Source organism: Mustela nigripes, chromosome 8 (assembly GCF_022355385.1).
Source record: "Mustela nigripes isolate SB6536 chromosome 8, MUSNIG.SB6536, whole genome shotgun sequence".
NCBI lineage: Eukaryota > Metazoa > Chordata > Mammalia > Carnivora > Mustelidae > Mustela > Mustela nigripes.
Window position 1 is genome coordinate 14,868,612 of NC_081564.1, and position 54,454 is coordinate 14,923,065.

At 48.0% G+C, this 54,454-nt stretch overlaps 1 protein-coding gene across 1 annotated transcript; it reads left to right on the forward strand.

Moving 5' to 3' along the window:
• Positions 1-4,161: 4,161 nt before the first annotated feature.
• Positions 4,162-17,213, forward strand: HSPB8 (heat shock protein family B (small) member 8). The gene is made up of 3 exons (XM_059408547.1): positions 4,162-5,072; positions 10,998-11,061; positions 16,187-17,213. The coding sequence occupies exons 1-3, from the start codon at positions 4,709-4,711 to the stop codon at positions 16,344-16,346; spliced, it is 588 nt and encodes a 195-aa protein (XP_059264530.1). The 5' UTR covers positions 4,162-4,708; the 3' UTR covers positions 16,347-17,213.
• Positions 17,214-54,454: the final 37,241 nt, after the last annotated feature.

Sequence of the window (54,454 nt, forward strand, 5' to 3'; positions counted from 1 at the left end):
CTTGCTGCTGTGGAAGGAAGGAAAGGACACGAAAGTGGTTAGTGAAACAACGATGTCTTTGTCGCCACCGGGGTGACCTCAGGTTGCTGCTGCTCCCTCCTGGGTCCCCGTTTCCCGGCTGCAGGGTGAGGTCACCCTCCCCATGGGCTGCCTGTTCCAGGATGACCTCTGGTCCTTCCCAGGTGAAAGCTCTAGGGGCACCTGGGTAGCTCAGTGGTGTCAGCCTCTGCCTTTGGCTCGGGTCATGATCTCAGGGTCCTGGGATCGAGCCCCGCATCGCATCGGGCTCTCTGCTCGGCAGGGAGCCTGCTTCCTCCTCTCTCTCTGCTTGCCTCTCTGCCTACTTATGATCTCTGTCTGTTAAATAAATAAATAAAATCTTTAAAAAAAAAAAAAAAGCTCTAAGAAGAAAGCAGCTAAGTGAACATCTGTTGTTCTGGAACCTGGGGTCTACTATTGCCCCCCACCCCTGCCCCAACACACACACGTATCCCACAGGATCTTTCCTTCCCAGAGAGAGCCAGCCTGGAGGCCCCATTCCCTCCCTGGCTCCTCCTGGGCCTGTCCCCATGTTTTCATCTGGCTAATGACAGCCAGATGCAGGGTTTACTGACTCCTCTCCAGGTGGCTGTGCCAGCAGGATGAGTAGCTGCCCAAAATGGAAGGTTGGCCTGACCCAGATACGTGATGAGAACGTGGGGGCGGAGGGGATGGGTACCGCATACAGCAGGCATGTGGGAGGATCACTAGATGAGACCGGGGCCCCGAGTTCCCCCAAGTGTGGCCCTTGGCAGGTGGCTTCACCTCTCCGAACCATAAGGGTCCAGTGAGGTCAAGAATAAAGTGCTGGGCTCATGGCCAGGTACACAGTCAGTGCTCAATAGATGTGAGCCATGACTGTGATGGTAAGAGGTAGTGCAGCAGAAGGGTCAAGAGCCAGACTGCCTAAGTTCGAATCGCAGCTCTGCCACTTAACCGGGTGTGTAGACACCGGTGAGTCCTATAATCTCACTGAGCCTCGGTTTTCTCAGCAGTAAAACGGGGATAATAAAGCCTCCTCCGGGCACGTGCACCCGAATGTTTATAGCAGCAATGTCCACAATAGCCAAACTATGGAAAGAATCTAGGTGTCCATCAACAGATGAATGGATAAAGAAGATGTGAGAGATATACACAATGGAATACTATGCAGCTCTCAAACGAAATCTTGCCATTTACAATGACGTGGATGGAACTAGAAGGTATTATGCTGAGCGAAATAAGTCAATTAGAGAAAGACAATTATCATATGATCTCTCTGATATGAGGAATTTGATAGGCGGGGGGGGTTTGGGGGGTAGGGAGGGAAAAAATGAAACAAGGTAGGATCGGGAGGGAGACAAACCATAAGAAACTCTTTTTTTTTTTTTTTTAAAGATTTTATTTATTTATTTGACAGAGAGAGATCACAAGTAGATGGAGAGGCAGGCAGAGAGAGAGAGAGAGAGAGAGAGAGAGAGGGAAGCAGGCTCCCTACTGAGTAAAGAGCCTGATGCAGGACTAGATCCCAGGACCCTGAGATCATGACCTGAGCTGAAGGCAGTGGCTTAACCCACTGAGCTACCCAGGCGCCCCATAAGAAACTCTTAATCTCAGGAAATAAACTGAGGGCTGCTGGGGGGGGAAGGGGGGGGGAACGGGGGGGCTAGGTGATGGACATTGGGGAGGGTACGTGCTATGCTGAGGGCTGTGAAGTGTGTAAGCCTGACGATTCACAGACCTGTACCCCAGGGGCAAATAATACATTGTTTGTTAATTTTTTTTAAAGCCCCTTCTATGTAGGGTTGTAGGAGGGATTCCATGAGTTAATATCCATAAATTCAAAGGCTTAGAACAAAAGCCAGCACATGGAAAGTGCTGGGAAAATGCTAATGATGGCTATTTCTGCTTTCTAGCTGTACACCCTCCCTCCTCTCCTGCTGGCTTCGGGGCTGCAGGCATCCTTGAAATGAGAAGGTGGATGCAGGCTCTGTGGGGTTGTGGCAAAGAGGCCTAGCGAGGAAGGAGCAGCACACACCCGTCAGCGGACTCGCCCATAAATAAACACAGCCCCATCCGTGCATAAACACACTCGCCCGCTCCACCCACTCAAATCCACACACAAACGCACTGGGGACAGAGCCACCCACTGAGAGACCTCACCCCGGCCCCAGCCCAGGTCCCAGGCGGGACTTTCTTCTCCAGGTCACACAATGAATCTCCCCATTCTGGCTCCAAACCTGCCCGCCCCGCCCCAGCTGTAATGACAGGGAGAGCCGAGGCTTCTGTGCCCAGCCATGACGTCAGCCTGAAGCTTCGAGAGCCACATGATCTCACCAGAGTCAAACGGGGACCCAGTCACTTCCTCGGGATGGGGGAGTGGGGGGCACCTCGGTCTCCCACTCTCGGCCAGCTGGGCAGGGAGAGTGGGGGTCTCCACCTGTCTTGTCTGCTCCGCACGGACCCAGGTGCCCCCCACCCCGGCCCTGCCACCCAGAGCCACGCCCCACGCCTCTGCTTTCTCACCTGCAAAATGGGGGTGGTGAGAACACCCCCGTTGTTGTTGTGGGGGTTTAACATGAGGAGGGCAGCCCTGGGCTTCCCAGGAAGACAGGTACACAGGAGTGAGCTCTACATGGTGACGGCTGTTGTTCCCCATACTATTATTTTTAGCAAAGGGCCTCACGCAGGCACTGCTTAACCTCAAACGGATTTCTCAACCAGTGACTCACTGAATTCCTGAACACCCCCACCCCACCCCACCCCACCCTGCGAGGAAGGCAGGGCTGAGACCCTGCAGCCCAGAGAGAGAGAACAGTGTGCCCACAGCGCCCACCTCTTGTTGGGGCCAGATCAGAGATGGGAACCCAAGCTCAGGGGGCCCAAGCTTATTGTCGAAGGACAATGTGTAAGTTCATTCTCCAAGCTGCGGGGGAGGAACAGAGAAATCCAGCAAGCAGGTCCTCTCTGGGCTTCTGGTTCAGACCAGACCCGGGCACCTTCCGATAATTAGCATTATTAACAGTCATAATAGGACTACCACTGGTTATCCCTTCCAAGGGCAGGTTCCTCACAGGACTGTTGTTGTGGCTGAAGCCAGGTTAATAACTGGAAAGCGCTTCAAACAGGGCCTCGCACACAGCAAGCCTTATGTAATTGAGAACTCAAAATCGAATATATCAAAGAAAGAGTCAGTCTGCTGAATGTTTAGCAGTCCTCAGGGACACACCCACGAGGTGACTACTATTAAGTCCATTTTTTTTCATTTATGTACAATTTTTGTGTGTGTGTTCTAATAAAACTTAATTTTTTGGTATTGGGATTATATGGGTTTTTTATGTTCCGTTAGCCACTGTAGAGTATATAATCAGTCCTTGATGCAGTGCTCAGTGATTCATTAGCTAAGTATAACACCCAGTGCTCATCACAGCAGGTGCCCTCAATGCCCATCACCCTGTCACTCCCTCCCCCACCTCCTCCCCTCTGGTCCCCCCAGATTATTTCCCAGGGTCCACAGTTTCTCATGGTTCATCTCTCTCTCTGATTCCTTCCTCTTCAGATTTCATCTTCTGGGCTATTGCCTATGTTCCCCCAATGAGTGAAACCATCTGATAATTGTCTTTCTGGGCTTGACTTACTTTGCTTAACATAATCCCCCCCAGGTCCATCCGTGTCAATGCAAATGATGCACATTCCGAGTTTCTGATGGCTGAGTAACACTCCTTTGGGTATATGTACCAACCTGCGGAAGGAGCCAAGATGCCCTTCAATAGATGGATGGCTATTATGTCCATTTTACAGGTGGGAAAACTGACGGGCTCACAGATGCCCAGGGCACACTGCTCTCATAGGATGCTGAAGGCAAGCTCCCCGGTCAGGCTGTAAGTAGGAATTGCAGCCCAAGGCCACCTGCCTTCAAATCCACGGGCTCCCATCTCTCTCCTCTCCTTCTGCAGGACCCCAAGGTGGGGCGAAACGCAGCAGGCTCTGGAGAAGGTATTCCTGGGGTGGCCTGAGCCCTGGCAGGCAGAGGGTTATTAATAGCCTAGCCAGCCTTTGCAAGGAGCGTGGGGAGGCAGCTTGGGGGAGGGAGCAGGGAAGAGGGGGGCGGAGCAGAGCCCAGCGGGGGAGGAGAGTGTCCAGACCGGCTGGCTGGACTAGGACGACAAGGCCACTCCCCGCCCCCCTGGGAGCACAGCTGTTCCCTCAGCGGATTCTCAGGGACTGGTTCATCACCTCCGAATACTCCTGTGACAGGAGGCACTGGCAAAACCCGCCCCCAGCCCCAAGCGGCAATAAATAGAAGGCTCTGAGCCCAGGAGAAGCAAGGAGAAGTTTCTAGGCCTGCGTCCCTGGGTTTATTAAGCTCCTGACGCTCCTCCAGGCGTCTCAGCGGCTCTGGCTGAGAGCCTGGTCAGCCTGGGCGGACAGGGACTGGCTGATCTCCGGTGAGGCAGTGCGGAGAACGCGGCCCTCTGGAATTCTGCTGGGCCGGCTGGAGGTCGCCTCTGAAGTGCCTTTGGGGGCTGGGACCCCAGCCGGGTCTGTCCTTGGCAGTGGATGGTTCAGCATTTTCTGAAGCTGAAGAATAAGCTCGGAGGGCCAGCCGACCCCACATCACCTTGCTGTGTGACCTTGGGCAGGTGGCTCCCTCTCTCTGAGCCTCTGTTTCCCCTCCAGCTCAGCAGTCATGGCTGATGGTCAGATGCCCTTCTGCCACTACCCAAGCCGCCTGCGCCGGGACCCCTTCCGGGACTCGTCCCTCTCCTCCCGCCTGCTGGATGATGACTTTGGCATGGACCCCTTCCCCGACGACCTGACGGCCTCATGGCGCAACTGGGCCCTGCCTCGATTCTCCCCTGGGTGGCCTGGGACCCTGAGGTCAGGCATGGTGCCTCGGGGGCCGACGGCTGCAGCCAGGTTTGGGGTACCTGCGGAGGGCAGGAGTCCCCCTCCCTTCCCGGGGGAGCCCTGGAAAGTGTGCGTCAACGTGCACAGCTTTAAGCCAGAGGAACTGATGGTGAAGACCAAGGACGGCTACGTGGAGGTGTCTGGTAAGTGAGGGGCACAAGTGAGAGAGAACCCAGGAGAGGGGTGTAGGCCTCAGGCCCGGGAACAGCCAAGAGAACGTCTGTTCCCTTAGAGGGTGAGCTGTGACAGCAGCGTGTGACACAGGTGACTTCAGGGCTCAGGAATGCAGCCCAGTGAGCCCACAGAAGTTATCTTTATGGAAAAGCACTCCTGTCCAGGCTTCCAGGAGACACCTCAACCCAACACAGCTGTTGGGGGTGGGGGGGCTTTGGGGGCTGTACCAGTCAGAGTAGAGGCAGGGAAACGGAAACCACAGCACGTGTTTTGACAGAAAAAAAAAAAATTCATATAAAGAATAAGTTAAACAGAGAAGAAATATAAAGACAAGAGCTAGGACTCCCGACACCCCAGGGGCACAGCACAGTGTAGAAGGGTAGGCCATGACTGAGCTAATACTCAGCACAGGTTTCAAGAGGAATACCTTCCCTTGTCCCAGAACAGGAAACTGAGGCATGGTAGTCACAGTAACGATACTAACTGGCAACCCTGGTTAGCACTTACTGTCTACCTGGCACCATACTACACACTTTACCTGTAGCAGCTCAGTTAAAACAACAGGGCGGAGTGGGGGGGTTGTTTGTGTCCTCTTTTTAACAGATGAGGAAACTGAGGCACAGAAAGCTTAAAGTAACTTGCCCATGGCCACATGGATTTAAACCAGGCTGTCTTGGGAACTAGGAGGCCAAAAATGATTTGATGGTTTATTGTGCACCTACTGGCTACCAAGAACTGGGCTAAGACTCTTACATTCCTTCTACCAGATAACCCCTCACTCACTCCAGCCCTGAGAAGCCGGGCCTGTCTACTCCCATTTTGCAGCTGAGAAGGTTGAGGCCCAAGCAAGACTTGTCCAAGGTCACGCCATGAGTCAGCAGCCAGGAGGAAGAGTCTGGGCCTGCCTAGGACTCCAGGCCTAGGGCTTGAGCCACCTCCCAGCCTGGGAGACAGGAAGAGGAGACAGGAGGCTCAGTCCCCATTAAGCCTGGCAGCGGAGGAACGGCTTCCTCTCTCTTCCCTCGCAATTAACGCTCCATTAAAAAGAGTGTGTTCCTGGCAGGCTCCCAGCCAGAAAATCAATAAAAGCCATTGCAAAGCCAGGCTGGGCAGAGACAAGCCCGGCAGGGCAGGGCCGTGCGTGGGGGTAGTTTCAAAGCCTCGCAGGGTGGAATTATAAACATCAGAGGCCAGGGCCGGGTATGATGGGCCACGAGACACGCTGGGGCCACGTGTGGATGGAGGGGTTCGGCTGGGCCTTTCCAAGTTGGCTGCAGTTCTGAACCGGGCTCTGCCATGGCCCAGCAGGATGGGCAAACTGTTTATCTTCTCTGGGCTTTGTTTCCTTATCTGGAAATGGGGGTTCCAGTGGCTACACGGCAGGAAGATGGCTGTATTATATGAGCTGATGTGTGTCCAGTGTAGACCTGCTGCCTGGGACACGAGGGATCAGTATTCTCATGGCTGTGACACGGCTGTTATTAAAATGCTGGGCACAGCGCAAGGCCCTGGGAGACCATAAGTGGTAGGTGCTCCCTGAGACCTGGGTTCAAATCCCGACCTGGCCAGATGGATAAGGACAAGAAACGTCTTCCCACTAAGCTTCCTTATCTGAAGAATGGGGAGCGTAGTATCAGCCCTGCAAGTCCGTAGGGAACATAAAAGATACACACAGTGTATGATGATAAATGCAGAAAGTCTGTGAGATGGGGCGAGTAAGTGTTTTTCCATCTGGCACTCTGTGAATAAGGGGATTACCACCACCACCTCCCCCATCTTTGCTTTAATTAGGATTCCAGAATCTTCCACCCCAGGTTAGAGGGTTTCCCATGCCCTGTGGCCCCTGGGAGGTATTTCCTTCATACTCCTTTCTAGGTGCTTCTTTTTGAATGGGCTGTGGCAGCTCCAGGCTGAGATCCTGGCTAAGCACTTTACTAATCCAGCTCTGCATGAGGCTTTGAGCGAGTCATGGAGCCTCAGTTTCCATATTTGTGAAATAGGGTTGTTGGGTGCTTCCATAAGGCAGACAAAGCCTTTTAACTTTATAAAAATGCCTCCCAGGTGTGCACTTAGCAACCTCAGCTTGAGGGAATCCAAATCCCTTGAGGACACGTACAGAGACTCTCAGAAAATGGATTTAAGAAATCAGATTGATATCGGGGCTCCATTTAAAATCAGATCCAGTCTTTAATCCTACATCACATAACGGCAGACCTATTCTTCCTCAAGCACCTGGCTCTCAATACCTACGTATGTTGGCTCCCTGGTTCCTCACATGGACTCCCAAGGCAACATGGGTAGGTAGGTTTGTGGTACCCACTTGGTAAGTGAGGAAGTTGAGACTCAGGGATAGTAACTCACCTGAGATCTACACACCCCCTGCCATCCTCTATGGCAATTCAAAGAGCCAAGCCTGCTTAGACAGTTCTGAGTCAGGATGGCCAGATTTTCTTCTGATTATATGACCTTGGGCAAACCCCACCATATCTTGGATCTCCGTTTTACTTAGGAGGAGTTGATCTAAATCAGTATTTGTCAAAGGGTACATTTTAAGATATCAGTAGGTATCTAAGAATGCAGGATAGGAGGTCCAGAATTTTAGAAACGAGCCAGAGGAAACAAAATTATAAACAGGTCATTGCAGGACTTATCAGAGCTTTGAATTTGCTAGGGTAGTTTGTGGATCTCTGGAGGCAGCCCAGTCTTATCTGACCACATCTGAGTGTCTAGTTCCAGGGAAGTATTTGGAAAATGCTAGACTAGATGCTTTCCATGATGCCTTATCCACCCCTACTACCCTGCAGCCTCCAGCCAAGAAGTGTTCTCTTCATGGGCCACTGGGCCAGGTCCTGGCCAAGGAGGAACTGGAAAACCCAGAGGCCTTATGCCCACCCCCCTTCTCCTTAATCCCAGGGCCTCTGAATCCCCTGGAAACAGCACCTTCTTTCCAATGGCTAAGCCAATGGCTTTCCCCAGAGTGCTGATGCCTGCTTCTTGGCACCTACATTTCTCTGAGGCATGCTGGAAAAATAGTAGCTGTGAGGGGCCTCTGGCTTGCGATGGCCTCTGGATGAGTTCTTTTTTTAAAAAAAGAATCATAATTACCTTTTTTCTGTTTACAAAAATAAAATATTTCCATGGTAGAAAATGGAGATAGGAAAGCAAAAGAAGAAATTAAAAATCACTCATAATCCTTAAACTGCCCCAATAAATAGATATTCAAATTATATGCAAATTAAGCTTCAAGATGAGCCTCGGGTAGACAACATCCATTTTCAACCAGGCTCCTCTTTATGGAAATCTTGGAGCTGCGCCTGCTCAGAGATCCTCCCCTCCCTAACCCCAGTACCCTATTTTCAGGGCATGGACAGGCAAGCTTAGCCTTTCAGGAGCAGTCCTTTTTCCAGACATCAAAATAAGCCACAAACCTTCGCCTTCACACATTTTTACAATTTACAAAGCAGTTCTGTGACTCATTCTCATTCGCTCAGCAACCCAATAATTAGGAAGGTGTTGTCACCCCCATTTTAGAGAAGAATAAACTGAGGCTCAGAGAGGAATAGGGATGTGCTAGGTCCAAAACCTATATCACTTTGCTCCAACACTTCCAAGCTGTGTGGCCCTAGGCATATCACTTAACCTCTCTGAACTTCCATCCCCCGCCTACACCCCAGTTTTCTAAGGTTATCATGAAAATGAAAGAAGTAGCTATAGCCAGGGGCTGGGGGGTGGCGGGTAGCTGACATCATAGAAGCACTATATAGGAGTCTGCTACTGCTATTCTTTTGATCTTCATTATTGTTTCTTATTCTCAGGACACCAAGTGTGCAAAAGGGCTGAGTCAGAAGCACTGGCCGGTCCCCAGGGGAAGCAGGCCTCTGGAGGACCAGGCTCTGGGGAGGGTGTCAGGGAGCAGGCAGTGCTCCCCTGGCGACAGGCCTGGGTTAGGGCTGGACAGTTGGTACTCATGGACTTGGCAGGTCCAAATCGACTCTCCCAGCAACAGCACCTTCAGAACAAAGCGAGCTCTGGGTAGCCAGACACTCGGGTTTAAAAACAAATTCCTCTCCGTGTACCCCTTTCTGCCCAGCCCGTGAGTGAACAAACGGAAGCAGCCTTTCCTAAGAGCCGTTTAGCTATACACATGGAGCCTCAGAAATTCCAGAACTTAGACTTTATCCTAAAGAAGTCATCAGGCTGGATGCGAAGATCCAGCTGTAAGGAAGTTCGGTGCAGTGAGGTTCTCTCCAAGGTCAGAGACCCGTCTCGGTGCCCAAAAGTCAGGAAGTGGCTAAATGAACTTAAATTTCCCTACAGTGGAACACTGTGCAACAATTAAAAAGTCATGTTGTGGGAGGGTATTTGGAACAGCATGGAAAAATCATTATCACGTGTTAGCAAGAGATAGCAGTTTTGAGCGTAACATAAAATATGATCCCATTTGTGAAAATATGTGATATACATCTCTGCTATATAATATTTATGCATGCCTAAGTAACACAGAAAGATAAGTCTGGAACTTATGCCAAAAAATGTGGTTTCCTGCAGGGAGGGGCCATCATGTACTTCTTTATTTTCTACATTTTTCTAGGGTATGTTTGTATTGCTTTACAATCAGAACAAAGTCATTAATAAAGAAATTGTGAATAATAAAACGTGCAATTAATAAGGTAATCACCTATAAATTGTCAGTTTTTTAAAAACCTGGGCTGGAAAAAAAAAAATTCCTACAAGGTTATTTACATTCTGGATTCCAAAGCTTCTCAGAAGGGTGTCCCTGTGTGCATGAGGGTTCTTGGCTGGGGAAAGTGGCCTCACAGATGAGGAACAAATAAAGATAGGAACTGGAAAGCTCCACTGGGCACTGATCTGGTTTGTTTAAAGAGAAATTAGAGAGGCGCCTGGTTGGCCCAGTTGGTTAAGCATCTGCCTTGGGCTCAGGTCATGATCTTGGGGTCCAAGGTTTGAGCTGAACATTGGGTTCCCTGCTCAACGGGGAGTCTGCTTCTCCCTCTGCCCATGACCTCAGCTTGTGCTTACTCTGTCTCAAATAAATAAACAAAATCTTAAAAGAGAGAGAGAGAGGAATTAGAGGTTCTCCCCATTTAATAAAGGAAAAAGAGTGAGAAGCCCCCAAGAGGCTCAGAAGTTGCTATATAAATTGCAAGGCGATAGCCAGTTTGGGCTCACACCTTCCTGTAATCTTATCTTTTTTCTTCCTGAGGAAAGAAGGGTTGCCCTCCCCTGCTACCCTGTAGAAGGCCGGGCTGGGAGAATTTCATATCTGTGGTGTCTAGTGTTCTATTTTTTAAGGAGACCCCCCCCCCACTTTGGAGACTCAGGGTGTTTTTGTTTTGTTTGTTTGTTTTAGCAGATTGAAGCATTATTTCCAGGCAATTCATCTGTTCTAGGTACAGGTGATGTGGCTCAGCTAATCACAAGCTGGGCCAGGAAGAGGGCTGTGAGACCCCAGCATTAAGCGCAGAGTCAGTGAGAGCTGATTCAGAGCCCAGGCGAGCCATGCACCTGCTAGGTGACCGTGGACCCATCACTGGGCTTCATCACTTACGCCCCCATAACCAAAGGGGAAGGAAACCTACCTTCAAAGCTAGGAAAGGCTCTGAGCTTTGTAAAGCCCACTGGGCAGCAAGCCAGCCATCAACACATGTCCCCTGCTTCTTTTCTACCAGCCTTCCTGGAAGGCTAGCCTTCTGGTTAGACTGGCTGGCCATCTAGGGGGAAGGGATGAGATTGCTCAGACAACTGGTGTCTCCAGACTGAGCCCTGAGCCAAAGGGTGGAGCAGGGGCTGGGGCAGGACTCGAACCCAAGCCCGAGACCTGACCGAGTCCCGGGGACATAGATGCTTACCCGCGGCATTCCTCTCTATTCTAGGCAAACATGAAGAGAAGCAGCAAGAAGGTGGCATCGTTTCCAAGAACTTCACAAAGAAAATCCAGTAAGTTCCCTGGTGGTGTGGGTTCTGGGGTAGGGGTAGAGGAGCGGGTCATGTCCGGGACCCAAGATCTGGAGCGACTCCCTCTTAGGCATCTCTCTTTCAAGACAAGCCCCAGATCAGGGAATTCAAGGCTCACCCCTAAAGTGGAGAAGGTGTCACAGCAAACCTGCCATGGGGTCCCAGAAAGGGGGGTGCGTAAACGCGGTCGTCACACCTGCTCAATGCCCTGCGAGGCGGTCATCAACGAGGCCACTTTGCAGATGGAGAGTCTGAGAGGCCAAATGACACATCTGTGATGCCATGCAAACTGGGGCACTCGCTGAGCCACGTGGCAGGCCTGGGAAGGATCTCCACCAACGTCAAGAGAGACCCTCCCCTGGTGCCCAGTACCCAGCAGAATCTTGCGAAGGTTGATTGCTCTAAGTGTCCCACCACGGGAGAGCAGGCTGCCCTCCCTAGAGCACCTGAGGGAATGAAGCTGGAAGGTGTCCCGACACTGCGGTCTCCTCCCGGGAGGGCTTTGGAGGCTGAGGACGCATGAAGGGCACGTTTTGCGGAGGGGTGTGGGGAGAGCTGAGCCTGGGGAATCAGGCCAGCAGCAGGAAGGCCAGCAGGCTGGCCCAGTGAATCAAGGCCAGCCAGCTGGAGGGAGGGAGCCTAGGGCAAGGGGCTGACGGGGGACTCCTCTTCCCAGACACACCCCTCCCCAGCAGCTCTCTACTACGTGCGTATCCACTTCTGGCCCCAGAGTCTTGTCCCAGTCAATGCATTTAATCTTTGCAGCGGGCAGAAGGGACATGACCCTCCTTGTATGACGGGGAAACTAAGTTCCCAGAGAGGAAATGACCTGCCCAGAGTCCTTACAGTTCGAATGTAGAACAGCCCCAAACAGATCCCTGAACCCTGGGCACAGGGCTCATGCCTAGAACACGGGATGCCGTTCAGCACCTGTAAAAGGGACCGGGTGGCTGTTGATTCCGGAGTCACCAACAGAAACGGAAATGAAATCATGGCAGGGCCACTGGTGCACAGTAGGTTCCCATAAGTAGTGTTTGTTTTTACTACTATGCGTGGCGGTGTTGAGTTTTTACTCCATGCCTATCCCTGGTGGAAATGTCCCGGGTCTGGAAGAGATTCTGCAGTCCTGTCTCTCCCTCCATGTGCCCAGTCCTGACCCGCCCAGCGCCTCTGGAGTTCTTAGAAGCCCATGGACGCTTCCTGATAAGGCGAATGGGCTGCTTTCCTTCCCACTCGCTGGCTCGCCTGCCATCCCCAAGACCCACTCCGCTCCCTGGACGCTGCTGGGCGGGAGAGAGAGAGGAGGAAAGAAAGGGTCGGGGAGTGCAGGGGAAGCTGCTGTTTCTCGGAAGAGACTCAGATAAGGCGTCAGGATGGAGTCCCAGGCGGGACAACGCTGTGGAAGGGACTGAATTGGAAAGAAGTCAGGGGGTTAATCGTCTTTATAAAATGTGGATTTCTCCATCTCCGAGGGCTCCGGGAAAGCAGCTTGTGGGGGTGACTTGACCAGACAGAATTGCCTAAAGCGGCTCAAGGCACAGCTGGGGTCCAGCTGCTTAGCAGAGCTACTTGTTAAAATATTAAACTAGCCATTGTCCTGAGCCCCCTAAGTGCCCTCCCTAACCACCCTGCCCAGCCTGACTCTGCCCCCAGGGAGGCCCTCCACACCTTCCCCACGTTCCAGCAACAAGGAGTCCCCAACACCCCCCTCCATCACTATGACACATATCCATCCATTCTGGTGGGTCATTGTCCCACTGGGCCAGCTGCTAAGTCTTTTGAAACTCCTCTGGATGTAGGGAGGCCTGGTTCCATGATAAAGAAAGTGGGTAACTTGGAACAGATCCGTGAACTGCCCTGAGCTTCTGTCCCCACATGCCCTCATGGACAGAGCTGTGTTGGGGAATGAGAGGAGTCGTGTGAAGCACTTCGCATGGGATTCACACTCAGTGTTCAGTCCGTGGGGGCTAATATTACTTAAAAAACTCGGCCAAGCTGGAGTCACATGAGAGCAGCCGGGACATCCTGGGACCCCCCTGGCTCTGCCCAGACTCTAGACACCAAGGATGGCCCAGGCCCACTCTTAGGAGGCTCCATTACCTCTCCTAGGAAAAGCTCCGGTCATCAGAGGACAGGGAGGCTCCTTCAGCCACACTGAGCCCCTTGGAGATTTCCTCCCAGGCAGGATGCTACAGCTGTTTGCCTTTGCCAAGGCTAGAAAGTTCTTCCCAACACATCCATCCCCATGTGAAAGGCGCCATGTTGACTGATGAGGCAGAGCAGGAGTGGTCTTGGAATTTGCCAATCAGGTTAGGGGCAGGACAAGACTATAACTTGGGTGGGAGGACAGGAAGCAGGGGACTCAGAAAATCATCCCTGGAAGATGCTCAGAGTCAAAGCAAACTTTAGGTCCTCGCTCCACACCTTCCCAGATATCCGTTCTGCCATTTACTGACATCTGCAGGGTGTCAAGACCCATGTGAAGAGGGGATTAGTTTTAGTATTATTTCAGCCCTAAAAGAATCCTATGAAGTAGTATTATTAAGACCATCTTCTGCATGAGAAAACTGAAGCTCAGAGGGATTCTGAAATCCCACAAAGGTCACACAGCTAGGAACGAGCCAGATCTGGGATTTGAACACTGGTCTCCCCGCCTTCAAAGCCCATGGCCTTCCTACCTGATTAGGAGAGACCAGACTGCAGTCATTCACGGACCATTTTCAACTACTTTTTGCCTTATGTGCTTAGGTTCCCATATTATTATTTGCTTAAGATTTCTTTTCTTTTGGATCAGGTCACTTTTGCAAAAGTTAAATTCCTACTAAAATCTTCATTGAAGAGGGCAATCAAAATAACTGCAATGAAAGAAAAATGCGGTTGAATAGGTAGCACTGCCTGCTTAACGGTCCAAGCCTTAAATCCGCGCTCTCTCTCTCTCCGTTAAAAACAGAAAACAGCAAGGGATAGAGGCTAAGGATGTTAACACTTAGCTGAGACCTTCCTGTGGATGAAATGGAAGGTCAGAAAGAGAATGAAAGAGGAATAATTTTCCCACCATGGGGAAAATGTCATGGTCACCAGGTGACCAAGGTCACCTGGCAAGAGACCTTGAAAGAGTCTGTTCCTGCCTCCGGGCCTCAGTTTCCCCAGGTATAACATGAGAGCATTGCCCTGAACAAAAGAGGAGGTTCTTTTGGGTTCTGACCTTTTTGGCTTGGTGATACCACAGCTTGGGCTAAAATATACACAGCCATCAAGGTGCCCACTTAAACAGTCGGTGACTGTAGTAATGACGCAGAGGCTAACACTTATTGAGCACTTACTGTATGCCAGGCACTGATAATTACATCATTATTCCATGTAATTCTTGCACTACCTTAAGAGGTAGAAACCGTTAACCCACTTTTCCTATAAGGAGGTAGGTTCAGAGAGGCCAGCTCACTAGCCTGAGGTCAGACAGTCAGGAAGAAGCAGAATTCGAACTCAGGTCTGCCTGCCTGCAAAGGCCGTGCTCTGCATCACAGCGGCCCTGCCCCATTGTACCAGGTGCGCTATGGGTTAGCAGGCAAATAGTTAAACAGAGTTGGCCGATCCCCAGCAGTAGGAGGGAGGTCCAGACTTTTGGCCTCCTCTGTGCTTCAGAAGTTTGACTTGGCCTCTGCCCAAGTTCCCTTTTTCTCTTCGCTCCTTCCCAGAGGGCCCCTTGTTAATCTCTGTGGCTCTGATTTAGCAGGAGTCTCCTGGGTCCGATGCCGTTCATGTGGCTACATGTTGCTACTCACAGCAGAGACTCCCCACCCCCTCCAGGAAGGATCCTGCCCTGGCCAGCAGTGGGTCCGCCTGCTGGCCTGGTTCTTTCATCAAAATCTCTGTGCTTCTAAAGGCAGGACCATCCTGGACCCGTGGAAAGGTCTACACTGATCAACCCTCCCGGTTTCCCTTTTGGCTCAAAAGTCTGGTGCATTGTGGTCATCTGCTCTGAGTTTGGAGGCTAAGATTCCAATTCCATTCCCATCTGCTGCTTTCCTGCAGTGTGACCTTGGGCAAGTCACTTCACCTCTCTGGCCTCAGTTTTCTTGTCTGGATGTGGGGACAGTAACAGAACTTGCCTGGTGGGATTATTGTTAACAACTAAAGCAGATGATAACTAGGTGAACGATCTGGCATGTAGAAAGTGCTCAGAGGTCATAGTTTTCATAGTCTTTATAAGTAATGGCATCCCAGTGAGACCACGAACATGTTCTCACCATTCCGGTAATTAGTTGAAGACACCATGTCCCAGATTGTCTCTTTCACCCAAAACCATCAAAAAATCATTAAAAAAAAACACAAATAAAAACAAAACAACAACAAACCCTTCAAAACTGGAACCAGAGTTGGATTCAGAAATCCCTTTGAGGCTGACTGAGCCTGTCACTTGATGTCCCCAAGTCTCTGCTAAGTGTTCTGTGTAATGGACATATTAATTCCTACCTATGACCCTCTCTGGGCTCTTTATAAAGTTCTAGCCAGGTCATTTCCTATAAATGTGTTTTGGGAACCAAGCAGTTAGGACCTATTAAGAGAGATACTTCAGCTGTGGCCCAAAACAAGGTTCATTCTAACCATGGGAAAGAATGTTGCCATGTGGCCAGCCTGTTCCGGCAGTAATTCACCAGTAAGGCATTCTGCAGTAAAGCACTTTCAGCGGGCACAGGGTAAATGGAAACTTGTTCCCTGCTGTGAGTTCACACCTTCTGCATTCTATAAGGGATCGTGGGGGTCCAATGTGGGTGGAGACCTCAACCAATGACCAAAGGTCTGGGCCACAGAGATCTTGTAAGTTACTGTTGGAACAACATGTTACCATTTGCAAAGCCTGTTCAGACTCTCACCTTTTCAAATACTACACCCCCTTCAAATACTACACACCTTTTATATTGCTATCTCCATTTGCAGATGAGGGCCTTGCTAAGACTGCACAGCCAGAGAGGGGCAGGGCCGGGATTCAAACCCAGCATTGTATGCCCTCAGAGCCTAAATTCGTATAAAAGCTGCTTTCTTCCAAATGCACGAAAGTTTGCTACGTGAAACACGATACATGAATGATATCTTGTGCTTCTCCTAGGCTTCCCGCAGAGGTGGACCCTGTGACAGTCTTTGCCTCGCTTTCCCCAGAGGGCCTGCTGATCATCGAAGCTCCCCAGGTCCCCCCTTACTCACCATTTGGAGAGAGCAGTTTCAACAACGAGCTTCCCCAAGACAGCCGGGAAGTTACCTGTTCCTGAGACCCTAGTCCTGGCCCATCTTTTTTCCCCTTGCCATCCCCAGGGCTTCTCTGATTCCAGAGTACATGACTTTAGCTGAATTCATAGATTTAGTGTAACTAAAATGTTGGGGGTGGGGGTGGCCTGACCACGGACTCCCTGGCTAGGGTAATAGTAGGCGTTTCCACAGGAGGGAGCATTTGGCACGTCATGCTCAGTTGCCTGAGGCCAAAATGCTGGAAGATTCTCTTTCTTTACCTTTTTTCTCATGATGAAAATGTTGCACATTCTGTAGTTGCAAAACAGGTAGTAGGGGACATGACATTTCACAGTGTATTTTCCCTTGCAGCGAATGCAAAGGTTGCTTCCCTCTGGGGACCTCCCTGTCACCCAGATTCCTGTTCTGGGTTCTGACTTTCATGCCTGCTTTATGTTTTGGTGGATGGAGCCCATTAGCTCACTCTACTGTTTTTCTGTAGCGCTGGCCTACAAAGGGGGGGAGCTAGGTCTTACCTCCCCGTATGGGATTTATCGAACAGCCACCTGAAAACAGTGCCTTCTCCTCCTCAGCCAAGCATTTATATAGCATGTTCCCAAACCGGCACTCCCCAGGAACTCTGGAAGCCCATTTATTCTCTGGCTAAATCCACCCCTCCACATGTCCTTTCTTGTGCCTCCTATGTCCAATTTGGGATTTTTACAGAGGGGGCTGTCTCCAAACAGCTCCACCAGGAACCAAGCAAAGGCCAGACAGACTGGCAGACAGGCTAGTGGTGTTATGTATATGAGTGGGACTTGTGTGTCATTGTTATTTGAATTGTGCTGTTGTTTAGGGGCAAATAACAGTAAATAATAATAATAATAATAATAAAAGAGCTGATGTTCCTAGCCTTGTGTGCTTCTTTTGATGGGGAATGCTAAACTCTATACCATTTAGAGATATGAAATGAATTAGGAATGCTTGTAGCTACAAATAATGATATACAACAAATCGCGGTTTAAATGACATTAACAGGACACCTGGGTGGCTCAGTGGATTAAAGCCTCTGCCTTCTGCTCAGGTCATGATCCCAGGGTCCTGGGATCAAGCCCTGAGTTGGACTCTCTGCTCTGCAGGGAGCCTGCTTCCTCCTCTCTCTCTGCCTGCCTCTCCGCCTACTTGTGATCTGTCTGTCAAATAGATAAATAAAATCTTTTTTAAAAATGACATAAACATCTATTGTCTAACTTTTCAAGAAATTTAGAGATGAGTGATTTCAGAGTAATTTTTTTTTCAGTTCATATGCCACTTAGGAGCCCAGAGATCTTTTTCCTCTGCCATCTCTGACAAAGTCTACAAGATTTGTCCTCATGTTTGCGAAATGGCTGCAGCAGCTCCAGTCACCTCATCTTCATATGACAATGTACCCAAAGAGAAGGCAGGGATAAAAAAAAGTCTTCTCATCTGGCTTTCCTTTTTATCAGTGGGCAAGATCTTTTCCAGAAGCTCTCAGAAGAGTTTCCCTTTTATCTCATTGAGCAAAATGGGGCCAGCCAATCTCAGTTAATTCCCGTGACACCCTAAGCAGACATTCGTTTTACAATGAAGAAGCTGATTCTAACTGGCGAGTCACAGCATAACGGCAGAACTTGAATCTGGACATTTGCTTTTGTAAGAGTTCGTGAGGGGCTTATGGGCTGCAAAGCCATCTTCAAGGGCATCTCTAAATCCCCAAATGGCCACAGAAGTCAGTGACTATTTCCTAAACACCCACTTGCTGGGTCCTGTACTAGAAGCCAAGGATACAGTGAACAACGAGCCACAATTCCTGCCCATATGAGCTCCCAGACCCTTAACAGGAAAAGTCAGATAAAAGCAGGCCTGTCCCTCACTGGGGGGCTTCCATGTACCAGACACCACGCTAGGGTGTCACGTGTCGGCTCAGTTCCATTGCTCGGCAATTCTCTGCGGTATGTTCAACTCTCATCTCCACCTGAGCGATAAGGAAACTGAGGCTCAGAAGGGTTAAGGGCACTGGCCCAAATCCCACACCTGGTAAGCAAGGGGCCCGGGCAATCTGACTCCAGACTAACTGCGAAATAAGACCTGGCTCGTCCTTCCTCTCCACAAAGAAAACATGGGCGTGGCTTCAGTAGTCCATTCACCTTGTGGGAAGAAAAGAGATGGAATTTCAAGCTGGGGCTTTACAGGGGGGTGGGGGGTTGGGATGATGGCTTATCAGAAAGAAGGGTAGTGCTCTGGTCAGATTTGAAGGCGGACAAGTCTGACCAGACAAGTCTGACGAGCACTTACTCAAGTGTTACAACAAGGGTTGTAGCACTTGAGTAAGTAGCGGGACAGGTGGGGTAGGGGCCTCACCTGAAGAAGAAAACACAGGAGCCCAGGTGAAAGGTGGGTCCCTTTTAAAATCCTTTTATGGCTCCCCATTGTCCACTGTCAGAAGGATTGAGTACAAGCTTCTTTGCCGTGCTTGAAAGGCATTATGGGATCTGCCCCCGGGCGTCTCTCCACCATACTTTAACCCCCACGGTCACCCTCCGGCCTCACCTAACTTCCCTCTGTTCCTCCAACCAGACAAGTCCTCTCTTGCTACCAGCACTTTGGATACGCTGTTCTCTCTCTTCACGATTACTCTCTGACCCTCCTCACTGGCTCTTTGTATAGGGTCTCAGCTCAGACTGCCACAAGGGTAGCCAGAGTCCCCTCTCACTTACCCTTGTCCCCACACAGCATACCATGCAACAACTTGGGTCTCTGTGTGGCAGCAGAAATCATAACATAAAATCATAAAAACCCAAACTGACCTTGACTGCTCTGCTTTCCAGGGTGGGAGGAGGAATCATTCGAGTCAAGGGGGAACATCCCTGCTCATTTGATGTTTGTCCAACAAAGTATTTACGGGGCCCCCACCAGGTGTGACTATTGGAACCCGTGTCTTTACACTGGGAGGGTCAGCTGAGAGAGAGAGAGAGAGAGGGAAACAAAGCTATGATCTCCGTGTTTGCTACTTCTGGTCTTATGAATGGTGAGTCCCCGAGTAGGGAGTGGGGAAAACCTATGGTCTGCGCCTTCTGTGCTAAGAGCCACGTTTGGTACATCAAGTAATAAATATGCATTGAGCGAAAGAATGTTAAGTGTGGGTCACCCTGGAAAATTAAGCCAAAGGCACCATCTCAAACTCCGGAAACCTGGCTCCTTAATGTCCTAAGCACTTCCAGCTTAAACACACAAGCCTTGCCATCAAAATAGATGACTTGGCCCTTCGTGGGAGATCTCCAACCAAATGAAAGAGAATTGTTCCCGAGCCCTCAATTCCATGATACTGCTGGGACATGGGGTGCGGGGAACCTGCTTCCCTACCCCATTCCCTTGTCCCAGCTCCCCAGAAAGTCTTATTTGCAGCCCACCTGTACCCCCTCCCAATTGCCTGCCAGCCAGCGGCTGCCAGCGGTGATGTATAGAGATGCCTTGATTTGACCTTGAAGGGAGGAAACAAATTAATGTGTCTCGAAATAAATTCCAGGAATCAGCGGCTGGCTTCTCCCTCTTCCCACCCCCTACCCGGTGCCTCATGAGTTGTGCATCATAATGTGAAAATCAATACTGTCTCCTAAATGAGCCAGCACCTGGACCAGGCAGGGTGTGGGGCTGCTGGGAGGTCCCTTCCCGCCTAGGGTCCTGAGCCTGGGGTTTGTCAGAAGGGGTGTGGGGCTCCAGGAGGGCTGTGGGAGCTGCTGTCTGGTTGCTGAGGGCCGGCTGAGTCACCTTGTCCCACAGCCAGGTCAATCCACCAGACCCCCAGCTCCAGGATTTCCGAGCGCAAGCAGATGTGAGCTACCTGGGAAGCTCCTGCGGGAAAGGGAAGGGTAGCCAAGTGCAACAGAATCGCCCTGGCCATTCTCCAGGGATAACTGAGAAATGGGGAAGAGGGAGACTGAAGGCCCAACCGCCCAACTGAGCAATTTAAGGTTTATTTACTGAGTGCCTTTCTTTAGGCTCGGCCCCAATTCAACTGTATGCCCAGGTACGCTGGTGCCAGGTGTCCAAATATTGAAATACTTCAGTATTCATCGCTTGATAAATAACACCTCCTGAGCCTCCAAGGTGACCCCATTGTCCTCGCCTGTAGTAAGCATTTCTTTTTGTTCTGCTGCTTTGATCACCTGGGGGCTTGCTGACCCTGGAGGGAGCACCCCTTCAAAGCTTGGCTAATTCCTAGAGATATTAAAGGGCTCACCTGCAGGCACACTTTTAATAGGAAAAGCAATCAACCCAGAGCCCACGCTTCAACCACATTCTCATCACATACTTAACTCTCTAAACCACTATCCACCTGCCCTGATCATCCAAAGGTCAGGTGCCAGACGCCAGGAGTCAGCCCCAGTGCCCCAAAGCCGGCCGAAATTATTCCAACTAGCCAATCCTAAGCCTGCCTCATGGGTTCCTTCCTGAAGAAACCACAGTCAAAGCTCCTGCTCCCACTTCTGCCTGTTCACTCTGCCTCGTAACTGCCTCTCATGCTTCTCCATGGGGCCCCCTGCAAAGTGGCAAGCCCTCTCCTCTTGGGATCTGTGAGTGTAACAGGGTCGATTTTTCAATGGCAGCCATCTCTCCTGATCTTTCGGCCTGGCCATAACTGAGTAATAATAAAAACCTCCACCCCCAAACACAGATCCCTCCCCTGCCCTTGCCAGTCCCTCTGGGAATAAGTGGGTGCCTTTGGACCCATGGCCATTCTGAGCAGTCAGTGTCCTGGCCCTACCATTTGTTAAAGATTTGGAATATCACCCCACCCTGCCCAGCCTACTCTGTATCAGGTAGCACAAGAGCCCCTGGAGAACAAGAGAGTTGTGGGAATCTGCCCTCATGGGTGTAGTGGGGTCTCTGGCAGGAAGAAAATAGCAGGTCCCAGGGCAGGACTGAGCACGGGGCTCTCAGATCAGGAAGCAGTGGGGCCGGCAGTCATCTGAGTGCTGACCCCAGTTCTGCTGCGCACCACTGCCTGTGACCTATGTGACCTTGTCCCTTGACCTCTGCAAGTGTTCATTTCTTTATCCACAAATTGGGTGATGGTGATGCAGGGCTAAGAGGAGGGGCGGGATGTGAGTGTGTGTGTATTTGTGTGTGTGTGCGCACTCAGCCTATTGGTGGTAAGACAGGGGAAGTTCACAATTGGTAAGGAGTGGAGGGTCCTTCCTGAAAATCCAGCCCCTCCTGAAAAACTGAACCCAGGGTCTTCCAGGGACCCACAGTGGGTTACTGAACTGCAGGACAGTCTGGGGTCTGTACGTGCAGTGGACAATTTCTCAGCACCTGCCTCCCAATCCCCATCATCTCCGTCTGGGAGAAGAAAAGCAGAAATTAGGAACATTGAAGGGATTTTGCTTTCCATTGACAGAGGTCTAGAGGGAAGGAGACACCACATCTCCATAGTTTCAGTGGCCAAGCCCACTCCCTGCCCAAGGAGGAACCTGTTATTGTACCTCAGGAGAAACCTGCCCATGCAACTTCACCATCAGAATTATGTCATTTTTAATGAACTAGAAGGCTGGTTGTAGCCCCTGAGTGGTCCACACAGTCCCTGGGCCATAGCAAGTGCTCAGAATATCAGCTACAGTCATCATCTGCAAAACCATGCAGAAGGTTCTCTCTCTCTTTTTTTAAAGACAACAGTAAGGAAGGGAATAAAGAGGAGGCCGAGAACACGCTGACCCCGTGTACTATAGCATTTCCCTCCTCGGAAGACTTAGAAACTGGGTAAGACACAGGTGGGCAAGGCTGCTCGGCTGGGTTCATGCTCTTCCCCGTCTAGGCACCAAATGGAGGTGTGGGGGTTCTCTCCTAGGCTGGAGCCCAGACACCCAGCCTCCAGCACAACCTCAGTGGCCCGAGGGAAGGGTAAAGGTAAGCTCATGCTCTAGAAATACTTCAAGACAGAATGCCTGAGTGGCTTGGTTGGTTAAGCACCTGCCTTCAGTTCAGGTCATGATCCCACGGTCCTGGAACCAAGCCCTACATCAGGCTCCCTGCTCAGTGGGGAGCCTGCTTCTCCCTCTCCCTTCGAAACTCCCCCTGCTTGTGCCCTCTTACTCTCTCTCACTCTCTGATGAATAAATAAAATAAAATTTTAAAAGATTATAGAAATACTTAAAGAAATTCTGAAATTATTGGTCTGGGGTGGAACCTGGGCAGGGGTATTTTTTAAAAGCTCCCCAGGGGATTCTCATTTGCAGGCAAAATTAGGGACCACCAGCAGACAGGGCCCTGGGACAGGGGCTGCCCTGGAGCAGCCCAGAGGAGGCCTGGACTCTGGCCAGATAGGCTGGGAGTGGCGACTGGAAGCTTCCAGGAAGAAATGATGTCCAAGTTGAAACCCAAAGGATTAGTATTAATACTGATAGCACTATCCAGTGTTTATTGTCTCTGCTCCTCACAGCCATTGTTCCATTTAACCTGTAGCCAAACTGCAGTGACCCAGAAATGGGCCCAAGGTCCCACAACCGGGAAGTGGCTGAGTCACTAGGACAGTTTTAAAGTCAGGCAGACTAGTGCCAGACCACTGTGTTTCTAAGCCAGGGAGCCGGTGGGATGGGCAGGATTGTTTCTGGGAAAGGGAATAATTTTCTTCATCTCTAAAGGGGGACCTATTCATTGTCACCCTGAATGCCCCCCACGCCCGGAGGGGTGGCTGGGAAGGGGAGCAGAAAGTTTGGAAACTACAGAAGACCCCACCTCAGCAGCTCAGGAGAGCAGAGGAGAGGCGAAGGCCGGCTGTCTTGGAAACGATGCCTCGTGACCCACTACCACGGGACGATTTCATTTTTCCTATGCCTGTTTGTGCTCTGTCAGAGCTGCGTGACAGACTGGCTTGTTCTGGTTCTAACAGTGACAGCTTATAAAACCCACGGCGGACAGGATGACAAAGCTCACCGCCAAGAGCCGTGCAGGCTTGTGCACACACACACACACCCCCACAAGACCCTGAGCTCTGAGCTGGCACGGACACAGTCGTTGGAGGACAGATCGTGTCTTTGTGGAAGTGACAGAAATGGAGAATCTCTGGGGATTTCCACGATGTCACAGCAGACCGGCAGCTCCCAAAGGAGCTCCGTAAGAAGAAAAAGGAGCAGGGTGGGTGTGGGTGCTACAGTCTAGTAATTTTGCAAAGTGCCAGGGCCGGCCAATGTAAACACCCTTCTTTAGTCTGCCACTGTGCATCGTGAACCCACAAAAGGAAGGGGCCACCGGCAGCTCTTATTGCATAACAAATAAGCCCCAACACGCATGGATCTAAAACCAGACCTATTACAGCACAGTTTGGAAGTTTCAGGAATTCTGCTGAGTTCAGCTGAGTGGTGCTGCTCTGGGTGTCTCTTTACACGGCGTCAAGCTGTCCGCCAGGGGGATGGTCATCTGGAGGTCTAACCGGGCTGGAGGGGCTGCCTCCGAGCTCACTCTCATGGCTGTGGGATGGAGAACCCCTGTCCCTCATCTTGTGGGCCTTTCCAGGGGGACGGTTCAATGTCCTCATGACATGGCAGCCAGCTTCCCTTGGAGCAAGGCACCCCAGAGATGGCACAGGACAGGGCGTGTCTGTCATGTCTTTTGTGATCTAGCCTTGACAATGGCACGACATCACTTCTGCTACAGGCTGTGGGTCAGCCGCACCGTACAGGAATGGGGAGCGGATCAGAATGTGCTCCAACCTGGGCGCCTGGGTGGCTCAGTGGGTTAAAGCCTCTGCCTTTGGCTCAGGTCATGATCCCAGGGTCTTGGGATCGAGCCCCACATCGGGCTCTCTGCTCAGCAGGGAGCCTGCTTCCTCCTCTCTCTCTGCTTGCCTCTCTGCCTACTTGTGATCTCTGTCTGTGAAATAAATAAATAAAATCTTTAAAAAAAAAAAAAAAAAAAAGAATGTGTCCCATCCTAGTCAAGGGATCTTCCACACCAGCACTCATTGGCTACGGTCTGTCCTAGGGATGGAGGGCGTGGGGGGATGCAGACATCAGCCTCTTTGACCCTGCAAGCAAAGTGGTTCTAAGTGGGTCAGGACCACCAGGGTGGTTCTGCAGAGAGTCACAGACACAAAACCACCCAGAAGCCAGTGGAGGTGTGCACAGATGGTTGAAGGTGTGGAAAAAGTCTGAGCAGACAGACGCAGTGTCTGCTGCCTTTACACTCACAGAGAACTGGAAATGACAAAATGACTCAGCTACGTGGGGTTAGCAGGACGAGGGATGGTTCTTCCATGCAATGGGAAAAAGTACACAGTCATTAACCATCATGCTCCCGAAGATGATTTAGTGTCACAGAAACAGTACAAGGGAGAAGCTGGCCTCACATAATCTGAATGTATGATCTCCCATTTAAGAATATAAAATGGGGCGCCTGGGTGGCTCAGTGGGTTAAGCCGCTGCCTTCGGCTCAGGTCATGATCTCAGGGTCCTGGGATCGAGTCCCGCATCGGGCTCCCTGCTCAGCAGGGAGCCTGCTTCCTTCTCTCTCTCTCTGCCTGCCTCTCAGTGTACTTGTGGTTTCTCTCTGTCAGATAAATAAATAAAATCTTAAAAAAAAAAAAAGAATATAAAATCGTTGCTATAAAATTGCATAAAAGTTGTCATTTTTCTAAAGAAGGTGTGTGTTCAATTTTTTTTTTTTTTTTTTGGCTTGGTGCATTTCTGGGTTTTCCAAATATTCTGCATCGAGAATGTATTGCCTAGCTATCCTGTCCCACCTTCTGTCGCATCCCTCTGGGATCCTGCCAGGAGTAAGTGGGTAGTGATGAATGAATCAGGTCGCCCAATCACATTCATCTGTGCTCAAGTCTCACGTCCTCCGGGAATGCCCTTTGAGCCCCATCTCGAAAGCTCAGGAGTGCTGTGTACCTATGGGTTCCGCCTGACAGCATCCGGGTCCTTTTCCTCTCATCTCAGCCCCTGCATATGTCTTTGCGGTCTCCTTCCCCATTACTTGCAGCTTCACGGGGCTTTTCCATCAAAGAGTCCTGCCCCAAGCTATAGGCATCAGGGCCTCCCTCGTGGGAATTTGAAACTTCTGCAGGGACTCAGGGATGGAAAATAGCTGAATTGACTCATCCCAGTGACAGTACCCTGAAGAGATGTTCTTTTTTCTAACTTTCTAGATCCCTGGAGTGGCCCCATTCCTGTTCTTCTTGGGGTCCAGTGCTTAGCTTCCCTTTCAATTATATGAGCTAGACCACATCCTTTTCCCCTAAATTAGGTAAAGTCTATTTCTTTCTCTTGAAAATGACAAACGCCTGCTGCTATTATAGTGAGAGACGGACAGGGACAGAGAGAAGGTGGTGGACAGATGGGGGGGGTGCACACGGCGTCTCCCCTGACACCTGCAAGGTGACTCCTGGACATCCAGTCCTTCTGGGACCCTGGGCAAGTCCTTCCACCTCTTCCTTTGCTCCTCTGTCCCCTGGAACCATCCCATGGATGCAGTGGTACTGAGAAGCCTGTCCTAAGCTCCCCGTGCATCTCCCTGGGATCAGAACGCACATCCCATAACTTCACTAGCCATCTTGCCTAAGCTAGCATCCCCAATCCCTCTCTCTGGCCCAGATCAGCTCTCCCACGCTCCAAATACCCCCCCGGCATTTCCATGCAGGGGCTTCTCAAGTTCCACATGTGCAAAAAAGAATTCAGTATCTCCCCTTGCAAACTGCCCCCTCCTTTTCTCTGCCTCTTTATTCTTTTTTTTTAAAGATTTTATTTATTTATTTGACAGACAGAGATCACAAGTAGGCAGAGAGGCAGGCAGAGAGAGGAGGAAACAGGCTCCTCACTGAGCAGAGAGCCCGATGTGAGGCTCCATCCCAGGACCCTGGGATCATGACCTGAGCTAAGGGCAGAGGCTTTAACCCACTGAGCCACACAGGCGCCCCTCTCTGCCTCTTTAGAACACGACATCAGCATACACCCTTCCTTGTCAGCCAGTCACCAGACACTGTCCATACTCTGACGTCCTCTGTCATGTGAGTCCTATTTGTCTAGCTGTGGTCACTTTCCAACACTCCCTCATTGGCTTATCGTGTAACCCTTAGAAGTCCAGGAGGTGGGTAGTATCATCCCAGCGGCAGGAAATGCGGAATCAGAGAAGGGAAGCAATCTGCCCAAAGTGACACAGGAAGCAGGAAGCAGAGCTGGAATTCAAACCCAGCAAGTCTGAGCCCATAACCCACGTTCAGTACCCCAGGATCCCCTGTCCATGGTGCCTGAATTCGGGAGGTGCTTGCCAACCTCTGTCTGGCCGGTTACTAAGGTCCCTCGTGCAAACAGCAACAGTATTGCTCTGAGCTCATCTGCTCCACCTTGCCCCACCCCGTTCCTAATCTGGGCTCATCTCCTAGACAACCAAAGTGATGCAATAAACAGAGGGGACCTGCCAACTCAGAGCTGAGCCTCCAGCCCAGGATGCAGTGGTGGTTGGGGGGTGCGAACATCCACAACAGCTCCCGCCCAGAACCTCCACTCTACACAGTCACCACCATGTGCCCCGAAGGACCAGAGGAATCCAACGCCCGGTCCTGGCAGGGTGACCAGGAACAAGAAGCCTTGGGGGCTGGAAGGGCTCTGTGTGATCCTGGGGTCCCTGGGAAGGTTCCAGAGACCCAGGTTCCTACATGATGCTGGGAACCACTGGCTCTACCTGCAGCCTGTCAGGAAATTCACTTGTCCAGTGTAGCCGGCATCTGAGCACCTCACCTCTTCTACCTCCCACTTTGATCTGAGCCCACAGAGATTACAGCAGAGACCACTTCTGCCATTGTCCCCACAGTTAATTTTTTAAAAATATTTTCATGGTGGTAAATAACATATATGATAAAATTTGCCATTTAACACCCCCCCCCTTTTTTTGCAAGTGCATGATTCGCTGGCATTGATGACATTCACGATTTGTGCGACCATCACTGCTATCTATTTCCAAAACCTTTCCATGACTGCAAATGGAACTCTATAGGCATTAAGCACAAAACTCCCCGTTCCTCCCTTCCCCAGTCCCTGGGACTATCTAACCTACACTCCATCTGCATGAATGTGCTTACTCTAGACAGCTCATAAAAGTGGAATCATACAGTATTTGTCCTTTTGTGTCTGCCTTCTCTCACTAAGCATCATGTCCTCAAGGTTCATCCATGGCTTAGCAGGTGTCAGAACATCATTCCTTTCTATGGGTGGATAATATCTCCCTATATGGATAGACCACATTTTGTTCATACATCCACCTGCTGATGGATACCCCACAGTCAATTCACCCACAACAGCCTCAGTTATGCTGGGAAAATATTACTCAGACCATGACTCAACTTTACTCAGACCCTCCTAGAACTCCTTTATTCATTCAGAGTAAAAGCTGTTGTCCTTACTATGGCTACAAAACACTAAAGGAGTCTCTGCACACACCGCATTCCCTCTGTGGCCCTCCAACCTTACCCTTCCCCACTCCACCCCTCTCTGTTCCGTGAACACCTCAGGTACACTGCCTGCCACCTCAGGGCCTTTGCACATGCTATTCTTTCTGCCTGGGACACTTTTCCTCCATCCGCGTGGCTGACACTCTCCTCTCCTTCAAGCGTTCACTCAGTTGTCACCTTCTCAATGAGGTTCATCTCAAAAACCATCTTTAAAACTGCAGGCTGCCCCCTTCATCCATCATTCCTGAGCCCCCTTGTCATGACCTATTTTCTCCATAAAACTTGTCACTTTCTTTTTTTTTTTTTTAAGATTTTATTTATTTATTCAACAGACGGAGATCACAAACAGGCAGAGAAACAGGCAGAGAGAGAGAGGAGGAAGCAGGCTCCCTGCTGAGCAGAGAGCCCGATGTGGGACTTGATCCCAGAACCCTGGGACCATGACCCGAGCCGAAGGCAGAAACTTTAACCCATTGAGCCACCCAGGCGCCCCAGACTTGTCATTTTCTAACATGCTATATAATTTCTATATTTACTTATTTATCTCCACTGTTTATTATCTGTGTTCTACCCCTAGAATGTAATCTCTATGAGGACAGGGATATGTTTTGCCTGTCTTATTCATCAATCTATCTGAAGCACTTAAAACAGTAGCCGGTATGCAGTAGGCACTCCATTAATATTTGTTAAATGAATGAATATGAGTTGGGACAAGTTGCCGCACTTCCTCAGCCCATTACCCTATTCGTGAACCAGAGACTGGAGTGTCCCTGATGAGAATCTGTGTCACATAATGACGATCACGACCCTTCATATATCGTAAAGCGTTCTGCAAGTCAGGAGGGGAGAAGAAAATCGATCTTCTGAGAATGCCCTTGAAACCAGATACTTTCCATTTGACAGATGGGGACACAGAGGCTCTGAATACTTGGCCTCAAGAGCTCACACAGAGAACGTGTAGGGAGTCAGAGCTTCAGCTCAGCTCTCTGGCTTGTCGTCTTAAGTTGCTTCCAGCTCTGATACCTCAAAAGCCTAAAGGGAACACTCCCTCTTCTCCAGGGAGCAGCCCTGAGCCCAGGGGAATAATAATGAGGATAAAGATAGGAAAAATTGCTGCCTTTTATTAAGAACTTCCTACATATGTCGAGCTCACTTTACTACGTGTCAGGTGCTGTAATTATTCTATCCTCACTGGAGAGCGGGGAAATGGGTGTTATTATTCCCTCATAACAGATGAGGAATTCAAGGATCAGAGAGGCCACACAACTAATAAACAGCAGAGACAGCATTTGAGCCCGAAGCAATCTGATTCCTGTGGCATCTTAAAAAGGTCCATGATTGTAAGAGGTGGTTTCTCTGAGGTCACATATGCCCTCCCTCCACCTCCAGCATCATCTCCCGGGAACACCCCACCCAAAGCAGACCCAAGAAGGTGCTCCTGCAGGGGAGAAGACAAGCACACCGTGAGCCCCTCGCGCCTACCCCCCTCAGCACGAGCAGCAAGATACAGAAGGAAAGAGGCACTGGTGGGAGCCGAGATGGGGATCCCACGGGCCCGCGCTGCCAACAAAGACAAATGAATGAACCACTCAGCAAACCAGGGCACTTCCACCCCAGAGCAGAACTGTCACTGGTAAATAAATCATCGACACTCCACGCCGGACGTGCCAATTTCAGCGGGAGAGGATGAGCCCATTTATCTGCTGGTGACACCCTGGCTGTCTTCCGGCAGCAAGGGGCTACGAAAATACTCCCCAGCATGCTCCCTGCCAGGGGCTGGTTCCAGGCGGGGGCAGGGGAAGTGGGGAGAGAGTCTCTTTGCAGGAATGGTGTTTGTCTCAGACTCCCCACCAGGACCCAGATGCAGGATCCTCATGCTTTTCTATACCTTTCCAACGAATCATATGTATCCTAATGGCACATATGGAGTGCTTCCTCTGGACCCTGGGGGGAGTTTTTTAGGTATATGTTATCTCACTAACTGGCTAGAAAGAAGTTGTTGTTGTCGACTCTCTTTTGCATAGGAAGAGGATTACTTGGAGGATGTCTATTCTCTGCAATTATTCTCAACTTTTCAGTGACATCTAGGAAAACGTGGTCCAACCCCAGGTCACCACCCAAGGGCTTCACCAACTTCCCATCAGCAACAGTGGCAGCATCCCCTGCCTCAAGCTTGTCCTCTCGGGGGTGGGTCTTTGCAAAAAGACACAGCTGCGAACTGCAAAGGGACACCAGGCAAGAAGCAGAAGAGGAGGACCCGCGGATGGGGAAGCCAGCCCGTGGGGAGAGAAAGGATGCTGGGACCTGGGGCACAGGGGCCTCAGAGCCAATTCCACCAGTCAGAGGCACCCAGTCACCCTGTTCTGCCAATTTCTGCTGTGCCCTGCCAAACGTTATTGTCTTGTAATAACTGCTACTAAATTCCATTGTCCTTGGGAGGGGCTTGCAGACCCTCCAGTGTCAATGGAAGTGTCTTGTGTCAGATCCACGGAGCTCAGAGGGAGAAGGATCAGGCGTTGTGTGGGCACCCAACAGGCTTATTACATACATTACTTTCTCAAAAAAGCCCCATTGACAGAGGAGCCTACGAAGGAGAGGGCACCTGCTCCCAGCTTCCTGACGCTGGCGTAATATTATTCTTAGGGCTCCCCAGATTTTTCCCAGCAGAAGTCTCCTGAGCCCTGACTAGCCAGGGAGAGACTGCAGGTGGCCCCTCCTTAAAGACCCGCCCACTAAAGCCCTCTTATATTCACTCTGAGGGTCCCTGACCAAGTCAACACCTGGGCAGACCCAAAGTGTTTCTCCATTTCTACCTCTCTGGGGACAGGGACTAGATCATCAGCAAGCAGAAATCTGCAATTAATAAAAATGATGTGAGGTTGCCTCTTTGAATACGATAATATATTAAGGGAATCGGGTTATCAAATAGCACGCAGTATGATCCCATTTGAAAATTGCATAAAAACAACAGCCCCGGGGGAAAAAGTATACCCATTATTAATGATTTTTTTTGGAGTAGGGGCGGGAAGATTTACTGGTGATTTTTATTTTGTTATTTTAGCTCCTATGTATCTTGTTTGTTTGTTTATCAGCAGTATACATGCACTGTGTGTCTTACTTGGGTAATAAAGAACAAAAATAAAAGGGCTTTTTCTCCCCTGGAAAGAATGAAGTGAGTATTTGGGAAAACTTCTATGAAGTTGCTGCTGGAAGCCGTGCAAGCTTCCTGCCAGTGGCTAACATTGCTCTAACCACAGCTCTTCGTGCTTAGCTTGTTTTATGTTTCAGGAATGTAACAGAGCTACATCTGAGTTCTAAGTGTCTGTGGGACACATGCCTACGGGACAAATACATAGACAAATAGATCATCAGATTTCTATCATTTTCCTTTCTACATGGCAAAGAGAAAGGAAAGGGGGCCTGCCCATGTGACTCATAATTCCTTCTCTTGCTTCCTCTCTTGCTTCCTCTAAATTCCAAATGGACATGCCAACAAATCCCCTTACGGCTCCCAGATTCCTTCACTGCACAGCCCTGTGCCTGCAGATATTTGTTTTTCTGTTCACAGGTTTCCTTTTATCATGGGAGAATGTACAGTCCAATGGCCCAGACCTCGGGTTCTGAAATCTCACTGCCTGAGTTCACATTCCCACCCCACCTCAGTTCACATCCGCACTCGGCCCTTGAGTAACTAAATGATATTGGGCAAGTCACTTCACAGGTCTGAAGCTCAACATCCTCATTAGTAAAAGCAACGATTTTCATAAACTTGGGTTGAATAAGAGAAATAATGCCCACAGAGTTCTTGGCACTATGTTGCAGCCAACATGAGCCCCCTCTCTTTCTCTTCTATGGTTTCCCCTCTTACAGAGGTGCCCGAAGGGTCAAGGTGGTATTTGGAGACACAATTTTTTCTTAACCTCTGAGGGTCCACATACAACTCAGTCTTGCAACAGAACTTGTCCCTCCCTCATCTCCCATGGAATTGAGAGGTGCATGGCCCCAGATGGCCACAGGAGATTTGGGGCCAGCACATGCTAACTCCTGACCCCCAACTCACCAGTTTGCTAGTTTGCTGTATTTGCCAAACATGCCTTGACTATCTTTCTTGATATTTTCAATGACTATGAATATGGTCTTCTTAATAAATTGGTCTTGAATATATTCTCAGCAGCAGCTTTTCCAGCTCGATTTGTCTAAAACTAAATATCATGGGAGCTGTTTAGCTTTCTTATGACTATCTTCTAAAGAGAATATATTCTTGAATATCTTAGAGTCTTGAATATAATTAAAATATCTTAAATAAATCTGGGGGTAAGAATATTCAAGAAGTATAAATTCATTGAGTATTACCAGTGAGCCTATTAAAATACCATACATAGAAGAATGTAGTCATTCAGGAGTATATTGATATTCATTAACTATATTAGATGAGAAATTTCCCTAATTGAGGTTTGGAAAATTTGACTAATTTAAGCAATTGGTCATTAGCAACTTGATTTTTTAGAGAACTACATATCATGGATTTGATTTTTGGTGGATTGGCCTCAGAGCATCTCTTATGAGGTCTGAGGGAAGTTCACCAAGATTCACCTCCAACTTTGGCCAGTCCTGACCCTCCAGCTCTGTCCTTGAACCTCTGGGGGTACTCCCACCTTCTCTGGACTCCAGGGAAAGCCCTTATTTTGAGAGAAGCCTATCCTCTTCATTTTTTTTTTTTTTTTCCAACTTGCAAGCATTTAGTTATGTTCCTAGGCATTTAGTTTAGTTTAGAATGTGGATAATGGACTAAGCCAAACTCAAACACCTAAGTGTGGGTTTGAATCCAGGTGTCTGCTAGTGGCCCGTTGTGTGATACTGGGCAACTGATGGAACCGCTCTGAGCATTTCATGGGCCTGTTATTGTTTTTCAATGGATTTCTAGATAAATATTTTAAAAATGTGTTAGCTTTCATTTCTAACATGGTAACTAATGATAGATCTAATCACAAACACACTCTTGGGGGTCCTCCGTAATTTTTAAGAGTGTCAAGGGATCCAGAAACCAGAGTTTTGGGAACTGCTGAATTAGACTATTTTGAAAGGTCCAAGAATCTGGGGTTGTTATGGGCCAGGCACTCCTATGTTTCTCTTTCGTCTTCATTCATTTATTCTACAACAGATATTTACTGAGTGCTTCCTATCTGCCAGGATTTTCTAGGTGCTGGGGTTACAATGAGGAAAAAGACACACTTCCTGGTAGGGAACAGACTAACTCAAGGGCCCACTGAATGACACAGGCATACACACCTTATGATGGTCATGAGACAAGAGCAGGAAGAGACTTCTGCAGGCTGGGGGAGGGGGACAGGATGGGGTTACACCGTGGGTGGAGAGACCAGTGTTAGCAAAACAGGGCAGCAGCCAGAATGCTCAGTTTGGTTTGCCACAAAGTTCTTGGCATGAAGAGGGAGACTCAAGTAAGGAATCAATGTGCGGGGTACCTGGGGGACGCAGTCCGTTAAGAGTCTGACACTTGGTCAACAGGAGCTCAGAGTCCTGAGATCAAGCCCCACATGGGGTTCCCTGTTCAGCCGGGAATCTACTTCCTCTCCCTCTGTCCCTCCTGCCCACCCCCCACCGCCCCAACCTGCTCATGCTTACTTATGCTCTCTATCTCCTGCTCTCTCTCAAATAAATAAATCTTAAAAAAAAAAAAAAAATCAAGGTGAAGAGGGGGATGAGGGTCCAAACATCTTGGGTATTGATCAGGAATGATGGTCTCTGCCTTCAACCTGCAGAGATCTCAGTGTTTCTGGGAAAGGCAGCCAGAACTGATGCAGGGTTACCTAGGCTACCACAGGCTAGGAGGTGTAAACCGTGGAAATGCGGTGCTCACAGTTTTAGAGACCAGGAAGTCCAAGATCAAGGTGCTGCTGATCTGGTATCTGGTGAGACCTGTCTTCTGGGCTTGCAGAAGTCTTTATTCTCACTGTGCCCTCACGGGGCCCTTCCTCAGTGCAGGTACATGCACGCACGCATGCATACACACACACACACACACACACACACACACACACACACACACACACGGTGAGCTTATAAGGACATCAATCCTATATATCAGGGCCCCACCCTTATGACCTCATTTAAGTATTTTTACTTCCTTAGAAGCCCCATCTGCTAACAAAGCCATTGGAGAGGAAAGTGAGCGCTCCAACACATGAATGCTTGGGGGTGGGGAGCCGAGGTTGGGGGGAGGTGGGGGGGCGGTTGTTTGCAGGACACAAACCTTCACTCCCTATCAGAGCCAATTCCAGCTAATTCCAGTAATCACCACCTCCCCGCTGCATGCCTCTATACACACCCACGGAGAAGGAAATTGCTGGTGGCCAAAACAAAAGCTTCCTCCCTCCTACAGGGTATGGAGAGGAAAGACAAAAGAAAGAAATATTCGTCCAAGCAGCGAGTATTTACAAACTTGGCAGAGCCCTCCCTGACTTCCCACCCAAACGCAAACACACGCTGGAGGCTTCCACCACGGCGGTCTTGAGTTTATGAAACTAAACATATTTGCCACTGAAATGCTTTTATTAGTGGTATAATTAGGAGTTTGTTTTTCGTTGTTTTTTTTTTAAAAGCAGACAAAGTCATTATTGGAAGAGAAGCCTATGGACATCTAAAGAGACATCACGGAGGAAACCTACGCTGGTGGCTTGTCTTCCTTCCTCTCCCAGGATCTACATCAATTCCTCCCCCCCCCCCTTATTATTTTTAACTATCTGAAAATATTTTTTTTGAAAGAGAATCAGAAACATTCCAAAATAAAAATCACTCACATTCCCCCTTTGACAGAAGGAGGCAACTACATTATTTTTATGATTTTATTTATTTATCTGAGAAAGAAAAAGCAAGAGAGAGAGAGAGAGCACCCAAGGTGGGGGGCGGGGTAGAGGGGGAGAGAGAAGCAGGCTCCCCACTGAGCAGGGAGCCCCACGTGGGGCTCAGTCCCAGTGATGAGGGAGCAGGAGGCTGGCTGAGGACAGAGCAAAAGCTGGTGCCTTGCACCCCCTCTTCACCTGCTCCCCTCCGTAATATATGTAGCATTTTTCAGGCACCCCTGTCTGCCATAAAACGATAAATAGTTAACTTGCAGAGATCACAATCGTGCAGAACAGGAATCTCCCTTGCTCTACAGATGTCCTAGAGATCTACAAACAGGGAGGCTACCTTATCAATAGCACAGATTTCCAGAGGCAAATAACTCTCAGTTCCTGAAGCCCTAATGTCTCCCTCCCCGTCATAAACGAAACTGGAGGAGACTGAGGTAGAAGGGAATGTGAATGATAGCAGGATCATAATACCCCACCAAGAATCTCCCAACTATCTTGATGTTAATGGCAGACCTAAAGAAGACATTGATCAAGCCACAAGGGCAAGGCCTTCTCCTGGCACCTTGTAGGCCCTCTTTAACATATGAAAACTCCGTGGAAACCTCCCTTCCCCTCCCCTTCTCAAGGTACATAACCTGCCATCCCTAACAACCCGGGGGGCAGCAGCTCTTCCTGCCCAGGGGTCCTGTCCCCCTGCTTTAATAAACCACCATTTTGCACCACAGATGTCTCAAGAATTCTTTCTCGGTCATCGGCTCTGGACCTCAGCCCACCAAACCTCACCTAGGTTCTAGAACTTCATCACCAGGACCCCAGAGAGATCATGACCAGAGCCCAGACAGATGTTTAACCAAGTGAGCCACCCAGGCACTCCGGGAGGTAACTCTTACAATTCATTTGTTTCTTTCTCTTAACATTCACATATTGAATACAGAGACCTTATCACTACTACCATGATGATGATTATTTTACAAAAATGGTATCAAGCTTGGCTTGTATCCTCTTTTTTATTTTTATAGATGAGTACCTTTTCGTGCCAATAAACATTGACTTCGCTTTTCATGTCTGCCTACCCTACGATTCCATTATATGGATGTCTTTTAATTTAAGTTCCCTCCCATTCACGCACGCCTAAGTTATTTTTAATTTTTCATTCTTCTAAACCAAGCTGACGTAAGCATCCCAGCAAATAAACAGTTGCACTCACTCAGGCTTTCTTGCTCAGGATAAATTCCTAAGACCCGTGTTTCTGGATTCATGGAGACACTCTGTTTTGCTGGTTACTGTTGCACGTCCAGAAAACACACACATATAGATTTCAGAATAAAGGGGTTTCTTTTCCCCCTTTCCTACCTCTTGTTGGGAGACAAGAGGTTTTTTCTGTCTTTTCAAAAAGACAGAGGAAATAGTTCAAAGGTTTTTGAAAATACATTAACACTTTAATGTTATACCATGAGAGTTCACTGATCATGAAATTGGAATTGCATCACGGAAATTTAACTAACTTGAATTCAACCGTCTTTCATTAAATCCATCATTGATCTTTTTAATTTTTGTAGTTTTATACTTTTTATTTAATTTTTTTTTTTAAATCTTTGCACCCCGTGTGGGGCTCAAACTCACATCCCATAGATCAAGAATCTCTTGCTCTTCCAACTGAGCCAGCCAGGTACCCCCACCCACCACTGATCTTCAGATACCATTATTTTTTGTAAAATTAAGAAAATTTTTAAATAAACTTTTGTAATTGAGTTACCCCCCGCTGCCACTATAGTCCTTTTCAACATCTTAATAGGTCACACCATGCCTCGCTTAAAATTCCCTTCATCTTTTCTAAGGGATCTGGCAAGTTCTTTTACCTCTTGTTGCTGACTTGGTATGTGACAAGGAATCCTTTTGCACAAATCTCGGTGACAAAATGCAATCCAGCCCCACCGACTGTGGCCACTTACTTTTTAGGCAATCAGTAAAATTTGGTTGTTACTTTGCAAAAAATAGAAACCTGGAGTCATTCTCCCAAAGACAAGCATTTGCTTCACTAATGCGAAACCTCTGCCCCACTGTTCTGCTTGGGGGCCTTTCTGTGGACACAGAAATTCTCCACTTCAATGCCAAGTCATATCGTAGTGCAAACTTCTGAAGATATTTTATTTTTAAAAAAATATTTTATTTATTTATTAAAATTTTTATTTATTTATTTGACAGTCAGAGATCACAGGTAGGCAGAGAGGCAGGCAGAAAGAGAGGAAGGGAAGCAGGCTCGGTGCTGAGCAGAGAGCCCAGTGCGGGGCTGGATCCCAGGACCCTGGGATCACGACCTGAGCCAAAGGCAGAGGCTTTACCCACTGAGCCACCCAGGTGCCCCAAATGAAGATATTTTAAACAGCAACTAAAATCAACCTGTGAAGGACCGGCAGTGCGCATCACTGGGCGGAAGTGATGACAGTATGAACGGCTATGACCAAGTTTCCTTAGACACGGGGAATGGAACCATGTCATGCCTGCCTGCTGGCTGACTGAGAGCAGACTGGAAAATGCATCTCCATTTTAGGGAGGTTAAAATTAGAAAAAATGTGCTTAGAACTAATAGTGTGCTTAGAATTAGCACTGATGAAATACGACTAGTGGGAGCCTCAAAAGTTCCAATGAAAAGAGAGATATTGACACAAGTGTGCTGATAATTATGTTCTCTTATGCCACTCAGTAAGCGTACGCCCCAGACTAGGCAGGAGATACGAAATGTGAATTTACCCAATTCCCAGTTGGTGTCATTTCTCACTTATCTGTCAGGATGAAGACATCTTTGCCATAGTAAGGGTGGTTCAAGAGTTTAAAGATACACAGACACATATAATATACCTACTTAGATAAATAGCTCATAGGTAGATAGATGCATAGATAGATACATGTAGCTCAACATGATTCCATTTTTTTTTTAAAGATTTTATTTATCTATTTGACAGAGATCACAAGTAGGCAGAGAGGCAGGCAGAACGAGAGAGGAGGAAACAGGCTCCCCGATGAGCAGAGAGCCCGATGCGGGACTTGATCCCAGGACCCTGGGATCACGACCTAAGCCGAAGGCAGAGGCTTTAACCCGCTGAGCCACCCAGGCACCCTGCTCAACATGATTCCTAACAAAAACCCAATAAACAGTCATCAACTCCAATTTTGAAGGAGGATTTAGTGAGAGACAGCATGTAACTCTGTAATATGATTGTTCCAAAGGAATTTTCAAGGGAAATTTAAAATTTTTGGATTTTGAGATCGTCACCTTTTTTTTTTTTTTTTTTTAAGATTTTATTTCTTTTAGAGGGAGAACAAGTAGAAAGAGGGCATAAGCAGGGTGAGGGGCAGAGGGAGAAGCAGGCTTTCCGCTGAGCAGGGAACCTCATGCAGGACTCTAACCTGGAACTCCAGGATCATGACCTGAGCCAAAGGCAGAAGCTTAACCGATTGAGCCAAACAGGTGCGGGGAAACTGTCACCTTTTGTGCGGTTTCTGGATAGGGCTGGGACACAGGAGGAGAGGAGGGGTTGGAAAGGTACAAGGGAATGTGAGCAAAGGGAGAGAAGATGGACGAAAGCCAAGGGTAAAAGACGCAGATGTGTGAGATTCCAGCAGAACTCAAAAGAATAGAATGGAAAAGGTAGGGGCACCTGCGTGGCTCAGTGGGTTAAAGCCTCTGCCTTGGGCTCAGGTCATAATCTCAGGGTTCTGGGATTGAGCCCTGCATTGGGCTCTGCTCAGTGGGGAGCCTGCTTCCCTCTCTCTCTGCCTACTTGTGATCTCTGTCTGTCAAATAAATAAATAAATAAAATCTTAAAAAAAAAAAAAAAAAGAATGGAAAAGCTATTTTGCCTCAATCTCTGGACTCTTCCATTTGTTTGAGACCAGGCTCCTTGCACATGACTGTGTTCTTTTTATACCTGTGTGCCCTTCCGGGTGCTGTGAGGCTCAACAGCAGGCTAACTTGCACTAAAGGGCCACCATTTTGCCAAGATCACCGATTTTTTCCTTCATCCCCCAGAGCAACCTTATGAATTTGGAATCCTTATTACTCTCATCATCTAGATGAAGAAACCGAGACTTAGGCAGACGGAGTAACTTGCACAGAGCCCCACCATGGCGGGGAAGGACGGAGGCAGCCAGAGGAAAAAGGTGGAGTGAAGGGATTTGTAGCAAGGATGCCTGGTCTCTGTCCCATAGTCGTTTTCTCTTGCTGGGGAGTAAATAACCACAAACCTGGAGGTTTAACCCCACACACACTTATTACATCACAGTAGCTCCAGCGTCTGAGAATGGCTCAGCTAAACTCCACTTCGGAGTCTCTCATAAGGCTGCAGTCAAGATGCTGACCAAGGCTGGGGTCTGACCTGAGTGTTATAAAGGACCTGTTCTCAAACCCATGTGATTGTTGGCAATATTCAGTTCTCCAAGGCTTGTTCCACTGATGGCCTCAGTTTCTTGCTATTTTTTATCATCTAAGCCTTTACAACGTGGCAACTTGCCTCTTCAAAGCTGATAAGGGAGAAAGTACGTTGGATGGACGTTACGGTCTTAGGCAACATAATCACCTTTGCCATATTCCATGGGTTAGCAGCGAGTCATGGATCCTACCCACACTCAAGGGGACAAAATTACACAGGATAGGAACACTTGGAGGTGGCTTCATTGATCAGAGGAGGCCACCTTAAAGCTGTCTGCCACACATCCCCACTAAACTTCTCCCTGGTAAATCAACCTTCCTCAGCTTCCTTACTTATAAAATGGAGACCCTACTTCTATAAGCCAACCTCATAAAGTTCTAACAGGGATTAAATGTGTTCATCTTTGTAAAGTGCTTCAAACAATGCCTAGTGCATAGCTAACATCACACACACACACACACACACACACACACACACACACACACACACTCACACACAAATCTGTTAAACTGATAAATACCAGAACTAGAATCCAGACCCAGAATTGAAGGCTCTGGATCTTTATACTTTTTTTTTTTTTTTTTTCTTTAAAGATTTATTTATTTGACAGAGAGAAATCACAAGTAGACAGAGAGGCAGCCAGAGAGAGAGAGAGAGGGAAGCAGGCTCCCTGCTGAGCAGAGAGCCCGATGCGGGACTCGATCCCAAGACCCTGAGATCATGACCTGAGCCGAAGGCAGCGGCTTAATCCACTGAGCCACCCAGGCGCCCCAGGATCTTTATACTTTTGAAGAGACATTAGAAAATACAGAATAATCAAAATAAAGGAAAAGTATTCCCATTCAAAATCCCAGCAAGCTATTTCACAGCTATTGAGAAACTGATTCTAAAGTTTATGTAGAGAGGCAAGAGACCCAGAATAGTGAACACAATATTGACAGAGAAGGTCAAAGTTGGAGGACAGACATTACCTGACACCAAGACTTACTACAAAGCAACTATAATCAAGACAGTGTGGTATTGGTGAAGGAACAGACAAAAGATCAATGCAACAGAATAGAGAGCCAGAAATAGACTCACACAAATATAGTTGACTGATCTTTGACAAAGGGGCAAAGGCAATTCAATGGAGAAAGGCTCGTCTTTTCAGCAAATGGTGCTTGAACAACTGGACATCCACATATGGGGGGGGGGGGCACCAAGCTTCCAAACATAGATAATACACCTTTCACAAAAATTCACTCAAAATGGATCACAATCTTAACTGTAAAATGTAGAATTATAAAACTCCTGGAAGATAAGAGGAAAAAATCTAGATGAACTTGGGTTGGCAATGACATTTGAGATCCAATCTCAAAAGCATGATCTACAAAAGAAATAAATTGTTAAGCTGGGCTCCATTAAAATTAAAAATTTCTACTCTGTGAAGGACATTGTTGAGAGAATGAGAAGATAAACCACAGATGGGATAAAATCTTTGCAAGGCACATATCTGGTAAAGGGCTGGTATCAAGAGTATTCAGAGCGTTTAAAGCTCAACAATATGAAAGTGAACAACCCAAATAAGAAATGAACAAAAGGGCGCCTGGGTGGCTCAGTGGGTTAAAGCCTCTGCCTTCGGCTCAGGTCATGATCCCAGGGTCCTGGGATCGAGTCCCGCATCAGGCTCTCTGCTCAGCAGGGAGCCTGCTTCCCTCTCTCTCCCTCTGCCTGTCTCTCTGCCTACTTGCGATCTCTGTCTTTCAAATAAATAAATAAAATCTTAAAAAAAAAAAATTAAAAAAAAAAAAAAAGAAATGAACAAAAGATCTGAATAGACACCCCACCAAAGAAGATATACAGGTGGGATCTAAGTATATGAAAAGATGCTCAACATCATAGCTTATGGGAAGATTGCAAGCTAAAGCAATAAGTAGGCACCACTGCATACCTAATAGGATGGCTAAAACCCAGAATACAGTCAACACTAAATACTGGTGAGGATATGGAGCCCTAAAAATGCTTATTCATTGCTGGTGAAAATGCAAAAAGGTACAACCATTTTGGAAGACAGTCCTGGAGGTTTCCAAACATATTCTCACCACACAATCCATCAACTGGGCTCCCTGATATTTACTCAAATGAGAAGAAAACTCATCTCTACAAACAAAAAAAAAAAAAACACCGTGCACTTGAGTGTTTATAGCAGCTTTATTCACTGCTGCCAAAACTTGGAAGCAACCGAGATGTCCTTTAACAGGTGAATGGATAAACAAACTGTGGTCCATCCAGACAATAGAACATTACTCAGTGCTAAAAAGACATGAACTATCAAGCCACAAGGAGACATGGAGGAACCTTAAACGTATATTGCAAAGCAAAGAAGCCAATTTGAAAAGGCGTCCTAGTGTATGGTTAAGCTGTATGTCATTCTGGGGAAGACTAAACCGTGGAGACAGTAAAAAGATCAGGGTTTGCCAGGGGTTTGAGGGGTGGGAGGGAGGAAGGGAAGGATGAACAGTTGGAGAATAGGGGATTTTTAGGGCAGAGAAACTATCCTGTATGACATCATAGTAGCAGATGTATGTCACCATACTTTTGTCCAACCCACAGAATGTACATCCTTCTGTGGGAGCCCTAAGTCAACTGTGGACTTCACTTATTAATAATGTATGAATATTGGGTTATCGATAGTTAACAGACCAATGCAAGGTGTTGGTAATAGGGGAAGCTATGGGGGAGGGGTACTGGAAAGTCTGTGCTTCCTGCTCCATTTTTCAGTACATTTAAAATTGCTCCCAAAAATTGCCTATTAATTTTGAAATATATATCCTTAAAAACCCACCACCCGGAACAACCCTGTTCACTGTTCCATGGTTAAACTTCCAGTCTCATTTCCAAGTGAATATACTGATATATTTAATGAGAGCATCTTCAACAAGGGAATGCACATTTTTTTTTTAAAGATTTTATTTATTTATTTATTTGACAGAGAGAGGTCACAAGTAGGCGGAGAGGCAGGCAGATAGAGAGAGAGAGGGAAGCAGGCTCCCTGCTGAGCAGAGAGCCCAACACGGGACTTGATCCCAGGACCCTGAGATCATGACCTGAGCCAAAGGCAGCGGCCCACCCCACTGAGCCACCCAGGTGCCCGGAATGCACGTTTTTAAGAGTTTCAATGCAAGTAGCCAAAATTGTCCTCCAGAGAGGTACCTACTTCCAACACCCCCAGCAAAGTTAAGAGTGCTCTTTTCCCTGAACCCTGAGCAACAAAGAACTCCAACCAGGTTCACAGGTGACCATGAGGCTTCTGGGATTAGTTTTTTTTTTCCACAGCAGGTGGCAGGTCTGGCAGATGCCCAGCTTGCTGCCTGTTGTACTAGCTGTTCGAGAAGGAAGCAAGAACAGACCTGGCCATCTTCCTAGGTTTCAGCTCACAGATTTTAAGGAGCAGAGTCCAGGGAACCTCAAGGCAGGATGAGATCAGGCTTTTTGTCAGGATAAGATTTGTCAATAACTATTGAAAAGTCTCGTCAAGGTCAAATCCAGACCTCCCCAATGTACTGCCCCAAACTCTGGCCCTCTTGGAACAATACCAATCAAAGTACATTCTACAGAGTCCTACACACAATACCAGCCCAAAGGCAAAACAGCCCAGAGTACAGGAGGGCTAAACCAGGCAAGCCTAGCATCAGACTGACATTTGGAAGTTACAGACATAACTGTATTGTATGTGACCTTGAATAAATCATCTTCCCCTAGACTGTAAGGTTAAAAGTAGTCTGAATCCCTAAGATTATTGCTAACAAACCTAAAACAGAGGGACTTAGACTACAAGCTCCAATGCTGGCTTTCAAATCCAGACCTGACTCTTAAGTAGCTGTGCCACCTGAACAAGCTACTTAGCCTCTGTTTCTTCACATAGTAATGCTGATGTTATAGGAATCTTGTAAGGATTAAATGAGATAACACTTATATAAAGCTCAGCACATCATAAAGCCCTTTCCTAAAAGGAAAACGTTATGAATATTAGGGACCAATGAATGTCCCCCTCTTCCCACTGGTTTGCATATGGGGTGACTAAAGCCTAAGAAGGAAATGTCTGGCTCAAAGTCACACAGTTGAGTCACTGTTCCTGCCCAGAAGGTTGGTATTGGAAGCTTCCAAGCAATGAGCTTTTTGCTGAACTCCAAAGAACTCTTGGAGAATGCAGAGGGCTCAGACCGAGACCTCTGTCCCCTTAGTGGGCTGTTTTCCCTTGGGAGCCCTAATGAAATACAAGGCAGAAGCAGTTAGCATCTCAGACCACAGGTCTCTTCCAGAGACAGTATTTAGGACCCAAGTCTTTCCAGCACCAAATGTAATTACCCCATCAGTACTGTGACACAACTTATCAGAAAATTGGGGACTGGCTGGGGGCCACCTGGTTGCCAAGAATGCTTATGTCGGTTTGCTTTGTCCTTTGGATCTTAAAGAGCCAGCCTGGAGGTGCAGGGAAAGGGAGATCCATCTCCTGGGTGGGGGCATCTAGTTTCAACTAACAACAAAGCTCCAGCCTTCATATGCAAGCATCTCTCATTGTTCCCGGAGAGGAAGCGTAGCTCTTCACCACCCAGGAAGATCCCCTGTGTGGTCCCACCTCCATACCTTGGGTAGCTAGGGACTCCCACCAACCCCAACCTGGAAAGTCATTCCCCACCAGGTGTTTCTAGCTTGTCTCTCTGTTTCTACACTGACTCCTTCCTCCTTTGATCCACAGAATGACTTCAAAAGGGGACACTGATGCACCAGGGGACACTGAGGGGGCTCAGGCTCATTTCCCAAGCACAGGTGGAGAGCTACCTTGCCCAGTGTCTCATTCCCTTTCCAAGACAGCTGGTGTAGAGACTGATCATTGTCAGATTATAAAGACCCAGCCACTTCACTCCAATCTAATATGACTTGAAGGCATGAACATGTGAATCCAACAAAATCCCTGGTGCTTATATTCTGATGCTGAGGACAATCAAATAAATCATACACATACCACAAACACATGCACACATATTTAATACATGATATATGTGCTATGATGGTAAGTACTATGGAGAAAAATCAGAGGAAGGGAGTTAAAGAGAATCAGGGTAGAGCTGTCATTTTAAATGGACTGGGAAGGCCTGACTGATGAGAAGGTGGCATCTGAGTGAAGACTTAAGGAAGTAAGGGGATGAGCCACGTGGATATCTTGGGAGGGAATGTTTCAGGCAGATAGTGGATATCTTGGGAGGGAATGTTTCAGGCAGATAGTTCGGCAAGTGCAAAGGCCCTGAGGTAAGTGCATGCCTAGCATTTTTGAGCAGAGGGTGGTCTGGCTGAAGGGAGTGATACGAAAGATGAGGTTAGAAGTGGGTGAGAGCTGGGCATCATATAGGGCTTAGTAAGCAATTCCAAGGACTTTGGCTTTTACTCAGAGCATATGGGAGGCCACTGGACATTTTTGAGCAGAGAATAACATTTTTCCAGGACTTGTGATTGTTGCTTCCAGAATAGACTAAAGAGAGTCAGAGCACTGGTGGGAGACTATTATAATAATCCAGGTAAGAGGGGCACCTGGGTGGCTCAGTGGGTTAAAGCCTCCCAGGACCCTGGGATCAAGGCCCGCATAGGGCTCTCTGCTCAGCGGGAAGCCTGCTTCCTCCCCTCTCTCTCTGCCTACCTCTCTGCCTACTTGTGATCTCTGTCAAATAAATAAATAAAATCTTTAATAATAATAATAATAATTCAGGTAAGAAGCTATGGTGACTCAGACCAGGACTAAGACTGAAATAGATATTGTCAATTTCCTAACAAATTCCATTCTCCCTTTCTTCCCTAGCAATAGCTGAGCACATGCCTGTTCAGCTGAGGACTACATTTCCCAACCTCCCCTGGGGACAAGACGGGCCCTTGTGACTAAGTTTTAACCAATGAAACACAAGCGAAAGTGATGTGTTTAGCATCGCCCCATTTGCTTAAAAGAGAATTGTGCATCTTGTTCTTTTTCTTCCTTCCCCTTTATACAAAGGCCTAGGGATGTGCTCAGATGCAGCTGAACCATGCAGATAAGGATGATGCTAGGGAAGGAAGCTGGTTCCCTGAGCGAGGGTATAGAGAAAAACCTCACGTTCCAGTTACCACTCACCTCAGGACAGCTTCACAAATAAGAAATAAACCTCTGTCTTCTTTAATCCACAGCATTTGGGGGTTCTTTGTTACAGCGGCTTAACCTTTACCTCAACTAATACGCAGACTTTTATGGAAGGTTTAGTGATATCAGGAGTGAATTACAGCACAGTGTGAAAGAGGAAACAACCCAAAATGTTAACACTCAACGTCTCCATTCTTGAAGCTCCTTAAAGTCTCACAGACTGTCCCTCCCCCTAGGTCCCTTGCCTGATACTTTCTCTGTTTATGCCTACTCACTCCCCAGACAGGCATCCTTCTCCAACTTCCCTGTGCCCAGGGACATCTGCAAAATTGTATTCTATTTTGCCAAGCAAATGAATATCTTTTTCCCAACCTTCATCACCGACAGTTCCAGGACCTTCCGTGGCATTATTCAAAATTCTTGGTGGCTCATCCTCAGAAAAGAAGGATGCACCTAAACCAGGTCTCCCATATTGACATTAAGCATTAGCAGAAACTTTGAAATCATATTTTTCTTTCCCTCTGTAAGCAGAAGGGAGAGGGGCTAGCAGTGCAGAAAAAAAAATATATATTTTCTTAGAAACCTTAGGGTTTGCTCCTGGAGTTTTAGATTCCCTCTTCCACATACTCAGATACAAATATACACACAACGGGCACCTGCAGAGATGCGTTCACATGGTTCTTTCTCACATACACACACTTCGGCACTCACGGGCACACAGACCGCTGAGTTGAGAGGGAAAACCCTGGGTTTGTTCATTCAGTTCCTTTCTGCTTTCCAACCCCAGCTCCCAACAACACTGACACACTGTGAGTGTCTCACCAAAATTCACAGTGGGGACATGCTGTTCTCTCATTTCCTCCCTGCTTTTATGGTCTATTATGTTCATTAATACCACTGGAAAGTGAGTTGTAGAATGAATCAGAAACAAGACCCCATCTCGAAGCCTCCAGAAGCGAAGCCCGAGTTTGGCAGTCAGACTCTGCTATCGTGTCATATTTACACCCAGAACAAAATGAGACGTCTACCAGGGCTACCTACTTGGGGGATGGCTGCGGTCAGCGGCGTGTCCACACCACCCCTCCATCAGCAAAGTCAATGGCAGAAACAGCACTAAGATCTGACCAGAATTAACCCCCCGCTGCTCCTGGGGTGTGAGGGGGACAGGGGAATCAGTGGGGAATTCTATGTATCTTTCTGTGTCTCCTTAAGAACAGATGTGGGTGCATACTGTGTGTTAACTGGCTGAGTTGCACACATCCAAGTGTACACTATATTCTTACATAGAAGCACGTGCTGATCTGTGTGTAAGTTTCTAGGTTATTGGTCGGGACTTATTTCTCCAGCCCATTTCAGACCATTCTTCCACCATTCCATGTTCTCAATACATGCACTTCATAAATTCCTTAATTCTCTCTGTCTCTCCCTTTCTCTATGCTTCATTCTCTATCCCTGTCCTTCTCTTTTTCTTCTTTTCTCTGACCATGCATTCCCCTCCTTCCCTCCCCCTTCTCTCCCTAACACACTAATTGCATCCACCGCACCCATCTCCCCTGGCTAACTCCTACCTCCCTTTCATGCCTCAGCTCTCTGCTGGGTGAGAGCCCCCAGGCGCCCTCCCTTCCCCTTCCAGAACTCTCATCCACAATACTGCCACTTTGTTACTCCTTGTCTTCCCTGTCTGCAGTGCTTTTGTATGGTGTCTTCTTCGCTAAATGCCAGCCTTTTCCCAGAATCCCCTCCTCTGCAGGGTCCTGTGATCAAATTGGCCACAAGAGATGTTTGGGTGAGCTCTGAAAAGTGGACATTGCTAAAGTCAAACACAGAGAATTCCCTGAGCAGACAAAAGCAGTTAGTCACACCAGCATAGCTTAATTCAGCTTATTTTGCAAAACCAGTGGGGTTAGCTTAACCTGGCTCACTTCTGGCTTATCCCTCTGAAAATCAGAAGCAAAACTTAAATAGTTCCCCCAAATTAATAGGAGTCCCGACTAACCAATTCCTTTTCATTTAAGAACATTCAAATATTTTTTTAAAAAATATATGTATTTTTTATTTATTTGACAGAGATCACAAGTAGGCAGAGAGGCAGGCAGAGAGAGAGGAGGAAGCAGGCTCCCTGCTGAGCAGAGAACCCGACGCGGGGCTCGATCCCAGGACCCTGAGATCCTGACCTGAACTGAAGGCAGAGGCTTTAACCCACTGAGCCACCCAGGCACCCCAAGAACATTCAAATATTGTCAAAGGTTGCATGTAGAATGAACACTCACTATCTGAGCTGTGGTGTATCTCTGAGCCTCATATTCCATGTTTGGGGTTGAATGCTTTGCTGACTGCACAGTAAGTTTTAGGAATTACAATGTAATTGATTGGTTTTACTCTTTTTTTTTTTCTTTAATGAACCTTGACCACATTAAGCCCAAGCTGCCTTTACGCTTGGAGGGTCAATGGAAGTTTAGGTGCTATCACAGCGTCCACCCAAATCATAGATCAGGTGGCCCATCTTGTTGGGGGCTGGGGGACAACAGACAAGCCTGTGGTTTCTCCATCTCCTGCCAGATCTTCTCTTCTGCCTTCTCTAAATCCTAGGCCAGATTTGGGTGCACCTCCATGGTCCTCCTATAGGTCACAGCATTACTGACGTCTGGCAGCACCAAGGGCAGTACATGGGTCCAGCCCACCTTCATGGGTTCTCCTTTGTTCTTGCTGTCTGTTTCATGTCCACGTGTTCTAACCGGCAGCCCTGCTGACTTCAGCCTCCACATCTAAAGTGGGGGTAAAGGATTTACATGGGCAGCCCCACCAATGGTCCAGCTCTACAATAAAGCCCCTTGACTACCCATCACGACTCTGCTTTTCCAACCTGCTACAGAGCCTCTCTGGGGACAAGACTCCCATCGCTCAGCTTCGAGGTGAATGCAATCGTTCACTGCTGAATCCCCAGGGCTGAGAGTGCACCCACCGCCTGAGAATAGCTCAGTGAGAAAACTCTGGACTCATTCACAATATTGATGTACTCACATAGTGATGTATGCACACACAAGGATTTCTGTATGGCTCTGATTAGATCCGCCGTCACAGCCTGGCAGCCCGGGATTAAATATGTCATACTTCTGGGCTTTACTAGGTCCTCAGTGCTTTCAAAATTTTTAATTAGTTGTTAGCATTTAGGAGTCAGAAGACACATACCAAATCCAGGATTTAAGCTTCTCTTAAAAGATCCAAAGATCAGGCAACATTGAGAGCACGTGGGGCCTCCTGACAGCAGTTGGGTAAAGATGTTTACATTACCTCCTGGCCCCTGGAGAACTTCAAGTTTGGACTGTTCTCCCTGAGGGCTTCTTTTTTGTGAAAGGGGCTAATCTTTCAACATGTGTTAGCTGATCTTTTTGTGTCTCTATTTCTTGCCACCCAACGGAAATCCTAAATGATGCAACAGGCACCAGTATATTTCACTTATATTAAGAGTGGAAGGGGAGGGATATGTACTACATGATCAACACCTTCCCATGAGCTAAACTCGCATATACCCTGAATCCAAACAAACACGCAGAACAGTCCTTTTCATTATACTTCTGTCAGGCATTTGCGCCTGAAGAGAGTCCCCAACGGGCGGGGAGATAGGATGGCTGTTCACCTCTATTTTGATCATCCCCACACGCCCAAATGACCATGGGATCTTCAAGGCAGACTCTTAGAGCTTCCCATCTCCTCTTTGGAAATCTCTCTCTCCCGTGCCTGTAGCTGATGTAGCTGTCCATCCCCTCATCACACAGCAGCACAGGTGCCTACCACCTATCGCAAATGCCAATGGTTCACCACCAAGGTGCCTTCTCTGTAGCTTGGCTTCAGGCTGGAGCAGAAAAAAAAAAAGACACCCCCTTTGTGAGGACAGCTTTATTATGCACCTGTTATTGTTTCTATATGCATATTTAAATATGTATTCATTTCTATTTGCATACTTCCTTCTATCAACACCTGCGGGGTGGTACTTCCCATTGTATGTGCATTATATGATCCTGAGTACATGTGTGTGACAAGGCATGTACGTGGATATATTTATAAGAGAATACTTGCTTATTAAGGTGCCTTGTATTGGCCTGGAACTAGACAGGACTCCTCAGGAGCTCATTCGATTTGCACAGCCCGTTACAATACGGTAGTACCAGCCTCATTTTATACAGAGAAATTCAGGCTTAGAGTGTGAAAGTCTTTCAGCCAAAGGGACAGCGAGACAAATTGTAAGCTCATTTGTGCTGCTGGTGCCACCCTCCTGCCCACACTCCCTCCCCTCACCCCCGACCCCATTACCAGGGCACCCATCACCAACCACTGCCAATGGCGGTTGCCAACATCTCACACCTGCATGCCCTGCTCAGAGAGGCCTAGAAGCTTGTGTCCCTTTCTTGGGAGAGATTCAGAGACCACTGCCTGACTGGTGTGGGGAAAACAAAAGCCCACTGGTTATTTACAGGAGAAGGAGAGTGAAAGACCCAGATCAGGGCAGAGGAAGGAGCTTCGAAAATGTGATTGCAAGAGAAGCTAGTCTGGGGCACCTGGGCGGCTCAGTAGGTTGGGCCTCTGCCTTCGGCTCAGGTCATGATCTCGGGGTCCTGGGATCGAGCCCCGCGTCAGGCTCTCTGCTCAGAGGGGAGCCTGCTTCCCCCTTACCCCACCTGCCTCTCTGCCTACTTGTGATCTCTGTCCGTTAGATAAATAATAAAATCTAAAAAAAAAAAAGAGAGAGAGAGAGAGAGAGAGAAAGCTAGTCTGAATTCCCATCTTTGGCTCTGCTTTTGGGGATCCTGAGCTAGACCTCACTGGATGGAGTTGAAGGCTAGGCTCTGTCTAACTAAAAACCCAGGGATTTTTGCTCCACACCATACTGTCTTCTCCCTAGATGTGCGCCTCGCAATTCATGCTCCTCTGGGTTGATTTTCCCACACCTTTCTCCAGAGGTAGTCATGAATAGGAATTGTTTGTTTGTCTAAAAGCAGAGTGGAAGCTAACTGTTTTAGACTGCGAGACACTGTAATGGACACTGTGCCTGTTACATTACATTTTATGGTTTTATAGCAATTACGCTGCATTTTATGGTGTCATAACATATTACATTTTATGGCTTAATATCAGCTTTAATACAAGACACCGTGGTCCAGAATTTTAACAAGGGGAAGCTTCTCCTGGTGGGATGGTAATGGGCTTTCCGCATGACCACACGCCTTCCAGCAGGATGCCGGGGAAGGGGATGAGGTCTCCCTCAAGCCTCAAGAGCCATCCCATCCCGTGCCCCCTCAGTCAAGCTTGGCTTTCTTGCTAGGGGTCCTTGTGCAGACTTGCAGAACAGATGCTGCTCTGGGCCTCCAGCCCCCACACTCCCATCTCTCCCTCATCCCCATTTTCCTGTTCACACAATAAGCAAGATGCTCCTTCCGTAGCACAAAGCTGATCAAGTTACGGCCCTGCTTCAAACCCAATAATACATCTTCCCATTGTCTTCAGGGCCAAGTCTAGACTCTGGTCCAAACTCAGCCTCTGGTTCAAGGACTTTCCTATTCTGATCCGCAGCCTTGACCCATCCATCCCTGCCATGTACCCTGTGCTAAAGCCACCATGAGTTTCCTGCCATTACCAAGTGTGCTGTGTCCTCCTGTATTCTCATGCCTTTGCACATGCTGTTCCCTCTGCCTGGAATCCCTTCCCAGATCATTATTTTTCTAGGCATTCATTCAATAAATATTTATTGAGCACCTACAATGCTAGGCATTGCTCTGACCACTAGCCTCGACTCTCATGGAGCTGACTTTCTGGTGGGAATAGGTGACATTGTATTAATCCTCCAAAACTCAACTCAGGTCCCTTCCTCCAGGAAGCCTGCCTTGATAGGCCCAAGTAGTGAAACAGGCATTCTACCCTGGGTTATAACACTGATCATCAAAATTGTAGTCGTCTATTCCTTTCTCTGCCTTCCCCAAAGGCAGGGACAATGCCCTATCCATCTTTTCTTTTGTTTTCCCAATACCAAGCAAAGTTCCTGGCCCTTGGAAGTGCCCAGAAAGATAACCAAAACACGAACGAATAAAGCAAGAGAGAATAAATTATGAGTGTGATTTAGGGAAACTGGTGAGATTTCACGCGCATCCCCAGCACAGAGGCCTCCAACCTTGCCACCAGAAACTCATTACTTTAGGTTAAGCATTGTTCACTCCCAGCAATGCTTCCGAATGCAAATGGCCCTGAAAGTAAGATGTTTGCATGAATTATCCACCAAGGCTCCTAGAAGCTGGCTGGAGAGGACAGGACTTAAGTGAGCTGCTCGCCTGCCCAGGAAGATACAGACTGAAGGAAAGGAAGGAGGTTTTGCGCCAGACTCCAACCTGAACCCAGGAAACTGGTTGCAGATATTGACAAATACATTAACTAAAAAGCCTTGGGAATCATAGCCTGTTAGAGAGGTCCTGGAGGGAATAAAACCAGCTCTAAGTTAGGCATCGGATTCTAGCCCTGGCTCTCCCACTGACTTGCTATGCAACCTTTGGCAAGACCCCTCAGCCTCTCTGGGCCTCGGTTTCATGAACTATAAAATAAAGAGGTTGGGCAAGATAGGATCAGAGCCTCTGAGGAGTTACCAGAGCTAATTGTCATTACCAGCTGTGGCCTCAGGCAAGCTGCTTTACCCTGTGGGCCTCCATTTTCTCATTCATAAAATGGAGCTGGGTGTAAAAATATACATTCCTCAGTGGTTGGTGGAAGTACTTAATACAAATAAAGCAAGTAGCACAGAACCTGAGCTCTCATTAGCACCCGAAAAATGTTGGTTATTATTAAATGAACCAAAGGGTCAGGGCGCCTGGATGGCTCAGTCTGTTAAGTGGTCCACTCTCGATTTCAGCTCAGGTCATGATCTTGGGATCCTGAGATCAAGCCCAATTCAGGCTCCATGCTGGGTGGGCAGCCTGCTTGGGATTCTTTTGCTCCCTCTCCCTACCCGCCCCCACTCTTGTTTGCACGTACATGTGCATGTTCTCTTTCTTAAAAAATCAAACCAAACCAATCAATCAGTCAATCAAAGGGTCGACACTGGAATCTGCAAACCACAGAAGGCCAGAGCTGAGAAAGACACTGATAAAAACAACAGGAGATAATTAGCAGGGATGCACCATGTTCCACGCTCCGTGACAAGTGCTCCATGAACCACCTCTCCTGTGGGACTCACAGGCCCTGTGGTGCAGCCCTTCCGTGAAGCTGGACTCCCCACAAAACTCAGAGCAGGTGACTAATGCGTCCAGGCTCACATAGGGCCCGAGTGGCATCTCTCGGGCTTTGAACCAGGAAGTACTTGATGCTGAAGCTTTCCATCTAATATAGTAAATGTTTAGTCATTCTTTCTTCCCATCTTCCATCCCAGATTTCTCTTTCCCTCAAGGACTCCACTTAAACATATCTCAGGCTGTTGGAAACTGTCCAGCAGCTCAATGAAGCTCTGCTCATTTTTAAAAAATTCTTTTCCCTCTGTGGGTTCCACGGTGGATCATTTCTATTGCAGAATCTTCAACTTTGCTAATATTTTCTTCTGCAACCTCTAATCTGCAGTTAACTGCGTTTGGTGTATTCTTCATCTCAAACATGGGAGTTTTCATCCCTGAAAGGTTAGTTCAGGGAAAGGAGCAAATGGTGGAGGAGTAGGTGACCTGGGTAGCCTCAGGTCTCACGAGTTCAGCTAGAAAGTTATCAAACCATCCTGAACAGCTACAAACTCAATAGGAGACTGAAGAGAAGAAAAGCAGCAATTCTAGGAGCAGAAAAGCGACCACTTTCTGGAAGGTACAACATGCAGAGAAGTGAATCCGAGGGGATACATGGGAAGAGAGACCAGTGGGGGGTGGGGGGGCAGCTCCTGGCATGCGTTAGAGCAGCTGAGCACAGAATCGAAACTTCTAGAAGTCTGACCTCCTGAGGAACGCCGCACCAGAGGCTAAGCGAGGTGGGGTCCCTCGGGGGCACAGTGTGGTCTCAGGTCCCGTAGGGTCACAGAAAGACCGGGAGTGTCTGAGTGTGGCAGAGCTCTCAGGTATTGGAGCGAGGAGGCCGGCTGCAGAGACGGAGCCCAGCAGTGAGCTCTCAGCTCGGGGTTACCTTAAACTATGATCCGAGGCTCACTGGGGCTGCTGCTCTTTGAGCAGGACCCCACAAGTAGCAGATCCAGGGGGAGTGATGCACGGCAGGAATCAGCTGGGCTTGGAGACTCCAAACGGGGCATGTGCCAGAGATAGAAATGCTCGGTCACAGCCTGGGTGAGCTCGGAGTGTGGCGGAAGAACAGGGGCATGGGAAGGATTGATGGCTTATCTCTGAGGGTGCACTGAGGAGTGGGCCCCCGGCTCTCAGCTACTCCAGGCGAGATTGGAGGATTCCAGTCTCAGAGACTGGGAGGCCCCCATCTTCATTCTCCAACTCTAAAGCTCTACAGAAAGCGGAAGGAAAGCGTTCAGGGAAGACCAAAACTGCGCAGGCCCCTGGCAAGGGCGGCGCAATTCTGCCTCAGGCAAAGACAATTGAGAATCACTGCAACAGGCCCCTCCCCCAGATCATCAAGAATCTCCAGCTGAGACCAAGTTCACTGATAAGTAAGAACTAAGGAATTTCAGAGTTAGGAGAAAGCAACACATAGAGTTCACGTCTTCTTCCCCACAATTCTTTAGTCTTCCAAAGTTAAATTAAAAATTTTTTTTTCTTATTCTATTTTTAAAAAAATTTTCCTCTTTCCTATTTTAGCCTTTTCAAAACCATTTTATCTTATCAATACCTTTTTAAAAAATCTTTTAAATTTTTCATTGTTATGGTCATAGTCTATCCCTTCATGGTATTTAACCTTATTTTTTGTATACATACAGATATTTCTTTTTTTTTAATTTTTGGGATACAGTTTCTTCTAACAGATCAAAATATACCCTAAATCTAGCACATGGCTTTGTTCTAGCCTCCAGCCTGATCACATTCTTTCCTCTTTTTTTTTCTTTTTTCACCAACTTCTTATCAATTCTTTTTTTAGAATCTTTTCTAATTTTCATCTTTATAGTCATAGTCCATCATTTCATTGTGCTTATCCTTTTTTGTGTGTATATATGTAAGTTTTTCTTTCTTTAAATTTCTTTCTTTAAATTTTTGGGAGGCAGTTTCTTCCAACAGACCAAAATACACCCAAAATTAAGTGTGTGACTCTGTTCTATTCAGCCTAATAT

Coding starts and splice junctions, on each gene's coding strand:
- HSPB8 (XM_059408547.1), top strand. CDS start 4,709: ATGGCTGATGGTCAGATGCCCTTCTGCCACTACCCAAGCCGCCTGCGC. Junction 5,073..10,997: donor CGGCTACGTGGAGGTGTCTG/GTAAGTGAGGGG, acceptor TCTCTATTCTAG/GCAAACATGAAGAGAAGCAG. Junction 11,062..16,186: donor AACTTCACAAAGAAAATCCA/GTAAGTTCCCTG, acceptor TGCTTCTCCTAG/GCTTCCCGCAGAGGTGGACC.